The sequence below is a fragment of the Diuraphis noxia genome, unplaced genomic scaffold, assembly GCF_037042655.1.
Source record: "Diuraphis noxia isolate RWA-SAM2 unplaced genomic scaffold, SU_Dnox_SAM2 contig0001, whole genome shotgun sequence".
In the NCBI taxonomy this organism is placed as follows: domain Eukaryota; kingdom Metazoa; phylum Arthropoda; class Insecta; order Hemiptera; family Aphididae; genus Diuraphis; species Diuraphis noxia.
The window spans coordinates 15,231,563-15,303,651 of record NW_028301711.1 but is presented as its reverse complement, the minus strand read 5'-3'; the positions used below and the strand labels follow the sequence as shown (position 1 = coordinate 15,303,651).

Genomic DNA, 72,089 nt, shown 5'->3' with positions numbered 1-72,089 from the left:
TAATACTTTTCTAAATAATCGAGAAAAACAAACTAAAAATTAAGGGAAAAACGGGACATTTTACGCACACTCATTTTTCAACAAAATCGATTTTGGTTTTAGATGTAATTTTAAAACAAATCACCATAGATACATTAAATTTTCACCGAATCTTTATATAAGTATATTCTATCCACCGTGCAATTTTCAAAAATTGTCGACTTAAGTTGAACTATTCATAGGCATTTGAAATTTTCGATCATTATTAGTTTTTTTAAAATTAATATCGATAAAAATGTATTTGTTCGATAGAAAAGCTGGAAAATTTAATACAAGGCTTCTAACACATTTTAACAATTTCAGTTAAAATATATTAAAAATTCGTAGGCACGATTTTTTTTATAAGCATTTAAAGTTCAAATTTTGACTAAATACGTAAAAATTACGGCAATGTTCAAATTATCTTAGATAGAAATTCATAAAAGTTTTTCTTTTTAATTCTAAGATTTGAAAATTTAATACAAGGCTCCTTACAAGTTTTTCAATCTTTACCACAAATCAATTTAAAAACCTATATTATATAATTAGTCATTGACTATCAACAAATTAAATTCGTTTTTATGTTCAATTAATGATTATGAAAATTCTAATTTTGTCCACCTAAATCAAATTTCTGGAACACTGTGCGCCACTCTGGTTAAACAATTTGTCACACCCGTTACACCCGTATGGTTTTTCATCACTGTGAGTGCGATGATGTATTATCAAATTGCTAGGTATTTTGGTTGAACGATTGTAATTTTTGCAGGCTACTTCTATTTGTACACAATTTAATTATTTATATTTATTAATATTAAATCTATTTGATAAGTATATACTTTTTTGCTTACGATCGATTAGACTTTATTTACCACAACAGATTTTCAAGCCAGTATTTGATGTAGTATTTTTTATGTAGTATGTTCAAGATTTAGAGCAATTTCATTTTTTGAACGAACTGTCACCAATATTAAAGTAATTAAAAAAAATTTTCTCTACCACCAGGAGTATGTGAGAAGTAAATCCCTCCATTGCCAATTGCCATTAATTAATTAATTAATTAGAATCCTTGAATTTCTGGTTCTTCGGACTAAATTTGTCCGCCGCCTTATAGGAGGCATATTTAGTAAGTCACAAACACAACACTTTTTTAATTGTATAGAAATTTGTGGCTTTAGATGCTCATAGATGCACAGTAAAGAGACGTTAACATTTCACCACAGACAATTGACTTATTAACATACACCAAATGTCAAATGAGTGGTTATGTGCTTGCGTTATTAGCAACTTATTTATTTATTTTATATACAATAATCTATACATTTAAGTATATATAATTATATTGGTAATTGGTAGGTATGTCATCATAGAATGCTTAATCCAGTTTTATATTCTGAGTGGTAATGTTAATACATTGATTGATGATTTATAGGCTATAATAGTCCTATACATTATATTATATTACAATATACAATTTTATACCACTGGATAAGATATTGATTTAACCCTAATATTTTTTGGAGATTTTGAAGGCTAACAATTCTTTAAATTTCAAATTATAATCTTATTTATTGGATTTTTTTAAATTCTTGAAATGTAGATGATACCTTGTTAGATTTTTAATGGAAGATCTACTTATTTTACATTTAATATTACCTACTTATTAATTTTACTGGAGATGATTCATATTCTTCCATTGTTAGTCATTGTACATATTGTTCCTATCTAAGATTTCAAATTTGAAATTAGCTTTTTTATCTCAATTCAATGTGTATTCTTTGTTTATTTAATCTTTATTTAGCCCATTGATTTAAATTAAAACTGTTATTGGATATGATCAATTTTCTCCAAACAGTTTATGAAAAAAGTTTGTAGTTGTGTAGGTATGGTAAATTATTATGCAAAAGCAATTTTTAATTTCTCTTAAAGTATTGTTCCTAAGGTTTCAAAAGTGACATAATTTTTTATTAAATCATATTCTCTTTATTGATATTGTAATAATAAGTGCCACATATTTTATCATCTAAATATCTAGATTTACTAATGTATTTAACATTATTTTACTTTAATTCCTGATTCATGACTCATGATTAATAATTTCATAGAATTCAAAAATTTACTTATTAAATATGTGTATTTGCATGTATGGTTTTTAGTTGGTTTGTGTTTAATAAAATTATTGAAATTATAACTTTTTGACTTTCAAATTTTAATGCATATTAATGTATTAGTTCTATATTATGTCACACAGGTTAATTTTGATGTAAACACAACTAATAACGATTCCGAAATATTACCACTTTCCTATAAACGGAAAAGTTAAAGGTGTGCTGGAGGGTTACTCGTATATCTTCTCTATAAACGAGAATTAGTATATGTTAAAGAGTAAACGTTATTAAGTAGATATATTACAACTGTTGACATGAATTGAATCTAAATTACAAACGATATACCTCATGTTTTGGAAGAAAATATAATATTTTTCAAAGAAAACAATACAAATTTGTAAAGACTTGCAGTTATATTTTATAAGGTTATTTACACCAAATCAACTATTTTTAACCAATTTGAGCATATGAATACTTTAACATAATTTTTAAGTAATTTTTAAAAAAACATTAGTCTCATTTAATAATGTAATAAATATAGCGAAATAGTAAATATACAAATAATTTATTATTCATTTGAACTCGCTTTGAGCCTCTAGTACAAACAATGTTCTCTAAGTTGAAATTTTGAAGCATATTTTTATCAAGCATATACCTATTAAACTGATGACTTTCACAAACTACATTTCTTTAGATATACCTATTTTAGATTCAAACTATAAAATATGTATCTTACTATCTTAATATTGTATACATACATATACATTGTATATTATAAAAGTAGATAGTTTTATAAAAAAAATGAATAATCTTTTGAAAATAATGAATTTGCTTTTAAGTTTAGTTTACCATGCAAACCTTGATTGCTCGCTAATTTTAATATATTAAAATTTACTAAATATTACAACAATTATTTGTCTTTATATCAGTGAATATTGATCCTTACATTATAAATATTTTTACATTCATTAACCTTAACTGACAGATACGGAAAATGCTTCTAAATACGTTATAAAATTAAGAACAAAAATGGAAATAAAAAAGTTTCTATCTCTGTCTAAAACCTAACCCTATTCACCACTCAGAATATACTACAATAATTTTTTTCTGATGCAATTGACATATTTAAATACTTTATAATTATTTTTGATGTCATAATTGGGATTTTGGTGTTGTTATAATTAGGTATATTAAAAACTCATATTATAATATTTATCATAATATAAAATTTTATTTTGCATATTATACAATTTGAGTCAAAATTCAATATTTGTGGAAATATTCTATAAATAGTAAATATTTTGCCACTTAAGATTTTTTTTTCTGGCTCATATATATGAGATTTTTTGAATGATACTTAATGTCATATAATAACTGTTAAGTCTCCCCAAAAATTTTTCAATGGGGGAGGGGGGGTGTTATAAATAATAATACATTTTACAATAACTTATTTGGATTTTTATTATTCAGACACTCCGAAATACTAACCAAAGTTCTTTCATTTTTATTCATATCATTATCACCGTTATACATACATCTAGAATAAAAATCAAACGTATTTTTAACTAACTTAATTTAGATCTTTCTATTAAATCTGTATGACACAGACCTTGCGTTACAATAGGAATACAACATTTTACAACTATTTTGTATGATCACATTTTTTGCAAATGTTAAGGACGTTTCTAATTCAATTCTATTGTAAAATCAATTTTAGTAAAAAATAAATTATACCAACAAACATTTGTTGTTTATATATTGTTTCAATGGTATTAAATTCTTATCAGCTGATTAATATTAAACGTAAGTAAATAATTTTAATTTTAAATATCATGTGGAATATACTATTTATAAACAGAATAAGTACCTAATTTATAAGTCAAATTTTCAACACCATACCACTATAGATCTAGGTACTCTAAATAATAATATATAACTTTTAACTATAAATATTATAATAAAGATACGATACTATTAAATTATTTATTATATTAACTTGTAATTAGTATTATGCTTCTCAATTTAAAAATAATTAAATCCTGTTATTTTGCCACGGAACACTTCCAACTTCACTTTTGTTCGAGTCTCAGCATCTATTGTAAAATGAAATAAATGAATAAAAAAACTGAATTAATTAATTTTTTTTTTTATTGGTCTTGAAATTTATACAATTTCTGCTTCGACTACTAGGTCATTAGCAAATCACTATAAACATACATTAATTATACTTATAATAAAGAACAGAGCAAAGAAATAAGAGAAAAAACAAAAAAATGAAAAAAATACAAGAGAAATAGTTAGAATTAATTTGTTTGGTATTTTATACATTGAAAGGTTGGCTAAAGTAGTTTGAGTAACTTGGTTGTTTTGAAGAATTCAATGGTGTTGGTTTCATTGTCAAGATTTGGGCCTAGGCTTGTTCCAATTTGATGGCTTATGTTGAGATCTGCTCTTAGTTTGAGATTATTGTGCCACACTGAATTTATTGTATAGTTATTACTTATTAGTGTTGGGACTTTTCTAGATAAAAATCTATTGGTCTAAAACTTGATCTTAAAGACGACTATTATTAAGCATACAAAAATTATAATTTACCAATAATTATGGTTTCATCGATTTTTAAATTCTTTTTTTGCATTCCACGAATAGCAGTTATATCAGATATTGTATCCCACGTCTCATGTTCACTGTCATTTGGATCGCACTCTATTCCTTTTTTGGCTGAAGATAAATATTTTATTTATTTTTATTTGCAATAAAATAAGCATTATCAATATTAGATTACTTAATTTTCTACAATTGTACGGTAAAAATAGAGAAGAATCTAACAACTATTTCGGAAATGTATAGGTAATACTAGGAAATGTATTTTTATTTGCAATAAAATAAGCAAATATTTTAAAACACCGAAACTTGATCCGTATATATTTTTAATGTTTTGATTGAAGACAAATTGATTTTGTATACTACCTTTTTCATAGAAATTATTTATTTTACTACATTTTTGTTTTTGTGTTTTGCCATCTTTATACATACGCCTAAATCAAACATAATTTTAACTAATTAACTGAAGATATTTGTACTAAATTTTTATGACAAGCCTTCTTTTAGATTTTATTATTATTATTATTTTTATTTTTTATTAATTATCCCGCGGCAACTTAGGCCATTGGGAAGGGGGTGGTACTGTTGGTTTATGGAACGGTAGGTTGGGTACACGTGAGTGAGTTTTGGCAGAATTTCTATTGGGGAACCCGTATTTTTTGGAGTAAAATATAACTATTAATCGATTATTCCAATCATTCGGTAGTGCCCATCACTATCCACCACCAATGTTACTATCTTATTTATGTATATTATTTTATGCTAGAAATTCATAAAAAATTTTATTTTGATATCTAAGATTTGAAAATTTAATACAAGGCTCTTAAAATATTTTTACAATAGCAGTTGAAAAATAAAAGAAATATATATAGCCACAATTTTTTTTTACAAGCATTTAAATTTAAATGTTGACAACATATGTAAAAATCACGAAAATTCGCAAATTATTTTAAGCTAGAAATTCATAAAAAATTTTCCTTTTATACCTAAGATTTGAAAATTTAATACAAGGCTCCTTACAAGTTTTTCGATCTTTACCACAAATCAATTTAAAAATCTATATTATATAATCAGTCATTGACTATCAACAAATTAAATTCATTTTTATGTTCAATTAATGATTATGAAAATTCTAATTTTGTCCACCTAAATCAAATTTCTGGAACATTGTGCGCCACTCTGGTTAAACAATTTGTCACACCCGTTACACCCGTATGGTTTTTCATCACTGTGACTGCGACGATGTATTATCAAATTGCTAGGTATTTTGGTTGAACGATGGTAATTTTTCTTATTCATTTTTTGGTCGGAGTGATGGCTTTTTGGAGTAAAATATAACTATTAATCGATTATTCCAATCATTCGATAGTGCCCATCACTATCCACCACCAATGTTACTATCGTTGTCACTATTCCTTGTATTACTTCTGAATACTTCATTATTGTACCGATGGTTTTGAAACAATTGATTTTTTTCATTCTAAAAAAAAATTTTATTATATCAGACAAGTTATTTAAAAATTTCGACGATTTAAAGTTTTAAATGATTTGTATTATTCCTTTAACCCAAAAAATGAGGTGAGTACCTTGAAGTGTATGTTTTCCTAATCCTATTTTTATATTATGAGTTTTTCAGCGGTGTATATCAAATTTGTTGTGGTATCAACGGTTCAACAGATATGAACATTATTATGAATGAAACTTGCGTTATAATCGAAAAAACAAAAATTTTTAAATATCTCCCTAATTATTGAAAACTCTATAATATTATATGTATGCACTTATGCGCTTAAAAATCCTGATATATACGCTTAAAAATGCTTAAATATTTTAAATTTATTAAATGTTGATGATGCGTTAGCCATTTGCCCATTTGAAAAGTTAAAAATTACCGAGCGGGTGGCACCGCATCCCGCATGCTCCGGGCCCACTTTGCCAGCACACGAGCCCTCAGTGACCGAGAGTCGTCAGCCAGCGCTACCTCCGCTGAGTCATCCAGCTGGGGGACCCCCGTCACGAGGTCCCACCGACTGCTTTGCCCTTTTGGCCTCGAAGCGAATCGCTCTTCAGCCATCAGGACGATGGAGATGGTGCGTGCAATGACACATTTATCGTGTAACAACCTATATACCATTTATTTATATTTTTGACTCACACTTGTGTAATAAATTATATTATTAACAATATTCATATTTTCGTAATTTATTATTTGAGTTTGTATATTACTATTCTGAATTTGAATACATGGTTTACTGTTAATTTGTCTTCAATATCGTATTGTCCTTAAATCTTTAACCATACGCCTATCAAAAATCAAACATATTTTTAACTAATTAACTGAAGATATTTGTAGATTTTTAAATTTGTTGTTCAATTGCTTTCATTCTTTTAAGAAATATTATTATAAAATAGCAAATTAAATTTAATTAAGTTTTAAACTTACATTATTTGAATTTTTCTGATCATTTTTTTCGCAGTCAACAATCGGTTTATCATTATTGTCACTCAAATATCTAGAAAACAATTATACATAATATAATATTTAAGTATTTTACTTAAGTAATTTCAAATTTGTATAATACCTTTTATGAAATGTCGGATTTATAAGTTTGGAATGTAAATTAAATTAAATTTCTGAAATGAATACAAGTTTTTGATAAAAAATAACGACATATTTAATAATATGTTTTCTATCGACAACTGAAGAATTAAATTGTTAAATATCAATTATTAAACTAGTCTAACACTCTAGTGGGCATATACATAACACTACGGAGGAACGAAATTTGAAAAAATTATTTATTCAAAAAATACTGACTTACATTTTCGATTTTTATTTTCGTGGTCTCTCATCATCATTCTTCAGTTTTCGGGCTTCTTTTAGTTCTAAAAATACATTTAATTAGTTACATTAGACAACAATTTATGCATGTATTAAAATTTTGTGTCCAAATTTTGGTCCCAGTACTTGAAATTAAAAAGATAGGATAGTTTTTATTTCGGCCTGATATTTAATCAATATATATAATAATAATAATATTATAATAATATATGGGTTATCTTTTAAAAACAACTTTCCTTTAATAATTGTTTTTTTCATTGGTGGAATATCGAAGCGATCCAATAAAGTTATTATAAGAATGACAGTTCCAAAAGTGAGGTTTACGTTATTTATTATAAAAAAGTTATACTTTTCCCACCGGATTCCATTCTGAAATGAAATATTATTATATCAGACAAAATCTCATATTATTACATCTTCAAAAGATGACAAAGATTTATTTTAAAAACACTTTAATATGTAATATAAAATTGCGAAATAGAAAAATAGCAAATTAAATTAAATTAAGGTTTAATTAAGTTTTAAACTTACATTATTTGAATTTTTCTGATCATTTTTTTCGCAGTCAACAATCGGTTTATCATTATTGTCACACAAATATCTAGAAAACAATTATACATAATATAATATTTAAGTATTTTACTTAAGTAATTTCAAATTTGTATAATACCTTTTATGAAATGTCGGATTTATAAGTTTGGAATGTAAATTAAATTAAATTTCTGAAATGAATACAAGTTTTTGATAAAAAGTAACGACATATTTAATAATATGAATTCTATCGACAACTGAAGAATTAAATTGTTAAATATCCATTATTAAACTAGTCTAACACCCTATAGTGGGCATATACATAACACTACGGAGGAACGAAATTTGAAAAAAATATTTATTCAAAAAATACTGACTTACATTTTCGATTTTTATTTTCGTGGTCTCTCATCATCATTCTTCAGTTTTCGGGCTTCTTTTAGTTCTAAAAATACATTTATTTAGTTACATTAGACAACAATTTATGCATGTATTAAAATTTTGTGTCCAAATTTTGGTCCCAGTACTTGAAATTAAAAAGATAGGATAGTTTTTATTTCGGCCTGATATTTAATCAATATATATAATAATAATAATATAATAAGAATATATGGGTTATCTTTTAAAAACAACTTGCCTTTAATAATTGTTTTTTTCATTGGTGGAATATCGAAGCGATCCAATAAAGTTATCATAAGAATGACAGTTCCAAAAGTGAGGTTTACGTTATTTATTATAAATAAGTTATACTTTTCCCACCGGCTTCCATTCTGAAATGAAATATTATTATATCAGACAAAATCTCATATTATTACATCTTCAAAAGATGACAAAGATTTATTTTAAAAACACTTTAATATGTAATATAAAATTGCGAAATAGAAAAATAACAAATTAAATTAAATTAAGGTTTAATTAAGTTTTAAACTTACATTATTTGAATTTTTCTGATCATTTTTTTCGCAGTCAACAATCGGTTTATCATTATTGTCACACAAATATCTAGAAAACAATTATACATAATATAATATTTAAGTATTTTACTTAAGTAATTTCAAATTTGTATAATAACTTTTATGAAATGTTGGATTCTCCAGTTTTCGGGCTTCTTTTAGTTCTAAAAATATATTTAATTAGTTACATTAGACAACAATTTATGCACGTATTAAAATTTTGTGTCCAAATTTTGGTCACAGTACTTGAAATTAAAAAGATAGGATAGTTTTTATTTCGGCCTGATATTTAATCAATATATATATAATACTTTTAAAAATTGGAAGGAATTTGTGAGCTGTTATTATAATATTAAATTCATACAATTTATCTTTTAATTGAATAGCTTCAGATGTTGTTTTTGGGTCGAAAGTTTTAGATGTTTCAACAAAATGTAATGTCTTTTCACGGGACCATCTATTTTCTGGAGCCTTCGCATTTTTTTTTGAGCAGTTCCAAGTTTTTTATATAAGAATCCGAAAAATAAGTGGCTAGTTTGTTCAACAATTTAAATAAACTTAAAGCGGCCACATTTCCACAAATATCACTAACACATAAATTTAAGATACCTATGCGCATAACACCAAATGTACACTCTATTTTTATTTTCCGTCTTTATGTGAGCTCGCAATCCATTGTATTGCCCTTGCATATTAGCTGCACCGTCAAAAGAGTATCCAATTATATTTTTGAAAAGAGTTCCATGCTTCGAAAAGACTTTGGCGATGAGCTCATACAATCCCTTTCCTAGAGAGTTTGTTACCTCTACCACACTAAACAAGCGTTCTTTGACTGGGGCACCATAAATGCCCGGAACATAATAACACGGACTGTAAAAATATGGAATAAATCAGGAATCCCATGGACCGTAATATTCCGGAAAAATATTCTCACGGTAAGTAAATGTACGGACCGTAAATGTACGGAATTCAAAAATTCATTCAAAATTAATTCTGGGGAGTTGAATTAAAAATAATAAAAATTTTCTCATTAAATGAATCATGTTTTAGATTTAAAATGTATTCAATTAATACAATAATTCAATTAATTTTATATATTACTTTAATTATGTTCAGGAACGGATTTATGGACCTAGCCCCATGGCATTTTTTTTTAAAATTTTATAGATCCTGATATTACTTATTATTATATTACTATTTTACAGATATGTATAATAATGCAATTGAATATTGTATTATATAAAAAATTTTAAACTAAGAATAAAGTGTATATTGTAAATTGTTGCACTCCCCCTCCCCCCACTGGTTTTTTTTCTGGATTTGTGCCTGCTTATGTTTGAGTTATAAAATAGATAATTGTTATAGGTATAATTATTACTAAATATATAATGTGTTACTTTACAAAATGAATTACCTTTCATAATAACTGAACAATATTTCCAGATGTACTCTATGATTTAGTGCAAAAGCTCGGATTAATCTAAATCCTTCATCCATGTTTTGGGCAGGCATAACAGAAATCTTAACGTCTTCAATGCATTTTCGTTGCTATTAATATGATGTAAGTATCCCAATTTCTGCATTTTTTTTCAAACAGCCTAAAAAACATAAGTGGAATGGTTATACAATTTATACAAAGATTCATATTTGTTTGTAATCCTTAATTAGGTACACTTACTTGATTATGATGAAACCAACATCCAACAGAACGAGCTCCTGGAAAAACGGATATCAGCACACCCCTCAAAGCTATTTCATAGTCAGTGATTATAATTTCAGGAGTTATTATATGCCAAATAATTGGGATAGACTGAAAATATTTAAGTAAGTATTTAAAATTAATTACTAATTTTAAAATCTAATTTTATAAATTTTATTTTTATAGGCGTATGTAATAATGTCTTAAATAGTTCTGAATCATACAACGAAAAGTAAACAATTGATAGCCCATATTTCTGGGTACCACCTTGAATGTAGCATCCGCATGTATTTCAGAAATGCCATCTCTTACTACATTCGGGATTAAATGAGTACAGGCTAAAACAACGTTTCTCCTACCATCAACATCTTGTACACATGCCTTAAAAAACGGAGTACAACAAGAAAAACGATGAAGTTCTCCATTTTCAAACTGTGCCACCAAGTCTTCTAAAGAATTTGGCATTGTAGGCATGGAACTGCGTCTACTATATCGCATGATAGATTCAGCAGTAGACCACGGGTACAATGCTGCTGCATCATCCATATGCCTGTTTCAGATGAAATTAATAATAATATTAATAAATTGTTATACATTTTAACTAAAGTGATTTATCTTCTTGCCTCTTCGTCGTATATATTTTTTAACAGCCAATTCTCTGTAGAAGCTCTTTGTTTCAACACTTCACGAACATTTACAGTTAAATTGTCATTTTCACTTGGATCGTGATTGTGTGGTTTAAGAACAATCTTTTGATCATTTGGTAATCTTTTTAAAGACCCGGTACAAAAATGTGTGCGAGCTTTGCTGCATTTAAAATAACTGAGATATTAATATAGTAGTGATTTATTAAGAAATAGGTATATTCATCAATATATAAAACATATACCCTAGTATATTTGAAAAAAGATAGTAAATCTAGTAAACTAACAACATATGATTGTATAAAGGACTAAATATTTGAAAAATCTATTTAGGTTAAAAATATAATGTATAGTTGTATTATAATTCAAATGTTTATTTTTACTTGTAAAAAAGTGATTATTCCAATTTTTGTTTATAGTAAATAATAAGCATAATAATATTCTATTAAGTTGTTATATTTATTTACGGTACTAAACAATATTAAACTATGATATAAGTCTTTAAATATTTTTTCTTTTATATTATACAACAATCTTCCAGTAATTTAATAATTATTAAATTAGGGCCCGGAAGTTGATGCATTTTGCATTTTTATTTTTTTTATTGGAACTTTTTAAACGATGATTTCTGGCTACTAATGTGTTTCTCTAGCATGTGAATCTGAATAACTAATTTTTATCTTTTTGGTGTTTGTTACTTTTAAGTTATTTTCCCAAATTATTAGTAATTTTTTATTGATTTTACACTAGTTCACTTCTTATCATTTCTTGTCAATTATTATGCCGATAACTTAAAACTTGGAAAATTTATAAAACAAATATTTGTAATTTTTTTTTTATTTCATTTTTTATGGACTTTTTTATTTTTATATCATATTTTGAGTAGTTTGTAAGCGTTGATAAATTTATACAGAATGTTTTTAAGGTCATCAACTTCCTATCCTAGTTATTATTATTAAACCAAATATATACATGAAAATTGTTAATTGATGATAGGAACTAAAAAGAACTATAAAGAACTAAAAATCACCTGCATTTGAAAAAAAATAGGTAGGTAGGCAACTAATAAAATATTATACATAATATACCGAAATTCTGTATAATGTAACTACCTAAGTACCTATATAATGTTAAAATTTATTAAAAAATTTTTTAAAACTTTTGATGGGCAGAAATTTCTATTATAGAAGTTTTTAAATTTAAATTTCCAAACAACATAATATATTCAAAATACTTACCTTGTTCCATTCTTGATGCCATTATTCTCATATTTATACCCAAGGTGTTGCATTTTTAATTTTCTTCAAATTTTTTTTTGCAATTGAATAATTAAAAAAATTATGAGAAAAATGGAAAATTATCGATTTAATTGAGGTCTGACTCGTAAGGATGTCGAAAATCGAAAGAACGATAAACTTACCAGCAATAGAAATTGTATTGTAATATATTGTTTAGTTTGGTTATATAAATAACTTATTATGATTTTTTATTATAATAATAGTTTTTGGTTTATTTATAATCTATAAAATATCACATAAATAATACGATAATAATTTTACTACTATAAATAGAAATTATAATTCCTCTTGTTTAATTGTTACGTTTTTGTAAGACCACATATTTTATATTTTTCTATACTATTTGAAAAAAAAATGTTGATAAAAACTGAAAAACAATAATTAAATGGCAATATTTTTGGGATATTGGATTTTAAAAATTCATATAATTTTAATAATTAAGGCCCTAGAGGTTTTATTGTATTTTATTAATCCTTACTTCACCATTGGATAAATCAAAATCAAACATCCTTAATTTTTATATTTTGTAAAACTTTTAGAATCAAAAATATACACTGCAGATAAAAAAATTACACTTCATAAATTATTAATTCCGTGAGCCAATAAATAATCATTAGGTACCATATATTTCTGAAACGTGTCATCCATCTATCTACTGTCATTATTTATATTTTTAATATTCAACTGAGAAAACGTAAGTGCTGTATTTAGATATTAGATTAGATAATAGTTTTTGAGACACTTTACACTTTAAAAAAAAAATTCCCGGTCAGTTGAAGGAGCCAGTCCGCCCTTACTGTCGTCCAAGTTCAGTTAGCAATGTTGGGAATACACAATTTTAAACTTTATAGGTAGTAGTTGTAAATTGTAAATTGTAATAAGCTGAAAATTCGTGTTCCAAGTATTTCATGAGAGAATTTTATTACAATAAATTATATCAAATATAAATTATAAAATTATAATATTCAAAAGTAACTAATTTGAATTTGGATAAACAAGTTAAATTTGAATTTCATGCATTAGCACATCTACTTTTTATAGCGGAAAATCGTAAATTACGTATAAAAAGACAATATTACCAAGTATGAAATCCATATATGTACATTTATAGAATCAATATATCTCAATTATTAAATATTCATAATAATTTAAGTCTAGTAGTAATTAAGTAGGTGTTAGTTATTTATTTATACTAATTATTAAATGAAGTGTATATTTTATTTCATTATGTAGGCACTTTCTGAAAATACATAAATAAAATAATTCACAAGCGATGTAATTGTATATTAGTTATTAAGTTCTACATAATATAAATTCCTACAATATATTTAGCAGATAAAAAAAATACAAATGCTAGTTCCTAGATTGTTCTTTGTATAGTTTTTTTTTTAGTTACACCAAAAACCAAAATTTGATTTTGTCAAAAACTGATTTTCGTAGAAATTCAGGATTTTTAAAAATTTTTTGAATACTACTTGGCATTTTATATTCTGACCTCTGGAATGCACCAATTGTAGATTCACTTCGCTATCAGCAAAATTACTGAAGTATATAATCTGAAGCATATTATTACAACTACATAATATTGTACCTATATATAGGTACACCACTACACCAGTGGTCTCATACACGCGGCCCTTTCGATTAATGATATACATAATTCTATGAATATTTATTTATTTAAAAAATTTTGATTTTAATTTTGTTTATTTTAGATTTTGAATTAAAAAATAAAGTTTTTTGCCCGTTAACCTTTAACGTAAATATATATAGCCCGTTGGTAATTTGAGTTTGAGTCTTGAGACCACTGAGGTACACTAAATTGGTATGTGCCGCGAACTTGATTTGAGGGTGCAATGAAATTATTTTAAGTATATTTTTAATACGTGATTTATTACTACCTATATAAAAGTATTACTAATTATAAATATATTACTAGTTTAACTGTATAGGGTGGCTTCGAAATTTTAGACCAATTTTAAAACCTTATTATACGCTTTACGCAAACACAAAAAATAAAAGAGCACAAATCATTATTGTCAAATCAATATACCTATTACCTATACCTACAGGCTACAATGATCCGTTTAGAATATAAATATCAAATAGGTTAATAGGTAATAAATCAGATACACAATATATTAATAAATAATAATACGTTAGTTTAATTTTCATTTCACAAATAAACATAAATTAAATATAACAATATGATATTATAAAATGATGATGTCTCCAAAATGCTGCAAGCTTGCAGTGTAGGATTTTGAGCGTTCTATAACTAGTTAAACTCGTAAAAGATTAGAATGCCTATCTAATCTATATTATACAATATACGAATAAAACTAAACATAAAACTATTTATATAAATATTATATACAATCCAAAAACAAAAATGTCTAATAATAACAACTGCAGGTTATAAGATAATACCACGACATGGGTAATATTTCAATAAAAATTTCATTTTTACACTAATATGCGGTTAATTGTAACTACATAAATATTATTAAAGTTATTGGTGTTAATGCCAAATTGATTGTCTAGTATTTACACATATATGTACCAATAGGTACTAATATTAAAAGAATTACTTTTCCAAAATTCTGTATTCTACTTACCTACTTATAATTTAAAAACATTATTAAGTGTGTTTTGACGGTTATGATAATTAATGATTATTATGATTAAATAAAAGTTTGAATTTAGCAAAATGTCCTTAGCATAAAGTTATTTTAGACTGTTGTGGTGTTTTTATATTATAATTTTTATAAAATATATCGGTGAATTGTATTTTATAAGGATTTTGAAATGCAATCTTTAATAGTTAAGGAATTTATCGTTAGATCTTATCTAACACTTAAGTGTGGGTACCTAGTTCAGAGTTAATGAACCTATGGCGTGGAAATTCTTTTAGCGACTCATTCGTCTTAAAAAGTCCATTCGTCGTAAAGGCCGTAATACAAAAAAAAAAAAAAAACACTTATTAGCACGTAATGGTGTAGACCAAAATATAAAGATTATTGAGTATTATCGTTACAAAAATAAAATATCAAATATAATTTAATGTTTAACTTGTTTTTTTTTATCATTCAAACCATTGATAAGGTAGAAATGTCTTTAGTTTAAAAAAAGGTCGTCGAATTAATTGACACACAGGAAATATAAAATCCAACAAAAGTTTGTATTTGACACATGGGTACTTCTCTTAAGGTTCGGCATCCAAGTTCATGCCAATAGGCATCACTCCGCACGTGGGTATTTCATAAGAATATACTGATAGTGCTGCATGGGGTACTGGGGTAGGAACAAAAAAAATCTACTGCGCTGTTTTTGGTAATAAAATATTACTTATTAGTTATTACCTAAAAATTACCTAGTATATAATATAATCATTTGAAATGTAAACATTTATTTAAGTATTTAGATCAATAGTATTCCGAACAAGTCCGGATTAAGACATTTTAAGGCCCAAGGACCAACATTTTAAATGAGGCCCCTGTGTAAAAAAATGTATATTATAAGTATATTATTATTTTTGTGTAGGTACCTACATATTGTAACATATACGTATAGCAATAAATAATGAATAATGTATCACTTTATTGTCTATATTTATAAATTATAATTTACAAGTTTTTATCCTCACCTTTGTTTAACAAAATTCTTTAATCACTGATTCGTAATTAATTGTTTGAATAATGTCGTTTTCAGATGCCAATATCATAAGCGCAATTAAATTGTCTTGAATTAATGTTGGTCTGTATTTTTTCTTGACTCTATTTAATTTTGAAAAAGCTCTTTCGGCTGAACTATTTGAACTGATTTTCTACAAGCGTGCATTGAGAACATTTAAAAAATATAATTAGGTAGGTACCAAGGTGCTATAAACAGATAATCTGGTCACTATTCTGTAATCTCGGTAAAGATTTTTTTTTTTCATCGCCGAGGCCTACTGTGCCGTATAGCACAGTAGCACAGTGGGCCAGTCCGGCCCTGATCTTAAGAGGACGCCACACCCGCATGTGTTGTTGTCTTCGTCGTACAAGTGCGTAGCATAGCAAATTTTACGCTCAGCAGATCACGTTTATCTCCTTCAATTTAAAATTTAGAGTGAATTGACCTATTATAAAAATTAAAGGCGAGATTATTACCAAGGGCATCTCATAAGCTTTTTATTATATTTTAATTTTAAACACTTATAATATATATAATTTAATAAATTTTAAATACTCATATAGTATTTTTAGATATAAAAATAATTTACAATTTTAAAATACTCATTACTCGGTTTAAGATTAAAATATAATAAAAAGCCTATGAGATGCCCTCGGTAATAATCTCGTCTTTAATTTTTAAAAACAACACATGCGGGTGTGGCGTCCTCTTAACAATTAAATAATACCATGTCACTTCTCTCTAATATTTAATAACGTCTTAATGTGATTATTACCAGTGGCGTAAACTGGGGGTCGCATGGGGTCACCCTTGCGAACTCTGAAAATATCATAGTCACAACAGTGTCTTTTTGCAAACTCGAAAATCTCAATAATAATTATTTAATTAATTAACTAATTTATATTTTGAGAGACAATTTTTTATTTTGTTAATGAAACACTGGAGTTATTATTAAAATATATTCTTTCCAAATTTTCTTATAGTTTTTATTTTTTTACCATTTTCCAAATATATCTACCAATATGTATTTATTGTGTTTGGCAGACTCGAGTTTCAATGGTAGCTGCAGAATATTGATAGTGAAAACGTGTTTCATTGTTGTATATATTTTATACTTTTATAGATTAAAATTATTATTTGTTTTTTTACATATTAATTTATTTTTTGACACTGGTATTTATTTTTTATCCGCAAACGATGCAAAGTTAAAAGTGTTTTGACAGCTTGTTAAAAAAGACATATTTCTTGTAAAAATATTGATGTCGAAAGTAAGCATCTACTTTTACTTTGAACTCATATAACATTTGAATAAACCTACATATTTAGTCTGCATTAGGCTTAAAGTAGCCGCTAAAATATATTACTTATTTATATTATATTAAAATTACAATTTTAACAAATAAAACAATTTATATTTGATGTGTAAATTAATTTATCAGGTAATATTATATTATTGAACAAGTTTGATACAATTTATTATTTATTACAGTCAGCTATAGATTAAAAGAACTATTGTATTTTATGTATTCATATTAAATTTTTTAAGAAAATTATGCATATTCTATTGACGGTAATTAATTATATATATTTTTTCTTTTAGTCGTGCACATTGCATACCATATATAAGTTATAAATTCGTTTTGTGCGGCATAGAATAATATGTATTCAATTTTATTTTTGAGATTTTTATGAATAAATGTATATTTGGCCAAAAAAATAATAAATAAATGCATATTTTGCCAAAAAATAACTTAAATACAAATAAATCTCAATTAAAACCCATAGGTAGGCACAGTCGGTTTCACATTTAACTAAAATGAGAAAATATAAAACCCGTAGAAGATAATTAACTTATCTTTATTAATTATTTATCTTAACTTTGATTCTACGTTTATTAATCAAGTTTACGATCGATGATTGCGATACTGTATCGAATTTACTGTAAGTACCTATGTTTTTAATTTCAAAATATCATATTTTTATATATTTGTATTTAAGTTTAAAGTTATAAAAAAAGTTGTAAATTAATTTAAAATACATTTTGGATTAGAAATGAAATTTTAAAATTACATGTTTAATTTTTTTTTTTTAAGGGCATACTTTGATATTTATTGTGCATATTTGAATGCATTTTTTAGTGTTTTTAAGGTCATAAACATCCTAACCCTATTCATAATACATACCAGTTCCAATGGGCGCATGTAAACTCCACCGATTGTGACCTTTTTTGACTTTTTTTCATGTAAATTTCACCGGTACATTTTTTATATACCTGTAAAAAATATGTAAACTTTCCAATAGATACTCCATGTGTTTAAGATTAAAATAATTTATTGGAGATTTCGATACTTTTTACATATTATAATATTAAATTTAGAACAATATAAAACTTTTTAGGGGAGTATGAGGGGCTTAGTCCCCCAAAAGTCTGTCTAACCTGGAAACTGATTGCAATCCTAACAATTTAGCCCGATTACGCCACTGATTATTACATTTACTGCCTATATAAAGAATGAGTAGATCGTTTATTTAATAAAAATCATGCGAATGTAGATTTTTTACGTTGATTTAGTTTTTGAACAAGCCATGAGGATTTTTAAATTGTTACATCTTACATGTTTAACCTATGATTTAAGTATTTACTCTCTTAAAAATTTGAATTTCTTACTAAATAATCTGACTTAATAACAATAGTTATTTTTGATTTTTATGATGATTTAAAAGTTAACATCACATCATGTTGATATATATATATATATATATATATATATATATTGAAATTTTCGAATTATATGCTATTGTAATATATTATGTATCTAAGAAAAAATATTATATTTTTATAGTTTCGATTAATATCAAAATAAATTAGGTAATAGGTGTACTTTTCGGTATAAGCTGTTTTCCCAAAGATCTTAGATAAAGATTAAGGTAAAGAAAAAGAATAAAGATTCAGATGAAGACCTTAGATCATAAATCGGTGAAATAAAATAGATTCGTATTACCTGCAAGATAAGAAAATATCGAATATGAATACGTTCACCATTAACATTATATTTCAGAAAAATAAAATGAAGATAAGTATTTATATAGTAGGGTTCCATAATTTTAAATATATTGTTTAAATTAAATGTTCAAAAAACTATGTATTTTTGCTAATTTTATATTTTTCATGTATATTTCAACGTTTTAGTGGTGCATATATTTGTGCCTATTTTAGAATTTTTAACGCATATTTGGTTGGTTTTTAATGCACATAAATCCACGCTATAATGATGATGAAAATATTAACAATAATGATCAATTGTAATGTAATTACAGAATTTATGGTCACGATTGGGAACAAATGTACTTTACCAAGCCCCTCACAAAATTCAATTAAAAAAAAAGCTGGTAAGTCGTGGATGTCGCTCTGCTGTACAGTAGGTTACTGTAATGGATAGGATTAAATTTGAATGCAATGATAGGTATCATTGTATACGCAAAACGATTCTGAACGGAGATGATTTGTCAGTCTAGGATATATTATATTTAAAATTTAAATATTGTCATATATACTATTTTGAAACAAATATTTTATTTTTCAATTAAAACGCATTTTGCATATTATGGCGTGGTGAATCAATTAGTGTAGTTATTATATAGTTGTCATAATTCATAATATCATAGATATACATATACCTACCTAGTTTGAGGATAAATCGTTATCATTACGCGATTTCATAAAAATTTAAAATTCAAACGCTCAAAACATTTTTCCTATAATGACGCTTCAAATTTTCTCTATAGCTATTTGAAGCAAAACTTATGAAAAACTTAGTGTTGAATTTTATAACCTTAGATAAAAATACAAACAATATTATGAATTTTGAACTACAAAATAATTCGCAAATAGTCATGGTTTTGACGAATTTTTGTCAATATTTGAAATTCAAATGCAAATAAAAATTTAATTTGCATTTCTGGACATTTTGTTTTGTGATTAAGATTGACAAATTTGTAATGAATCTTGTATTAAATTTTCAAATCTTAGATTTAAAAAGCGCATTTTTTATGAATTTTTAGCTTAAAACAATTTGCGAATTTTTGTGATTATTACGTATTTTGTCAAAATTCAAAATTTGAATGCTTATAAAAAAATTGTGACTATGAATTTCTCTTATTTTTCAACTGCTATTGTAAAAATATTTTAGGAGCCTTGTATTAAATTTTCAAATCTTAGATTTAAAAAGAACATGTTTTATGAATTTCTAGAATAAAATAATTTACGAATTTTCGTGATTTTTACGTATGTTGTCAAAAATAAAATTTGAATGCATGTAAAAAAAAAAAAGGGGGTAAGTCATGGATGTCGCTCTGCTGTATAGTAGCTAGGTTACAAGTGGGTTACTGTAATGGATGGAATTAAATTTGAATCCAATGATATTATTATATCATTGTATACGAAAAACGATTCTGAACGAAGACAGTTTATCTGTCTAGGATATATTATAGATTATTAAAAATTTTCAAATCTTAGATTTAAAAAGAAAAATTTTTATGAATTTCTAGTTTAAAATAATTTGTGAATTTTCGTGATTTTTACTTATGTTGTCAAAATTCAAACTTTGAACGCTTGTAAAAAAAAATTGTGCCAATATATTTCTTTTATTTTTCACCTGCTATTGTAAAAATATGTTAGGAGCCTTATATTCAATTTTCAAATCTTAGATATAAAAGGAAATTTTTTTATGAATTTCTAGCATAAAAAATGTGGCTATATATTTCTTTTATTTTTCAACTACTATTGCAAAACTATATTATGAGCCTTGTATTAAATTCTCAAATCTTAGAATTAAAAAGAAAAACTTTTATGAATTTCGATCTAAGATAATTTTAACATTGCCGTAATTTTTACGTATTAAGTCAATATTTGAACTTCAAATACTAATAAAAAAAAATTGTGCCTATGTATTCTTATAATTTTTTAATTACTATAAGAATAATTTATGACAAACTCTGCATTAAGTTTTCAAGTATTTTGATAGGGCCAAAAAATTTTTATCGACACTTCAAAAAAAAAATTTCTGAAAAATTGAAAATTTCAGTTGTCTATAAATATCTCAAAAAAAGTCAAAATATTTTGAAAATTAAATCATTATAAGAAAATGTCAATCTAAATAACTGGTAAAATTTTCATGTGTCTACGACTCTTACTTTTTGAATAATAACAAATATTTATATTCGTTTGAGGATAAATCGTTCTCGTTACGCTATTTCGTAAAAATTTAAAATTCAAACTCACTTAAAATTGTTCCTATAATGAAGCTTCGAGTTTTATCTATAGATATTTGAAGGAAAACTTAGTGTTGTATTTTTAATTCTTAGTTATAAACACAAAAATTTTTTTTATTTTTCAACTCAAAAATTACTTGCAAATATTCGCGTTTTTGACAGATTTTGTAAAAATTTGAACTATAAACGCTAATAAAAAAAAAATTGTGACCAACGATTTTTAATTTTTTTTAGCTACAATTAGAACAACTGATAAGGAACCTTGTATTAAATTTTCATGTTTTTTTGGTTGTTCAGAATTTTTTTACCGACACTTAAAAACAAAATTCTCAAAAAAATCGAAAATTTCAGTGGTCTATAAATAACTAAAAAAAAGTCGAAATTTTTTGAAAATTAAACTGTATATAGATATCACTAACATTAACATTTGGTGAAAATTTCAAGTATTTACAGTGATTAGTTTTTGAATTACAACCATATAAAAATATCGATTTGGTCGAAAACTGGTTTTGCGTAAAACAGATAATCTGTCCTGTTTTTCTGTCATTTTTTTTTTTGTTTTTCTCGATTTTTCTGAAAACTGTTGGAAAATGTTTACTTTTGACCTCTATAATGCACCAAGGATATTCACTTTTAAATCGGAAACCACCCCCAAAGTTTGAAATTGAAGCATTATTTCGCGTAGTTATGCTGTACACAGACACACACACAAAAAAAAACACACTCATCAATACATTCATCACTTCGTTCAGAATATAAAAAAGGCGTAATTTTCAACGCTGATTTTGAAACTGTTTGATTTTGTTTTTAGTAAACCATTGTTTTGAATGTTATAGCCGTTATAATAAGTAGTCTTTCAAAGTTTAAGATTTTACGTTTATACGACGCATGCGCGCAACAATACTTCCACGCACAGCGCCTACGAATTAAATTTATTTTACGTAATTTAACAAGTTAAAAACATGCTTTTAATTGAAAATGGTAACTCGATCGAAAGCCTTGGTCAAAAAAAATTTAAAAATCAAATTAATGTTTTTTTATTATTCCTATACACACAGAGTCCATAGAGTCAATACAATCATAGACGTGCACAAGCCTCTTTTTCAGGATATGCAGAAGGCTGACAATAGCTAGCGCGCCCTGAAAGTTATTTTAAGCTCGTAAAATTCTGATAATATGTATTCACAATTCACAAATTTAATATTGGAAAACCTACTGTTTAATTAAAAAAATATTGTAATAAATACTATTACATAATACAACAAGTATGTATTTCGCAAATACTTGCAGGTAGTTGATAACTGATAACTGGATGTTTCAATTTTCCAGAGTCGATGTTCGCCCTTCACAGAACTTCAGGGTATGCAGCTGCATACCCTGCATACCCCCTGTGCACACCTATGAATACAATTAACATTATAATATATAAATATTAATAAACTTTATTATCAGTTTCCTACTCATAATAATTTGTACCGCTAAGTTAAAGTAACATATAAGTATATTACAGTGGCTCTCTTCGCCTAACGGCTCCGATCGCATTTTTCAATGTTTTAGTGGTGCTCATAATTTATTATATGCATATTTTAGATTTTTCAGCCCACATTTAGTTGGTTTTTAATGCACGTAAATAAATCCACGCTCTAATGATGACGATGATGATGACATTAACTATAATATTAATTATAATATAATTACAGAATTTATGGTCTGCACGAACGATAACTACCTATACATATTGCATGCATATATTATAGTCATATAGATCAGTGGCGTAATTACGGGGGGGGGGGGATTTGGGTGTCTTATCCCACCCCATGACCTTTTTTTTTAAGATTGATTAACTACATACCTATGTACTTCATTATCTAATAATATTATTATTATTATTTTTTTTATAAATGTATATATTGAAATCAAATACCTCGGCGAATTAATATTATTATAAATAGCCTATATTTTATACTTTATAGAAATAATACAAAAAAAAAACAAATCCTTTATGCTATAGTTGTACATAAATACTTCATACCTAGTTCGTTTTAAATGCAGCCACGCAAGTTTATAAATATCACTATTGCAATATGAATATGTTTTGTGTAAGTTTTGAGTTTGTTTATGCATTGTGTAGTGGTACAAAAATAAACCACCGAGCAGTAAAGTATTATTTTATCGTGGATCGACGACGATCGAAAGAATATTGTCATATTATCTGTCCTATCTTATCCTATCCTAATATTTTTCTGTAGTCCTATTGAACTAAAAATAACTTATCGATTTGTACACTTAATCGGAATTTATTCCATGTCTCATGTGTACATAAATATATTATTCTGAATTCTGAAAGGTGCTTATAATAAATTCTTTTTATTTTTTCTTATGGGAGGGGGGTATAGCCGTATAGGTAAAATGTTAAAATATTTTATCCCCCCCCCCACCACAAACATGGCCAAATTACGCCACTGATATAGATCACTTTCGCGAAGTTCGTTTACGGGTGGAGCATCTGAAAGAAACGGATCCGTACACCTATAATATCGATATATTTATCTATAATAATCGATCGTTTTGATAGTTCTCGATTGAATGGGAGTTGCAAATCTGGTTCGTTCGCCAGAAAACGTCATTGAACCTATTATGCGATTGTCTTGACTACTTGTTAGCAATAAATTAACATATTATTATAAGTTGTTTGCAACAATCATGGCGGCATCCACCACCATTTCCACGGTTTTCTACGTTAATATTATAACATTCGTTTATTTTCAAATCGTCAATAATATAATATTATTACTATTATTTCAATCAAAGTGTACCGTTCCTGCTTTGTCCATCAATCGGGCGATGGACGACTTATATATAGTTATGCAATTGTATATTCCTGAAAACTGATTTTAATTTGTTGTTACGTCATGATCGATCGGACCACTACTTATTCAAATTATGTTCTTCAATTCCTATAAATTTGGTTTGAATATCTAAAACATAACGAAATTTTAGATGTAATTATTTGCGGAATTAAAATTAAAAATCTTAAGACGTGGCCGTCAGCCGGGTCGATATCAAGCTGCAGATATATATTTAAACAGTTTTTAGAAGTTTTATCATACATATATATTGATTTAATTGACTGCAAAAAGCGTATACGCATACAAATTCGATTTAGAGAAAACAATTAAACACTTCAATTACAATCGAATGCAAATGACATGCAATTCGAATTAAAATTAAATAGGTTCACCTTAAAACATTTATTTCTAATAAAAACCACTCGCTCTGCAACTCATTAAAAATAAAATTGTTTTGTTTCAAATACAATTTTTGAGCTATATTATAAAAACGTTACCTACCGTTAGAAAATCGTATTTATATGATTATTTTTATTTTTTTATTTAAGAAAAATAGAATACATTATACATTATAAAAATTGCGAGTTAAAATTAGAAATGTTACAATGCATTATTATTTTTAATCTATCTCATTAAGCAGAAATTGTGGTGATGTATAAACTATATATAGATGAGTTGATAGTATACAATAATATTTAAAAATAAATATGAGAAAGATTAACTTTAAAATACTTAAGCAATATTATTTAAAATACTTAAACTCCTATTTAATACACAAATATGTTTATATAACAATAATAAGTAAAAACATTTTATTACTACTAAAACAAAATCTAAAATTATGTTACTAAATTATACAATTATAGTTCAAGTAACAAATAGTGAACAATAATAGCCTTTTTGTTAATTACATAATTATTTTTATTTACATTACTATAGAACTATATTTTTCTAAGGTACTGTGGCAATGAGTTAAAATTAGTTGGACCTAAATAGTCCACAAACTTTTTCCCAATACTTTTATTTTAGTGTAATTTACTTGCATGTCATATGACCTATTTTCTCTTCTGTTATTTTTTTTTGGATACTAAATTTATCAATTTGAAACATAATAGAGAATCGCATGTACTTATAGATATCTGAAATACCGAATAAAATCTGAACACGTTTATATTATACGATTTAAATATCATTTAATGACAAATTACTATATTATTAATTTATTATGTTCAGTATATAACGTGCGGTGAAAGTTATAATAATGACCACGCCTATAATAATTATGATCGTATAATTAATATTTAACACACCACCACAATGGTGGAATCGTCATAATAGTAATAATATGGCATGGCGCAACCTATTCAGACCTTCGTGCGGTGTTGCTGATTTATAGGGAGGGATCAAGGGGCGGACTGTTGGTCACAATAGGTCGGTGCGTCTTAATTAAGTCCCACTAAACAATATCCATCCACCGGGTATATAATATAATATTATTGTTGTTTATTTTTATTTTTTTAGGATTTCTGCCATAGGTAGGTAATATAGTATCATATAACTGCAAATTGCAATAGACCAACATGATATATACGCTCCGTTCTACTAAACTTTGAACATATACGAGTTATGACTCATAAACTAGATATTCATCTAAAATTTGATTTTAAATTTTTATATTTTAAAGCACTATTCTGCTATTACTACACATCAGTAACTCAAATTAATTCGAACCGTGAAATTCGGTGCAATCGAATTGTACACGCCTAAGGTTGTATCAAAAATAAATAAATAAATAATTATTTAATAAAAATACGTACAAATAGCTTATATACAATTTTATTATCAAAGTAAACTTCATTTTGAATAAATATTAATTCATGAAGAAGTGTGTCACGTAAAACACATTATTAATATTATGAAACAAAAAATACGAACAAATAATTTATTAAATGTGAAGTCGGCCGAGGTGTTCCCTAATTGAACGTATTTAAAAATCGGTTTTCGTGAAAAAAATATTTGTATTATAATATCGCTTTATTAATTACTCTTAAAATATTATCTTATTCGAGTCATTTAAAATTTTTTTACACCATTTTGTTACCTACTTTTATGTAATATAGGCAATGTAGCCAAAAACTTCAATGAAGTTTGAGTCCGGTACTTATATAGGTATATTTACGTAAAATGATATTTCTTTTCAGCTTCCACTATAAGTGTGGATATTATAATAATCAGTTCTTGAGGAAGGAACTCATGATTTCGTTAAATTTTCGAAAACACAGGTATATAGTTCCTTTTTAGTGTGAATAAGGACTATTTATTGGAATTTCGTTCATTTATTCTTAAGTATAACAAGGAATTTAAATGATTTTTAATAATGTTTTTATATATATATATTTTTTTTTATATAAATTAAATCAATATAATTGAAATTATAATACAGTAGTAGTAGTAGTCATTCGATAATTCGAAAAGCTCCATAAATTGAACTAAACGCCAAGTCCCCCGAGAAAACCTCTATAATTAAAAAAAAAAAAAGTCTCCTTGATAATTCGAAATGGCAAAGCACACTCTACAATTCGATTTTTTTCACGAACTTCTTTAATTAGAATTTCTTTAAACGCGATTATATGTATGTAAGTTCATGTGTATATAAAGATTGTGTACAATCTATTTAACGTGCTCGTAATGAAATTAATAACAACGGTGGTTAAATATTATCTTTATCTTAATTTATAAAAGTTATCGTATATTATCTACCTAATCTAAACTTAAATCATATCATTTTACAAAAATAAACTTCTGCAATGGGTAAACCTTTATTGAAATAAATTGGATAAAACGTAGTCAGTCGCGATACGGATCCCGTAAAGACCGTAATAAAGTACAACTATTCATCGGTTTGTTTGTCGACTTGTTTTGGCCGACAAAAAAAAGTGATCACGGCAGTTGAAGCAGGCGAAAAAAAAGATGTTGCTTTACGTTTTGGTATCCCAACTTCTACGCTTTCAACAATACTTGAACAAAAAGGACTATCTTACAGCATAAACAGCACCTTATTCATCGCGGATCAGACAAAAAAAAATGTGAGTATTCCGGATCTGGAAAAATGTCTCATGGCTTGGTTTACTGAAATATAATAATATGTACCTATATGATAAATAAATATCAATTAATGATTTTAAAATTTAATAATATTATGTATAATAAATAAATGTCAAAATAAACGTAATAATATACAATATGTATACTGTATATGTTTACCTTTATAAAAAAAAAGTTGGATTAGGTAAACTATTACATTTAATAGCTAGGTAGTTATAATATATTATTATTAGGGCTCAGATGTTTATGAAATTGCATTTTTTTTCTATTTATCCAATTTAATGCAAACTTGGGTACAAATTTAATTCATGTTCTACCGAATAATACAATTTTTATTTTGTATATTTAATGGCTTTGTATTTTGAAATAATAATAGAATTTTGTATACTTACGGTGACAACCGGACAACATATTAGTATGACTTAAATTGCTGTGTCGGCCAACCCGTATATTTAAAATTGTATTAAAAAAAAATAATGAGTAAAAATAACTACCTACTTTAATAAAAATAAAATATTTATGTTTAATGAATTATAATACGTTTTTGTGAATATTTTAGTGTTTTTATTGGCCAAAAGTGCATATTTTATAATTTTTAGCGCATATTTTGATTTCGTAATTTTTAGTGCATAAATGAATGCATATTACAGTAGTTGTAGCAGTATACTCATCCGAGCTCTATATATTATATAAATCCATAAAATGATATGATTTATGTTATATAAATTATAGGGTTCGGATGTTTGTACACTTTAAACGAAGCCTGGGCAAGTTAATGATAATTTTTAACTGAATTAAGTTAAGTTAATGGAAAACATTTTAAAAAGTTTAAAGTTAATAGTTAATCTAATTCTTTTTTTAACTCAGTTAAGTTAAAAGTTATATGAACATTTTCAATTAACTTATTAACTTGTGTTAAGTTATTTTTTTTTTTTATATAATATCTATAATTCTATATAAATAATAAAAATCATAAATATTGTTGACCACAGGAAATAGCCAATAGCTTTTCTATACATAGGTATTGAATTAATAGAATTATGTAGTAGGTATGAAAAAAATACAAAATTGAAAATGCCGAAACAAATACAATCTTTTGATTTATTAACACACTAATACAGACAATAACTGACAAGTATTATACATTTTTTTAAAATTATTAAATAAAAATAACATGGTATTTAAGAATGTACTCTGAATACTTTTTCAGGAAACTAAAAGTCTAAAACTGTTTGAGAATATAAAAAATTACAAATATTAGTTTTATATTAATAAAAATACATTTTTTTTTAAATATTTTACTCTATTTTACTATAAAATTCAAAACATGACATAAAAATGACAAAAGTTTAATTAAAATAGGAAGATAAAAAAATAAAAAATATTTTTTTTACAAATAAATCAAAGCTTACAAATTATTTAAAAATTAAAATCATTGCATTGTACAATTAGAGCGTATTTTATGTTATCCAAAGTAAATGAACGACGATTATCTGTTAATAAATATTTATGATAGGAAAAAAACTTCTCTCTACGTTCACTTAAGTGATTGGGGCAAATCTGAAATGTACCAAATCATCAGAACTAAAATCATCCGGAAAATACTCACTTGAAGCTTCTTCAACATTTAAAATTTTTGAAATTTTTGGCAACGACAAATGTAATCGTCGAGATGAAATTGAATAGGTAATAATCTTAGCCTGTGGTAATTTCCAAGTTTTAAGTTATCGGCATAATGGTCGACAAGAAACGATAATAAATGAACTAGTGTGAAAAAATGACTAAACATTTAGGAAAATGACCTAAAAATGTCAAAAAATGACTAAAAAGTAATAAACATAAAAAAATGCAAAAAAATTTAAATTAGTTATTCAGATTCACATGCTTATGAAACAGATTTGTCTGGCTACAAATGCAGAGCATCGTCTAAAAAGTTAAAAAAAAAAAATGCGAAATGCATCAACTTCCGAGCCCTAGTTATTATGCAATATAAGCTGTTAATACTTTATGAATTAAGGATAAACGCCGTAAGCAAATTTTACGGCATTATTGCTTAATAATAAAAAATCGTCTAAAAATGTATTTACTAGAGTAAAATGCCATATATAAATTTATATAAATACATTATTTAAATATGGCAACAAATTATATCAAGTACAATAATTATAAACATGAGTTTTATTACAAATTAATAAATTTGATCATTAAATTAAAAAAAAAAAAAGCGGGTAAGTCGTGGATGTCGCTCTGCTGTACAGTAGGTTACTGTAATGGATGGGATTAAATTTGAATGCAATGATAGGTATTATTGTATACGAAAAACGATTCTGAACGGAGATGATTTGTCAGTCTAGGATATATTATATTTTAATATTGTCATATATTCTATTTTGAAATAAATATTTTATTTTTCAATTAAGTCGCATTTTGTATAAGGCATGGTTAATCAATTAGTGTAGTTATCATGTAGTTATCATAATTCATAATACCTTATATTATCATAGATATTAATATACGAATACCGTTTGAGGATAAATCGTTATCATTACGCGATTTCATAAAAATGTAAAACTCAAATGCTCAAAACATTTTTCCTATAATGACACTTCAAATTTTCTCTATAGCTATTTGAAGCAAAACTTATGATAAACTTAGTGTTGAATTTTATAACCTTAGATAAAAATACAAACAATATTATGAATTTTGAACTACAAAATAATTTGCAAATATTCTTGGTTTTGACGAATTTTTGTCAATATTTGAAATTCAAATGCTAATAAAAATTTAATTTAAATTTCCGATGGACATTTTCTTTGTGATAAAGTTTGACAAATTTGTAAGGAATCTTGTAATAAATTTTCAAATCTTAGATTTAAAAAGAACATTTTTTATGAATTTCTAGCTTATAATAATTTGCGAATTTTCGTGATTTTTACGTATGTTGTCAAAAATAAAATTTGAATGCATGTAAAAAAAAAAAGCGGGTAAGTCATGGATGTCGCTCTGCTGTATAGTAGCTAGGTTACAAGTGGGTTACTGTAATGGATGGAATTAAATTTGAATCCAATGATATTATTATATCATTGCATACGAAAAACGATTCTGAACGAAGACAGTTTATCTGTCTAGGATATATTATAGATTATTAAAAATTTTCAAATCTTAGATTTAAAAAGAAAATTTTTTATGAATTTCTAGTTTAAAATAATTTGTGAATTTTCGTGATTTTTACTTATGTTGTCAAAATTCAAACTTTGAACGCTTGTAAAAAAAAATTGTGCCAATATATTTCTTTTATTTTTCACCTGCTATTGTAAAAATATGTTAGGAGCCTTATATTAAATTTTAAAATCTTAGATATAAAAGGAATTTTTTTTTATGAATTTCTAGCATAAAATAATTTACGAATTTTCATGATTTTTACGTATGTTGTCAAAATTCAAAATTTGAAAGCTCGTAAATAAAAATTGTGACTATATTTTTATTTTATTTTCACCTGCTATTGTAAAAATGTGTTAGAAGCCTTAAAACGAGTTTTATATAAAAAAAATTTTTTGTAAATACATATTATTATTTTGATACGTACTATGTATAATTTAGATTTGACTGATTTGGAACTATGGGTGTAGTACGAAAATTTGAATACTTTAGGGACTGGTGGCATATACGCATATATAGTCCTATAAGTTAATACTTATTTTTATTTATTACTGCCAATCTTAATAACTGGTAAAATTTTCAAGTATCTAGGACTCATACTTTTTGAATAATAACAAATATTTAAAATCGTTTCAGGATAAATCGTTATCGTTACGCTATTTCGTAAAAATTTAAAATTCAAACGCAATTAAAATTTTTCCTATAATGACGCTTCGAGTTTTCTCTATAGCTACTTGAAGGAAAACTTATGGAAAACTTAGTGATGTATTCTTAATCTTTAGTTATAAACACAAAAAATTTTATGATTTTTCAACTTCAAAATTACTTGCAAATTTTCACATTTTCGACAGATTTCGTAAAAATTTAAACTATAAACGCTTATAAAAAAAAATTGTGCCTATGTATTCTTATAATTTTTTAATCACTTTAAGAATAACTTATGAGGAACTTTGTATTAAATTTTCAAGTATTTTGATAGGGCCAAAAAAATTTTATCGACACTTCAAAAAAAAATGTTCAGACAAATTGAAAATTTCAGTCGTCTATAAATATCTCAAAAAAAGTCAAAATATTTTGAAAATTTAATCATGTAAAGAAAATACCAATCCTAATAACTGGTAAAATTTTCAAGTATCTAGGACTTATACTTTTTGAATAATAACAAATATTTAAAATCGTTTCAGGATAAATCGTTATCGTTACGCTATTTCGTAAAAATTTAAAATTCAAACGCACTTAAAATTTTTTCTATAATGATACTTCGAGTTTTCTCTATAGCTACTTGAAGGAAAACTTATGGAGAACTTAGTGTTGTATTTTTAATCCTTAGTTATAAACGCAAAAAATTTTATGATTTTTCTACTTCAAAATTACTTGCAAATTTTCGCGTTTTCGACAGATTTCGTAAAATTTTGAACTATAAAAGCTTATTAAAAAAAATTGTGACTTACGATTTTTAATTTTTTTTAGCTACAATAAGAAAAACTCATAAGGAACCTTGTATTAAATTTTCAAGTTTTTTTGGTCGTCCAACATTTTTTTACCGACACTTCAAAAAAAAATTCTCAAAAAAAGTGTAAATTTCAGTGGTCTATAAATAACTCAAAAAAAGTCAAAAATTTTTGAAAATTAAACTGTATATAGAGAACACTAACATAAATATTTGGTGAAAATTTCAAGTATTTAAAGTGATTATTTTTTGAATTACAACCATATAAAAAAATCGATTTTTTTGAAAACTGTTGGAAAATGTTTACTTTTGACCTCTATAATGCACCAAAGATCTTCAATTTTACATCGGAAACCACCCCCAAAGTTTGAAATCGAAGCATTATTTCGACTAGTTATGCTGTACACAGACACAAAAAAAAAAACACACATAATTGTAAAATCAATACATTCATCACTTCGTTCAGAATCTAAAATGTGGCTATATATTTCTTTTATTTTTTAACTGCTATTGCAAAACTATATTATGAGCCTTGTATTAAATTCTCAAATCTTAGAATTAAAAAGAAAAACTTTTATGAATTTCGATCGAAGATAATTTGAACATTGCCGTAATTTTTACGTATTAAGTCAATATTTGAACTTCAAATACTAATAAAAAAAAAATTGTGCCTATGTATTCTTATAATTTTTTAATTACTATAAGAATAATTTATGAGGAACTTTGTATTAAAATTTCAAGTATTTTGATAGGGGCAAAAAATTTTTATCGACAATTCAAAAAAAAATTTGTCAGACAAATTGAAAATTTCAGTCATCTATAAATATCTCAAAAAAAGTCAAAATATTTTGAAAATTAAATCATGTAAAAAAACGCCAATCTAAATAACTGATAAAATTTTCAAAAATATTTAAAATCGTTATCGTTACGCTATTTCGTAAAAATTTAAAATTCAAACGCACTTAAAATTTTTCCTATAATGATGCTTCGAGTTTTCTCTATAGCTACTTGAAGGAAAACTTAGTGTTGTATTTTTAATCCTTAGTTGTAAACGCAAAAAATTTTATGATTTTTCAACTTCAAAATTACTTGCAAATTTTCGCGTTTTCGACAGATTTCGTAAAATTTTGAACTATAAAAGCTTATTAAAAAAAATTGTGACTTACGATTTTTAATTTTTTTTAGCTACAATAAGAAAAACTCATAAGGAACCTTGTATTAAATTTTCAAGTTTTTTTGGTCGTCCAACATTTTTTTACCGACACTTCAAAAAAAAATTCTCAAAAAAAGTGTAAATTTCAGTGGTCTATAAATAACTCAAAAAAAGTCAAAAATTTTTGAAAATTAAACTGTATATAGAGAACACTAACATAAATATTTGGTGAAAATTTCAAGTATTTAAAGTGATTATTTTTTGAATTACAACCATATAAAAAAATCGATTTTTTTGAAAACTGTTGGAAAATGTTTACTTTTGACCTCTATAATGCACCAAAGATCTTCAATTTTACATCGGAAACCACCCCCAAAGTTTGAAATCGAAGCATTATTTCGACTAGTTATGCTGTACACAGACACAAAAAAAAAAACACACATAATTGTAAAATCAATACATTCATCACTTCGTTCAGAATCTAAAATGTGGCTATATATTTCTTTTATTTTTTAACTGCTATTGCAAAACTATATTATGAGCCTTGTATTAAATTCTCAAATCTTAGAATTAAAAAGAAAAACTTTTATGAATTTCGATCGAAGATAATTTGAACATTGCCGTAATTTTTACGTATTAAGTCAATATTTGAACTTCAAATACTAATAAAAAAAAAATTGTGCCTATGTATTCTTATAATTTTTTAATTACTATAAGAATAATTTATGAGGAACTTTGTATTAAAATTTCAAGTATTTTGATAGGGGCAAAAAATTTTTATCGACAATTCAAAAAAAAATTTGTCAGACAAATTGAAAATTTCAGTCATCTATAAATATCTCAAAAAAAGTCAAAATATTTTGAAAATTAAATCATGTAAAAAAACGCCAATCTAAATAACTGATAAAATTTTCAAAAATATTTAAAATCGTTATCGTTACGCTATTTCGTAAAAATTTAAAATTCAAACGCACTTAAAATTTTTCCTATAATGATGCTTCGAGTTTTCTCTATAGCTACTTGAAGGAAAACTTAGTGTTGTATTTTTAATCCTTAGTTGTAAACGCAAAAAATTTTATGATTTTTCAACTTCAAAATTACTTGCAAATTTTCGCGTTTTCGACAGATTTCGTAAAATTTTGAACTATAAAAGCTTATTAAAAAAAATTGTGACTTACGATTTTTAATTTTTTTTAGCTACAATAAGAAAAACTCATAAGGAACCTTGTATTAAATTTTCAAGTTTTTTTGGTCGTCCAACATTTTTTTACCGACACTTCAAAAAAAAATTCTCAAAAAAAGTGTAAATTTCAGTGGTCTATAAATAACTCAAAAAAAGTCAAAAATTTTTGAAAATTAAACTGTATATAGAGAACACTAACATAAATATTTGGTGAAAATTTCAAGTATTTAAAGTGATTATTTTTTGAATTACAACCATATAAAAAAATCGATTTTTTTGAAAACTGTTGGAAAATGTTTATTTTTGACCACTGTAATGCACCAAGGATCTTCAATTTTACATCGGAAACCACCCCCAAAGTTTGAAATCGAAGAATTATTTCGACTAGTTATGCTGTACACAGACACAAAAAAAAAGTATTTGAAGGTACTTGAAAGTATCTGTAAATACTTTTTAAAAGTATTTGTATTTGTACTTAAATACTTTTTTTTCAAGTATTCAAATGCGTATTTTAAATACTTTTGAAAAAAAAGTATCTGTATCTGTACTTGAATACTTTTTAAAAGTATCTTTTACCAGACTGAATTAATAACGCCGTAACTCAGGTAATAGAAGTATAGAACATGGAAATTTATGCGAAAACTCCATATCTATAACCATCATATTTACGGCGTTTATGCTTAGTAAAATGCGGCGTTCTTACTTAATACTTCTGATTTTTTTTGTTACCTACAGCGTTTTAAAATCTAGATAATTGATTTTATTGCCTGTCTATTCTTTACAATTTATTATTGTAGGTAGGGATATTTTATTTACATAAAACTGATAAACCTATCAGATGCCGTAACTAACTCATTTTTTAAATTTTTTTCGAGTTACGGCACTTTTGCTTAGCAGTGTACATGTAGGTATCGTCGGATATAATCTTAATGGGAGATGTTAAAAAAAAAAGAAAGAAATATTATGTGTCCGTCGGCCGTTTTCTGGTGAGTGGTGACCCACGAAAACCGGTCTTGCGGGCTCGACGACATCGAAAGAATGTTGTGTTTTTGTTAATGTTATGAGTACGATTATGTTAAAGAGACGACCAAATTTTTGTAGTACTGCAACTGGCATTAAAACACAGCCGAATAATGCAAAACAAAGACAAAATTATGTGTTTTGGTTGTATGTGCAGAGTGCATCACGAAGTTCTGACATAAATACCATATGTAGTGATAACAATATAATGTCAGAACTTCGTGATTCAAAGAAAAAGATTCCATTGCCACCTAAATAATCATCCTAATAATCATATAATTTCTAATATAAAAAATTTACTTGGCCACTCCCACAATACCAGGGAATCCTCCGAGACGTTTGAAGCGTATGTGGTGTCGTGAGCTCTTAAATTAAATTAATTATCAAGCTAATAGAAAGTTTCATCGATGGGTGGCTCTTTTCATCAAAATCTCATGATCTGTCAACTTTTATCGAATATTCTTATTTTGTCAAGTATAAGTCAAGTGATAAGTATTAAGTCAAATGATAATGATACAGATTGTTGATTTCTTGTAAACAAAGAAAAGAAAAAAAGAACTTCGTGATACACTCTGTACAAGCAATCGGAGAATAAATGTATAATATTTTTGTATTAAGTAGTCGGCACATGTGCATATTATTACAAACCATAATTCAATAATAAATATAATATCATACATAATTTAGTATACAATTTAATCCGATTTACAAAACATTATTCTGATGTCTGATAACAGTTTTCCATCGATTTACATATTATATTTATAATATATATAAGTATTATATATTTCCCGCTATAATAAATACTTAACACTACGCCTATTTCGCTATTTCGCAACTATCGGTCGCGTATAACTTTGGCGAGGTACTGAGGTCACGTCATCTTTGTCGTGTTGATTTTTAACTTTCAAGTCCAAAAACTTTGAGAAGGTAACACAAACTCTCGATAATAGTGGCTTTTCGGCGGAGACTTTGAAATTGTGTCTTCTTTTAAAAAGCTAATCGGTTACATGTAAATACGATCTAGGACGAATAGACGTAGCCATTTGGACGTCGAAAAAAAAATGTTAAGTCAGTAAATAAAAATAATAAATTATTTATATTTATTATAATACGTCAAAAACTAATGCAAAATATTTAAATATACAAATAATTTATTATAAAATTAAAAATATATCTAAAACAAATAATATTATTTATTTATACCAATTATTATAGCACGTAAAAAATATATAAAATGTTGTTGAATGTCAAATATAGTTATTTATATTAATTATGTTATCTTGTATAATAATATCTAAAAAATGATCAATATTTTATATTAATGCAGAGAAATATTTTGTTCGATTCCGTGTAAAAATTATATTTTAGTTCTTGTTTCTTACATTTACTATTATTTTTCAATTTTTAAAATATAGGTATTTTGATGATGATCTGTTATAATAATAATATTATTTATGTAATTTATGTTTTTTTTATTACATCCATTTGTCACTATTTGCTATAAATAATAGTTTATTAAAGAACACTCTTTCCTTGTGTCATTATTATATATATTAAATTAAATGTGTAACTTCTTCACCGCTCAAAATTTTTCCATGAAAATCTCATAGCTAGATCGTAGTAAAATTACTAATTAGATATTTTTCACTTAATATTACATCATCTGACGCTGTATACATATAAATAGAGTAGCAGTGACGTAACTTGGTGTCAATCCTGGGGGGGGGGGGGGGGGGCAAGCAGTAGTAAAACTAAAAATGCGTTATTAGTAATAACTTATTACTATTAATGAATAAAAAAATACTTAAACTCATTTTTTATGTTATTTTACAATATATAAAAGTATAAAACTGATAAAACGATATTTAATCTCAACAAAATTATTAAAAATTATACAATATACTTAATATTACTAATATATGCAAATTTATTTTAACAAAAGTCGACGACCACGAATGGATGCACCTTCATCAAATTCGTTAATTACTTGATCAATGTTAACTTGTGTATCTCTCTCAATATAAAGCGTACCATGTACCAATACTACTTAGTCTTGTTTGACCCATTGTAAGTCGTAGGTATGTTTTCAGTTTTTTTAATGAAGAAAAACTTCTTTCATTTGATGCTATATTGGTGGGAATCAACAAAAATATAGGTAATCAAACATTTATTATAATTTTCAAATCCACTTTTTAAATTATTAAAAAAAAAATCTATTCTATTTTCCAATGAATCTTTTTCAACACTATTTTTTAATATTCTATTTAAAATGATCAACTCTCCTTTTAATTCTGCTTCATATAAACTGTATGTTACACATGCTTTTTAATAACCTCATTTGATGGGTTCTCTTCACATATTATTACCTCATATAAATATATTGTAATGCTTGTAAGATATAAAGATTGTTTTCAGAAAAACTAATTGATATATCATTAGTTAGGTAGTAAATCTAAAAGAGGTAAATATAAATTAATCTTAAAGAAATGTTGAACATCTGTATAAACTGGTTGTTTGTTACCTCCACCATGCTTATTTGGAACTTTAGCCATTCGTGGAATTTTGGAGGATCTAATTTGTTTTCATCACAAACATTTTTTGTTAGGATCGATAAATCATTAAATTTTGAATCAAATCTATAACTTTTTATAGACTCAATTGTATTGTTAGCCATATTTTTAACAATAGCATAATTACTTTTAGGCTACTGTAAGTATACATTTAATGCATTAGTCAAGCCTAAAATTTCTCGTAAAATATGAAGACAAAAAATAAACTCAAAGTTTTTAATAGACAGTAAAAGTGATGCTGCATCAGAACCAGAATGTGAATCTGTACTCTCTATTTCAGAAAGAGTTTGAAATACAGTCTTAGATTTTCAAGAACAGATCTAATAGCTTCAATCCTACAGTTCCAATGAGTATCACTCAATGATTTTAATGACTCTTAGAGTAGGATTTAATAACGTCTGATAATCACTTTTAAACGTAAATGTAAAACATTAGACAAAAAATGTACGCCATTAAAATACAGTTGATAAGAATATAAATTAATTTCTTCATCGATTGCAGTGTTCAGCGAGTGTCTGTACAATTTTATAAAAGTTAAATATTTTAATATGGACACGAATAATTAATATGGTATTTTTAATATCAATGTATACCTACAAACTGTAACAAACAGTATACATTTATCATCAATTTATAATTAAAAAAAATCTTTATTACTATTATTATTTATTAGCAATTATAGTTTAAGTGGTTTTATATTTTGAAAAATATTAATATAAGAAAAGATAAAAAAGATCACATAAAATAATATTCACAATTCCTCTTATAGCTTTCAATTACATAATTTTAATATTTTAACTCCGTGATCGGTAATTACGTATCGATAATTACTAATTACCCTAGAAATGTTGGTAGTTTGTCGGATATTATTGTAATTTCATTATTAATACCTAGAATATTAGTACTAATAGTTATTGAGATGAAAATGAACAGTGACATTGACGATGACGATATTTCCAATACAATAATAATTGTTAAATTAAAAAAATTAAAAATAACTACAATATTAATATAACAATATATTAATTGCAACAATTTAAACAATGAAAATAAAATTTCTTTCATTTTTTTAGTCGATAAATATTATCAACATATTATTTAAAACTTTATCCGTCTAAAATCGTATCTCCGATCACTATAAATATGTGCCGTGGTGTATCTTTAAAAAAAAAAAAAAAAAAATGATAGTAGTATTTTTATCATAATATCATAATTGAAAAATAATGTATCGTTTTCTATTCCTTATTTCCTATTGAAATCCATAGAAAATCTAAAACCCATATAAATAGTTATTTCGTTGGAAACAACATAAATATTATTTTAGTGTTTTCAACGTTGCTCGTTGATTTGGTGAAACTTTTGAGTGCTGTCGAGTGCCGACCGCGGCCACGACAGTTTCGATCGATGTAGGTAATATTTTATCGTGGACTGTGCGGTGAGCGGGGGTTGGCGACAGAGGAGGCTGTGTAGCCGTGATGCAGCTGTAGGGTTTACGCCACGGGTTTTAAACCTGTGACCCTAATACGCGGTACACTGTGTTCTTCACAATATTTCTATATGTCTTAGTCATGAGAAATGTTTATTTCTTCATTGAAAATTTTTTGGATTTTAGGTTTCTATTAATATTTTTACACCAAACTAGATGAAACGAAAAATAATCGTACTTTATTGTATACAAATACATTACGACTTATTACTATTTTATATTTTTTTTATATAATATAATATATAAAATCCTAAACAATTTTTTAATTATATTTCGACAATTTATAATATAATATTACTATAATTATCTGTAACCTGCTAGACTGTTCGATACAAATTTAAATGAGCCGAAGATTATCTCATATAATATTATGTTATAGCTGCAAACGTATAATCGAGAAGTACTTATCTACTTGTTATATTCCTAAATTTTTTTTAAAATTTTTTTTATTTAAATTAATGGACATTAGCCCTTTAACAAGAAAAAAAACATTTCATACCAATATCATTGTATACGAAAAATGATTCTGAGCGGAGACAGTTTATCTGTCTGGTTATATTATAGATTATTATTACTTATTATTAATGCTTATTAAAATAATAATTTTGTTTTTTGATAAAGGTAGACAAACTTATAAAGAATCTTGAATTAAGTTTTCAAATCTTAGATTTAAAAAGAAAAATTGTATGAATTTCTAGCTTAAAATGATTTGCGAATCTTCTTGATTTTTACGTATTTTGTCAAAATTCAAACTTTGATGAATGCTTATAACAAAAAAATTGTGACTGAGTTTATTTTATTTTTCAACTGCTATTGTAACAATTTATTAAGATCCTTGTATTAAATTTTCAAGCATTTCGAACCAACAAATAAATTTTTATCGATGTTAATTTAAAAAAAAACTAATGATCAAAAATTGCATATGCCTATAAATAGTTCAACTTAAGTCTAAGTTTTTTGAAAATTGAATGTTGAATAGAATATATTTTTATAAATATTCGGTGAAAATTTCATGGTCATTTTTTTAAAGCCACATCAAAAACCAAAATCGATTTTGTCGAAAACTGATAGTGCGTAAAATTTCCCATTTTCCCCTTAATTTTTAGTTTGTTTATCCCGATTATTTAGAAAAATATTGAGAATATTTTACTTTTGACCCTCTAAAGTACCAACTAGATTAACTTTCTGATCGAACGAGGTACTGAAGTCGAAAATCGAAGCATTTTTACTGTCCCTGCAAAACGTGATGGCAGGTACAAAAAAAACATACATCATGGTAAAAATCAATACAAATCAAAAATTGATGAGATTTTTTTGTTGTTAAAAAAAACGTTTGAGAAAAATGTACAGTAAGTCAGGTATATGAGCAACATATTTGTATTTGTTGATAACATTTGTGTTGCACGTTCAAAACACGCTCAGACTGGCTCGGTTGACTTGACACCGAAATAGCTTAAAAATTATCTTACAGTAAAAAATAATATATTCTTTTACGATTTTCCTTTCCGAATTCCGGATAATTTATTTTTAAATGCTATCACGTTAACTACAGCAGTAGGTATAGAGCTATACGAATAACAATCTTATAATAGCAGGTATAGTGTACCTACCTATATAGTATAGTTATAGTATAGGTTGCAGGACGTGGTCGGGATTTTAAGCACCTTTCGTTGAATAATAATATATTGTGTTCACTTTTTTGTAACTGAATAACAGAATATAAATGAGTGGAAAGTCGTAAAATAAAACGTGCTCGCCTATTATTACCAAAACGGAAAACGATATACAAAAAACATATAGATTAATAATTTTAACCCCGACGAGGTCAAATGGTATACTGCAGCTATCATTTACAATATGATAATTTATAACATTCATTATAATATTATATTTGATTAGCATATAATATTGTACAGGTTTCAACTAAAACGCGTCTTGATAATGTTATGCGGCGGCGCATGTTCACATAATACGTAGGTATACGTATATTAAGTAGGTAGGTATTATACTGTCTGTTACGAAACAATAAGAAAAATGGGCCTATTACTGATAGTGAATATTATTATTTTAATAGGTATTGAATAATTTTGAACATTAATATTGTAAATGACCCGATAAAAATTCTAAAAACCATCCGTCGAACTGGCAATTGTGACCTCATCACCTCATATTATCTATGCGTTATGTATTAAATTTAAAATTACAATAATAATAATAATATTAATAATATATAGTTTATGTATATAACACTATCGCGCCGTCTGTAGGTACATTAGTGTATGATATTTTTTCTTCTTTTAACATATTATAATATTATTTTACCTTTTTCGTTCGAACTGCAGTAATCACTAATCAGCCCGTCCGAAATACAAACTAGAAAATTATCGTTTTCAATAGAAATCGAAGACAATAATATCGATACGATTAGGCGAATTCCACCACGATTGTACATTTTTTGTATGTACTATGTACTTACTTACTACATTTTCCACTGGTACGATTTTTTTTTGTCCACGAACTAAATTTTAAGCAAAACTTTAATTTAATTATGATCATTAGTGACGCACGTTCATCTATGTATCCTGCAGTTAAAATAATAACACAAAATATAACGTTCAATATCAGCTGTGACTCATAGACTTTAATTTGTATTGCTTAAATTATTGATATTTTTATATTATTATGGTATATTATGTTATAGTTATCATAATATTGTAATTATATCAAACACATTATTTAGTAAATTATTTGTAAAGTTGACGTTCTATTCTGACGAAATAACAGGTAACACATATAGAGCGTAATACTAATTTTTAAATTACACGTTTTAATATGCATAGTTGTAAAATTTAGTTTGGATTTTAGTTATTTTCTAATATAGGTGAAATTCACATTAATTTAGTCTCGGTGGAGGCAATATTTATTTTCGAAGTTCAAAAATTGTACTGGCGAAATTTAGGTGTTCCAATTTCCCAGTTATATTATAACCTACATTACAGTCATAAATTTCAATTTTGGAATTTTGATCCCCCTTAGTAAACTCAAACTTGGTATAAAAATGATGTCGAATTACTGATTATTTGTAATATTTTTTAAATGTTTTTAAATAGATTTGTGTACAACTAAAACCATTAAGTATAAAGGTTATATCGATTGTTGATAAAAAAATTGCAGACAATGACGCATTCAAATCATACTTAACTATTAAAATAAATATTATATGTAGTAGCTAAACATATTATTAGTTATCACAAAAACGTTTATAATATTATGTACTTTTAAAATTAATATACGAAATAAACAATCGATTTAAATTTTGTTCACGAAAAAACCGTTAGTAAGTTATATAGCCAGAAGCTCGATAAAATGATGAAAAAAAAACGATTTTAATTAAAAACAACGGTTTATCTTAATTTCTACATGTGATAGGCAGGTACTGCTGACGTAAGCTTTCGACTAGGTTTCTTATTATTTATAGAAAAATATTATTTACGTGGCTTATACTGCTTATACTATAAGCCTTATAGTATTATAATATCAATTTTTATACGATATGAGGTTACCAAAAACTAAAAACTGTGTCGGATAATAATGGAATTATAATAGGTAGGCATATAGTTATTAGTTAGGTACTATATCGGTGGTTGGTATACAGAATTAGCGAGTTTTGTGGAAAAAGGTGACGCCCATGAAATCCGAGGAATGTCTGGTGATAATTACCACTGACAAATCGACGACCACCTATTTAGGCTAAATAATTAGTGGTAAACGGTCAGGGCAAGCCAGGTAGCACGCACGCACGACCGATAAAGGGGGCTAGGTAAATTGAGTCCGAGATAAGTTTGGTACATTTTTAAAGCGATAAATTGAGTCCCGGGGAAAAATAGGTAGTAGGTAAGTTGAGTCCCGGAAAAAAAAAGGCAGTAGATAATTCGAGTCCCAGGGAAAATCGATTTATAATATGCATTTAAAATTTAAAAATGTGCACTATAAAATTTTTATTTGTGATTTGTGGACATTCATTGACTGCATGTATATGATTTTGAAAATAGCAAAATGCATTTTTATTGCATAAAAAATAATTATATAATTAATAAAAATTCAATTAAAATGCATGTTGCTATATTCAAAATCATATAGGTACATGCAGTCTACAAATCACAAATAAAAATTGTATAGTGCATATTTTTAAATTTTAAATGCATATAAATCGTTTTTCCGTGGGACTCAAATTACCTACTACCTTATTTTTTCTGGGACTCAACTTACCTACTACCTATTTTTCCCCGGGACTCAATTTACCAACCCCGAGATAAAGAAGGAAAAAAATTAAATTAAATTATAATAAGTCGAATGGTAATACATTTTCATGTTCTAAAAATGTGACATAGTTTTTTTTACTTTTATAATAAATGTACAATCTATACATTTAAGTACAATAAGTATATGTGAGATGAGAATAAAAAAAAAAAAAACATTATGAGGTTGTGTAAAAAGTATTCACGGGAGTTTCGGGAGTTCATAATATTATTATAACAAGGTGGACAAGGTAAGGAGAGGTAGGCGAGCTGAGAGGTGACCACGGTTTAACGCAGCAACTGGGAGAGCTCTGTACCTACATAATATATTGATCGATTCTGATTAAAAATAATTTTCAGAAATGGATTTTCTAATACCGAAAGTTTTTTATTATTATTTATTTTTTTTTGTGGAAATATACTGAAATAAGCAATACATTTTGTTACTTTTGTCGTACACGAACACAAAGCGAACGGTTCCGTTTGTTTGATATCTATATATAGGTATAATTATTATTTATGTTTCAATATTGTTAAGTTATTTTTTTCATTTGTCTCGCCGAATGGTTAACCCGAGTTTTCTTTTTAAATTATAATTTTTATATTCTGTAGTGGTTTATTTTATTTGATTTTTGATTATGCCTAACATAATAGCTTGTCAAATATCACTGCACCCGCCTGCACTAGTCCTAATATTATTCTATTGAAATCACGAATAATTATTGGTTCTTAATCAATGTGTCATCAAAAAAACTGTTCATACTATGACATAATTTATGGCGGCGATATGCCACGATGATAAAAACCACAGCTAAGAAAAACAATAATATTATTTCGCTATATCACTTTATCAGTCTCATTCGCAATGTGCATAATATTATTATTATCTTAAATTTATAACTGTTGATTTTTTAATGATCATTAATGAAATAATGAACATAATATTATTATACTTAAATCGTTTTAGGCGTGTATGGTAATTTCTGAAGACCAAAATGTTCGGGTGTGGCCGTAAAAAATAAAAAGGTTGAGAAGCCTTGACGTGAAACTGGGGTCCTAAAGTCGACTTCCTGGAAAGCTGATACGCCAGAGAATGTTATGTGCGCCTCAAAAATATTATCCTGCCGAAATCGAAAATAATAATAATAATATCACTATGGCGATCCTGCCAGGGTTCATCGGACTGCTCTTCTGTCGGCTCAGGATCCATGGAAAAGTCGCACACGCATGCGCATTCGTGGTATCATTACCAACTTTCGATCTGCGAGGGACGGGCATGCGCAGTGAAACCGTACGTGTACTCTGCAGGACTTGGCACCGTATGCAGACGCTGCGGACGCATTTCCCATTCTACTTTCAGCTATCCTGCTTCCTGCCGTCCAGTCATCTGTCTGTGAACTGTTGTGGTTTTCTCGCATTTTGCTCCGATCATTATCGTCCTCTTGTACCGACGCCGTTTCACCGCACCACATTACCGTAAGTTTGATGATATATGTCATTAATCCACATTTGTTGATTCGAAATTGGGCAATTAACTTAAGGGGGTTGCATCACAGGAATTTTTCGTACGTTTTAGACTAAATAAGTTGTGATTAATTACACACACTTCCGAATATTCGACTTTAATTTTTAATATCTTATGTAATGAATTCTTTGACATAATAACAAGGATTTTTAGTTAATTTTCTATTTTCTATTTTAAAGTACAATACAATTTAAATTTAAATATTTTTTTTTTAAATCTCATCAAATAATTGCATTAAATTTGTACTTATTATGGGCTTTTTATATACATTTTATCATTTTTTTTATATATCAAAAAAAGGGGTTCCTACAAAGCTTAGTCTAAGAGCATACGGATTCAACCCTTTTTTTGAAATTACAATCGGAAGGAAGTATGTTTAATTTTCTACCGTTTTCGCCTTTTCGGTAGTTTTTATAGGTGATGCATAGAAGAATATATTTCATTTTTTTTATTAATTGTCATGATCGTGCGCGTGTGAGAGTGGCCTTCACGGGCGGCTCGCGACTGCTGAACGTATCTACGCTCATCAATGATAATTTACTTCACACACAACCACACTCTGTAAAGAGTATAAGACATCAAATTGCCTATACATGACCCCTTATTTAATAATAATTACATTAAAAAAATAAAAGCGGGAAAGGTGATTTTTAAGAACCCTCGTTACGAATTTAAATAATATGATTTCAGAAGTCGTATCCGATGTTTAGGATAGTCTGTACAATATTGGCATAATATGCTTAAGTTTATTTTCTTAGAAAAAACAGTTAGGATCTAATCTCCTTAAATATATCATGGAGGTATTTAAGAGGACACCATACCTGAATGCGTTGTCTCCGTGTTACTAACGTTAGAAAATGGCAAAAACTGTACTTGTGTGGAACAATTTGTCTTCCTTAGTATTTGTAGTAGAATTATCTGCAGAATTCTTTAATAATTTAATGAAAAAATAAAAAATAAATGTATTTTCTTAATCTAATAATTTAAATTATATTATAATATCAAAAAAATGACTGTAACAGATAAAGTACTTACCTTTGTGTTATATAAATAATTTGGGTACTCGTCAGTATCATATCTATTATGCTATTATTCGTTGGTGTAGAATGTTAACTCCAGAAAATATGACATACTTGTCATACTCATACATAATATGTTATATTTTTATTTATTTTTACTATGTGATACTATACGTTACTAGAATCATTACGACAATACTATAGTAAACATTACGATAACCTAACCAGATTTCGATCCAAATAATGGCATTGACATGGCATACTTAGTTTATTATGTAAATATAAAAATTTAATTTAATATACAATATAATATATTTTCTCAGCCAATGGCCCTATAGACAGTTAGACGCTGAGGCTTTAAAAAAATTAATATATATATATATTTTCAATACTTGCACACGATAACTATAGTTTATTAATTCAAAATTGTCCATCCAAATTACAGGTTTTGGGCTAACCACAAGTGAACAGCGATTGTTAGTTTGGTTAATAGTGGTTTTTCCCCTCCATTTTTGTTATATTTAATAATAATATTGGTTATTTTGTTATTGGGGATCTGGTCGCAAATTACTTAAAAATTTAGTACGCAATAGTATTGTAATTGGTCTGTAAAACGACTGTGCACTTTTTCCTTTTTTTCCAATTGGACAGATTACAATATTAGTTACAATAATTATCGGTTACATAGTTATTGTATAATTAGTAAATGTCCATCAAACAACGATAACCTATTAGTGTTTGGGATGACGTAGAAGTAAGGTGATGAATACCTACATAACAATGTATTATAACATATTTAAGTACTTGGCAATGCTGATCATCAACAATACTTTAAGTTTAAAACTATGTGTTTATATTTCAGTTATCACGGATTGTGTTAATTTACCAAAAAAAAAAACAGTTTTGAGTGGCATAATTGACAATACAACTTACTGCGCAATGAATTCTGCACAAAGGCGTGTATCAAAGCGAACACGAAAACCTGTGCAACGAGAGTTTCCGGCTCCGGCTCCAAGAGCAAGCTCTTCTACGTCTTCACAAAAACCGGCATTAGATGAGCCACGAGAAGAAACTCCCAGTCAAGATATTGTTCCGGTTGGATTGGTTGTCACTTATGATCAAATGGTTGCACAAGAACAACCTACCAATTTTCGTCCAGCTCCGGTTCCATTTCATTGGACTACTGAGAGGACGCTCGAGATGCTATACAGCATGTGGAATAAAAGACCCGTCGGTAAGTATTCACAAATAATCTCAATTATGTAACATATCAACATACTTTAAACTTTATTAAAATATATTAATGAGCACAACATAGTCTAATATTTAATAACTAACTTAACTTGACCATGTTAGGCAATTGAATCTAGTGTTATGAACATATATTAATATGTTAGTAGTTTTTCGTAATTTTTAAATATCTGAGATTGTTCAATATAATATATTACACACACTGCGCACTAACCCACCTTAGATATTTCTGGGACAGTACAATTTTATTGATACCCATTTATCATAAACACATTTCAAATTAATATTTAAGAGTTCTATATGCGTCTATACTTGGTCACTATTAGATAAGTAAGTTCGTTACCTACTTGGGCACCAATTCTAAATTTAAATTTACAACGGTACGCCTATCTTACATATGTAAAAATGTCACAGTTTAGTTTTTGTTCTCATATAAATTTAGTTACCTAAGTTTTGTTTAAATATTATAATAGTGTGTCTATAACCGATTGACGAAGTTAATGAAATCTACTTATAAATGAATACGTTAATTGTTAAGTACTCCATACCAAAAACAAACTTCATTTTGTAAATAATTTTCGGTAATAACAAATTAATCTAACTAGTTAAATATACAAATATTAATATCGTTAGTCACTATTCATTTTTTTTTGGAAATTTTTCTTTTCATAACTTAAGAATGGTTAAATATTACTAGCACTGAAAATTTGATTGTTATAACTGTTAACAATATTGATCAAATAATTTCATTAATTTAAATGTATTTAAGGAGTGGACAAATACAAGAATATTTTGCAAGCTAGACATCAACTTAATCTTCGGCTTAAGTTGAATGTCCCAATAAAAGAAGTGTGGGATTTCATAAATAATCGTTGGGACTTGGAGATGGCGGTAAGTTTTCATAAAAAAAAAAAAAAAAAAAAAAATGAAATTGTATGCTTATAATATATAATATTCGCTATTTTATTTTGTCGTAGGATGCAATTGAATCAAATATAAATTATCGTCATTTTCCCTGCTCTCCTAAGTGGAGGAATGTGGATGAACAAGGTAAAGTTGCCAAAAAAGTATTTTAAATTAACTTATCTTAATTTTTAAATATAAAATAAATATAACTCTATAGTGTAAATTAACAGGAAAAAAGAATAGGTATATTGTTATTTTAAATGTAAAAAAATGTTCTCGATACTTTTGACATATCAATAATGTATTGATTATCAATGTTAATCAATTATCGAGTATTGGCTCGATTAAACATAATAATAAGTTTTAGAAAGCAGATATACCATTTTAATAATACTAAATTATAATAAATAATAAAAATAAAAATATTTAATCATTAATTATATTACACAATAGAACAAATTTATCAATGTTTAGTGATGCCCAATTCATGACACACTAACAAAACATAACAGTCACGTATCTCACCCAGTATATTATGTACAATATAACTTAAATCAGCCCCTTAAAAATAGTCTACTTTAAACATCCTGTATGTGAGATAAGTATACTTTTAATTTCAAATTGTATACTTTGAGTTTTAATAAATTCTAATATCCTAATGTCCCAGTATCTATCAATGTAAAACATATTTTATGAACCTGTTATCAATTTTGTTTATTATCTTATGTTTAGTAGTGACAGAGGCAGGGACAGAGACAGTGGAAGCGTTAGTTTCAGAAACAGTGGAAGTGGCAACGGCAGGTCCATCTGGAACAAGTTGTCGTAGAAATAAAAGAAAAATTGCGAGAGTTATGGTTGAAAGAATTGATCACAAACTGAATAAGAAACAAATGGATCAACTCTTAAAGTGTAAAGCAGAGACAGCATTGCCAAAAAAGCTCAATGATGTTCAAATCAAAAGTACTTCGTCAAAAGTTAAGACTGCTAGCAAGAGAAAACGTTCCAATACAAATGCTAAAAAATGAAAAAAGGAATATACAAGAAAATAACAAGTACATTTCTTCAGCGCCACCCATATCAAATTTTCCAAATATTTCTACGCCAATATTTATGACGTCATTCGCATACATTTGTACAACAGTTTCCGGAATTTGTACGGCACCGGTTTACCCAGAAAATTCAATTACCTATGAGTGCTGTTGGAGAAACGTTCATAGAAAATTGAATTTTCCGGGTAAAACAATGCCGAATAAATTCATGCGGATGATGTTATAAATATTAGCGTAGAAAAACTTGGAAAATTTGATATGAGTGGGGTTGGGGAAATGTACGTGAAAATAAACACAAGACTGAACGTTTACATGATGGACATCGCTCTATACACATTAAAATATCTGAACTCTCAAGTACCCAATAATAATTAGTTAAAAGAGTGCAGTTTAAAATCTTTTTATCAATTATTTAAATTTTAAGCACGTAAAAAATATTAAAATTTAAGATTCTGAAACTTCAATATTATTAAAGAACTGAAACAAAATAATTTTAAAATGTATAAGAACAGTTTAAAAAAAATACTATGAAATGAGACTATATTAATTACAATAAGCAGCTGATATCCCGTATATAATTTAGATTATGTGTGATTATGTGTTTTATGTTAAATTTAATTTACTTGATATTCACTATGGTAATTTTTTTTGATTTTTAAAATAATATAAATATTTTTTGATTTTCTAAATTTGTAATTAGATTACCTATGTTTATTTAATAGAATATTTAATTTTATGATTATAATATTCTAAGTTAAGATTGTACTTTTTTTTCGATATATTTGTGTATTTTTTTATTCATTATTTTTTTCGATGTGTATTTTAAACTATAAATATTGGATTCTATAATAAATTAAATTTTTCATACTAACATTTACTTAACAGTAAATTGAGCATCTAAAAATATGTATAAATATTTCTATTTTAAAATCTTGTTATGTAAATAGTTGAAATGGTTTTGTATATTTTTATTTTATTTTTATTTTTCATTTTAAAATTAAATGAAATTTAAAAAATGTTAAATTTTATAATACCATTTTATTATGTTTAAATACATACATTATTTGTGAAATAAATGATTTTTTTAATTTTATTACAAATTTTTACGATTTTTACTTCATTTTAAATGACATATATGTTGATACTATTTTGTGCATAAAAATCCACGCTTTAATTATAAGCAACAAACATACATGATACATTCAACTCTTATGTACCTCTTTATTTTATTTAAAGATATAATTTATTTATTCGAAGCTAAACGCGACGGTTTACATCATCTGCCCGGGTAACCAAAATGGCAATCATTTATGTACAAAAACAATACTAATTTCTGATGTCAATCATTTCTACTAAATAATAATTATAAACTGTAAGATGTAACCAATTACCGATGACGATCAATTATAATCAATAAAGCATTTCTATCGTAAATCTCAAATATGAAAAAAAAACCAATTTTTTTATAAATATTTTTATCCAATTCAAAATAATTGACGAAGAGGGTTTACAACGAAGCTGGCGAGAACTCTTTTTAAAGCCGACTACTACGATGACGAACCAATTTCCAAATACCCAATCGAAATTTAAACAGAATTAGATGTACTAGGGTCGTATTTAAATACTATCGCCACTCACTCTTCGGCCACGGTGCGGTGTCGGCCACAGCGATGCAGGTACAAACCGTAAGCGGCAGCAGTGGCACTAGGTAATTACTCATTCACTACATGCCTCCTGTTACTTATTGCCTGATATTTCGTGTCATACACCTTTTAAACGCATTTTATAAATATTTGCTGAGCTTACCTTATACTCTATGCCTACACAACTTACTACAGAGCCTAGAATCAAGGTTCTATACCTGCACAAACAAACACGGGACAGGTAATGATAAGATACACGACCACTGCAATCATATTTGTTGTTGCCTACACATATTCGCCACTTCGCCAGACGCTTACTACTTTATAATAGGTAGGTATTCCACCTTTGCGTATCGGTTACGTTTCGAAACTGGTCAGTTTTTGTTTTGATAACATTTTATTGAATTAAATGAACTTTTCAGTGGCACTTGCTATTATTCATCTACATATATGATGAGATAAAATATACAAATAGCTATAAAAAAAAAAATAAAAAAAACATATTGAAAATATCAAAATAATCACATAAACATCTTTACGCAGTAGTGGTGTGCATAGGTATTATTTTCACGATATTTAAACCACTTGTCAAGCTTAACCCAACATAGATACAACCATAACATGACATTTTTGTATGGAGTTGGATGTAATAATTATAATAACCACTATACAAAGACTACTAATGAGAGATTGCGCAATTTTATTGTTTTATAAATACTAAGTTAATTTTTTTTTTTTAATATTGATATTTCTTGTATACCTGTTCAATATATTATAATATTACGATGAATTGTCATCTAAGCAAATCTTCACAATATTATGTGCTTGTAGATTTTTTAAAAAAACGTTTTAAATCAACACCTGTAAAAAGGGCAGGCCCGTGGCCCCAGTTTTTGCGAAGCCCTGAACAAAATCATTTTCTATGTTTAAAAAAAATAGGTCCCTACACGTCATATTTGATTTTATTTTCCTATATTTCCATTATTATATATAGCTAGTATTATATATTATAGTATTATTATACTCCTCCTTTCCCAGATATATTTAATTTGTATTACAGTCTAATAAGTAATTTTCATATAGTTTTAACTCCATTACGTGAGACCTAGTGATCGCTATATATCAAAATGAATAAAAATAAATAAGTATTTTACATATTAGGTATATTTTGTTCTATTGGAACATGATAAATAATTATAAAAATAAGATATACTGTACACTGTTTTATCATATCAATATTATTATATTTCAAGTTGCATTATCCCAACTGACAATTCCATTGACCACCAACACTCATTGTGCGCCGTCCACTCCTACTTTTTGAACGCGGTTAGCGGCCACGACTTGCGTAGTGATATGGACGGGAAGGAAGGCAACCCACGGTGAACCAGTTAATTGATATTATATAAAGTATAATAATGTATAATATAATGAGATAAATATATATATATATAATATGACAGAATATTTCGCGTGTCTAACGGACATTGCACACACAAAACAAATATAATATTATATATAATAATAAGAAACAGTAATAATCATGCGGAAACGGCTGCGTAATAGCGATAATAATTTACAAAAGAATCAAAAAGATGATTCTGTTTTTGTATAATAAGTTAATAAATATAATATATATTAATAATAATATTATAGACCTGTGCCGCTCTGTAGGATGAATCCGTGCTCGTAAGGCGACAGCTCTTGAGTAGTGAATTGAGCGTAATCATTTATGGAATAAACCGGAGTGTAGTTAACACGTCAGGCCCCAATTATCTTAGAACTTACGAAGTATTACTACAATTCACGGTATATAAATAAACAAAAAAACTATCGACCACGGGATGGTTCGGTTAGGTTAGGTCACCAGAACAACCGTAAGACGTAAAACCGTGCGAAAACGCAAACACACGCCAGGTTCCACGGTTGGTGAAAGACAAAAATATGATGGCGATGACCAGGCGATCGCGAATCTGGACAATGGCCGGCAAATAGATATGTTGTAGAGGAGGAATGACTTATCGCGGAAATTACGCGCCGATCGCGTGACTTGGAAAGCCTTTGGTGACGTAGGTGATTTGGCGGGAAGTAACCGCCTTCGAACACTCGTGTTTAAGGCTTATGATATTATGCCAAAAATTAAATTAAAAAAAATTATATTGATATCTATTAAAAATCACTTATCTACAAAAACACAAACATCAGATCTGTCGTAAGTAATATTTTAATAATAAGCGAGTTATAAGTATTTTATGATGTGCAATATAATTACTAATTTCTAATTACTGCTATTATTTTTGTTTATTAATTAACGTTTGGCAATCTGTCATGGATTTAAATTTATAGGTTTGTGTCTATAGAGCAACATATTAAAAAGGGTGCTGCTCGAAGTTGCAGATGATGACAATTCAGAATTTAATTTTTCTATTGGCTAAAATAATCATTGCGTTCGAGAAAGCGCAAATGTTATTTACATCGCATATTATTACTGTCATAAAATCATAATAATATATATTAATATATCGTGATTTTTAAATTTTAATGTTTAGGAATTAGATATAATACAATACAACAGCAGTGCGTATAAATTTCACTTTAAATTAGTTGTTAGTCAAAGTCTGGTTCAATTATCAATACAATGATAAACTGCCTTTGCTTTGTTATATATTTGTATACGTATTATTTTAAAGTTTAAAACCGTGTGATACACTTTGGCCAGTTTGCTTAATACAACAAATTTATGGTTGCAGGTACATCGTGTAGATTCATAGTTAGGTACGATGAATATCAATATATTAAAATAACACTAAATACATAATATAGTGTTTATTACGATTTATAATAGTGCGACAGATCACTGATGTCTCAATATGATGGTAATAATAATTATCGATTTGTACACGTTTTTTCGATATATTTTCACTACAGCTTAAATTTGTTTTATGTTTAATCGACACAAATGTGAGCACAGTATCATACGTGTGTTTTCAGTAACAGTTATATACGGATATTATTAAATTGGGACGGATGTGTGTCGTGCCATATTATAAACACAACGCAACCCTCGTTTACAGTATATGATGTCATGATGAAGAATGGTCGAGGAGGGGTGTGAGGGAGCTTTCGTACGTGGTTCTCATCTCCGGAGATGTTGTCGCACAAAAAGTAAGGTCACGTGCACAACGTGTCAACGTTGCCGAAATCATCCCCAACCATTATGGTTAAGCGAGAGGTTTTTATGGGATCGACCCACACCGATAACGGCAAACACCATTCGCTATACTTCAGACTTATACCCTTCTACTCTTGACGCCCTTACCGCCGTCAGAGGATTCGACAATAAACATAACATTGTAATGTATTTTATTTTTATTGGTTCAGCTGCAACCCTAGGCATAGGAGGCTCGGGGTTGCAGTCTATTAGAACAATTTTGTGATCAATGTCGGTTAATATATAATATACCTTCCATATCGTTTGAGAAAGTCCAAACTCTACCTCTTGATGCTGCTGTAAGGGATTGGATTTTTTCATTGCATTTAGACCTATAACCATGGTAAAATTAAACATACCTACTAACTCTAGGAGCCTAATTTTAATTTTGAATTGAATATGAAATGCGCTAGCCTCGATTCTATGTTTTCTAGGGAAAATATTGAAATTTTTTTGTTTCAACGGACCTTTAAAATACATATTCATTTCAATAAATTAAACAAATTCGTTTGAAATATATAAACCTTTCAAAACATCGAAAATCAACTTTCAACGAAACATAGAATAGCAAAGCCAACAAATTCAAAAATTATTTTCAAAATTAAAACTGTACTTATAAAAGTATGTACATTTTTCGTCTGCTTATTGATATCATGTCATCGCGTAACTAGGCACGAAAACATTTTCGAGTAAGCCTACGTTGGCATACACATTATTGCGATTGCACATGTGCATACTTGTGGACTTGTGCAGTGGCGCAACTAGGCTAACTAGGGCCCTAGTGTCACTTTTAACTAAGGGGCCCTAATTAAAATTATTTATGCTTATTATTGTACGGTCGATAAAATGATAAATTGCCAAAAGGAAAAAATTAAGTAATGTATTTAATGATATAACTTATACACTTGTAAGTTGTAACAACTGTTTCTAATCAGTTTACTGAAATGGAAGTGGTAATTACTATTCATTATCAATACCACATATTAAAATTAAGTTAATAGATTTATTAAAAGTATTACCAACCAAATAACAACATAAATCATAATATTCTTATAAAAACAAATAAAAATTATAACTTTTAAGACTACACTAGTCATTCATATACTATACATTTTAATATTTTATATATTTAGAGTAATATAATGAAAACTATATTCTTAGAAGTATTTTAAATTTGTTTTCACTTAAGAAAAAGAAAAATGTATTTGAATTAACATTGAAACCAAACATATTTTAATTTCACTTAACAATGGCTAGGTATATAAGCAGTGGTGAAGTGTAGGGTACACGCAGGTACACCGCGGCGTGTACTCACTTCATCCCAATTTTAGATTAATGCGTCATGCGTGTACCTTTAACGAAAATCGTGGTTCGCGGGTACACTGACCATGAAGGCATGAACCATACGTATTAACGTTACCCAATTATACCTAGGCAATACAATTTATTTAGGAAATATTATTGGGTAGTATAATATATTAAATTTTGATATTCAATAACAAAAAAAAAATAAGCGTCGTAAATTGTTTACTATTGTCATAGAACAATATAGAAGCGAATCTCGATCAGTTGATTGGGTTTACGTTTACCCATGATTTGAAGATACCTATCTTAGATCCTTGTTTACCCGTATTCAAAAAATGAGGTCACTTGTGGTACATAATGTAGTCAACTCCTCACCTCCTCAGACTAACCATAAGGAATCTATAATCACACTTATAGTTATTTATGACTAACACAACGACCATGGTTAACGATGGCGAGATTATAAATTGCCTAAATGTTGTCCTTGAGCAATAGTCACTAAGAGCTGCCTTAAATAATAGTTGCTCGTTATATTATGCCAAACAACGTATGTAACTTTAAAAAATAAAAAGTTAGTTAAAAAATAATACATACTTATTATCCATCAAACAATGTCAGAATTGGGAATTATAAAGTATAGGTACAGGAGATTAATCCGACAATTGAAAACCCCGTTCCGGAGTGCACAATATTATTAAACACTGATCCGTATATAAGTGGATTTTCCCTCACACCCTCTCCTATTCATACATTTGTCGATACTATATTACAGCTTAGTTGTAGCATTTAAGATATTTTTATTCTGATTACAATATATTTGACGAATTATAACAAGAATTCGAGTATAAATTAAAGTTTTAAAATCTTTTCAAGATTTTTCCCAAGTACCTATGTATCATGTAATCAGTTACTTAAAAAGGTATTTTCATGTTACCCGAGACAACCTAGTTTTGTGACAACATCAGAAACCAGTTATCTGAAATAATGAAAGTGGTACTTCCCTGTTATACAAGACTGGGACTACCCCCATTGTATCTACCACAACAGCTGAACGATTATAGTGCTCTAATGGTATTTACGATTATTTTATTTGTAAATCGTTTTTCTTTGTGTTCGACGACAACAACGAGCATATTAATGGTTGTATAATTATTTTACTGTTTTCAGTGACCGTAAACCAAGTGTTGCGTATTTTGGTATACGACTTATACAATAAAATATAACATATGATTAATGTGTATTTAAATCTTTAATTTATTTAATTTTTTTAAATATAATTTGAATGTGACCAATGACCATTTCCACAATACCAAAGTATTAAAAAAAAAATCTCAAAGAATTAAATATGATTTGTTAATAAAAACAAAAATAAGGTAGTCTCTGATAATAAGAAAGTGGACAAATTTTGGTAGTCTCATTAGATAACAGGATTGTGATTATGTTTCACCATGATAGTCGCGATTTTAAGAGTTCTTATAAAATTATTATTCCTGCCTTGATAGCAATAATACCTACCTACATGTTTCAGTAGGAAATAAAATAATATTATAATTATCAGTGGTAATATCTTAATTTGTGGTTCAGACGCATACCTATGTTAATAATTGTCAACACTAAAGTCTACAGATGTTTGATAATATACGATCGTTTATTGTACCTATATATACGACATATCTGTTCACTAGGCAAACAACAAGTGTGATATAATACAAACAAACTGTACCTAAGTATTAAAAAAATAATGAAGTGTTAGGTAGGTAGTAGTATAACCAATAGAATAGATGGAAAATTATTTTTGATATACTTATATAATAATTGTCCGGATATATCTATAGTCATACCAATAATTGTAATGTGTAAAAATTATCATAAAATAAATAATAGGTATAACAATAACATTTGTACCTTGGACCCTAGGTATGTGATTTTTATGTTACATGATATTTTGAACGGTTAATTTGAACAATTTGATACAATTTGTAGATATTCTAAGTCACGTATAAATCCATGATAACTATAGTGTTATATACTACTAAATATACTGATAATAACTAGTGTTATTCAAAATTATGATTTTATTATTGAGCTTTTTTGGATGAGGTGTTATAATTACTGACCTACTTTTAATGTAGGATTTGAATGTTTATTTAACTATTCAGATGATTCAAAACAAACTCCTGAAGAATCTGATGCTATTATTGAGCTTGTCGAGTTTTAAACACCAGAAATTGACAAGCAAGTGGCAACAACAGAGTTAAAAATATGTCATAAAATAATTAATAAACTTTAAGACATCTATAGATGCGTTTTTAGTCTGAAATAAGGAATTGTATCTAAACATAGGCGCCCGCAGGGGGGGGGCATTTGCCCCCCTGGCTTTTTCAAAATATTTTTTTTTAATTGAATGTTTTAAGATAAATTATTACATAGGTACTATACAACAAATTTAAAGTATAAAATAAGTTGTAATATAATAAAATATAATATATTGTATACGAGTATAATAAAAAAAGTTATTATTTTAAAACACCTAGTAAAATTATAATATTTATCCTCAAATCCTAACATTACCCCCTCCTAGAAAAATTTCTGCAGGTGCCTATGTAATCTAAATATTAATTTTCTTTTTAAAAGTCCAATATCGACAAAACCCCCTTTGGGTGTCAAAATTCCTGATGTCAATAAATAACATTATTATTACTATACTACCGTAAATAATTACACATTATAGTCGGAATCAATGAACATAGTCTTTCGTTATTACTTTTATTGTTATTGTCTACATAGTTGGTCGTAAAAGAACTTGTATATGTCAATTGCGCCAAAAATTACAGGTAAGGAAAAACATTACACTAATAACATCAAATGCGCCAGACGACGATGTTAAAGTCCGAAAAAGGTTTATAATGTTATTAATTGCGACAGTGATATTGCAATGGATTACGAATAATTGTTATGCCATCAATATTACTGATATTTTATTATTTTTAACAAATTATTCAAATTATTGTATAACAATATGTATTTTAATGTTTTAATATTTTATAATTATTTTTTTTATGTATATATGTTTGATTACCATTTTTACAGTTTTTGATAGTGATTTATAATGTTAACGTGTCACGTCTTATTATTTATTAAAATAACATGTCAACAAATGTTTATATTTTCCTGGTGCCATCGATATATATATATATATAATTTGTGATAAATATTGGCCGGGTTTAAAAGCATTAAAACCATACAGATATGATAAAAAAAAAAAGCGGGTAAGTCGTGGATGTCGCTCTGCTGTACAGTAGGTTACTGTAATGGATGGGATTAAATTTGAATGCAATGATAGGTATCATTGTATACGAAAAACGATTCTGAACGGAGATGATTTGTCAGTCTAGGATATATAATATTTAAATATTGTCATGTATTCTATTTTGAAACACATATTTTATTTTTCAATTAAGACGCATTTTGCATATGGCATGGTTAATCAATTAGTGTAGTTATCATAATTCATAAAACTTTATATTATCATAGATATACATGTACCTGGTTTGAGGATAAATCGTTATCATTACGTGATTTCATAAAAAATTAAAACTCAAACACTCAAAGCATTTTTCCTATAATGACGCTTCAAATTTTCTCTATAACTATTTGAAGCAAAACTTATGGAAAACTTGGTGTTAAATTTTATAACCTTAGATATAAATACAAACAATATTATGAATTTTGAACTACAAAATAATTTGCAAATATTCATGGTTTTAACGAATTTTTGTCAATATTTGAAATTCAAATGCTTATAAAAATTTAATTTGAATTTCCGGTGGACATATTTTTTGTGATAAAGATTGACAAATTTGTTAGGAGTCTTGTATTAAATTTTTAAATCTTAGGTATAAAAGGAAATTTTTTTATGAATTTCTAGAATAAAATAATTTACGAATTTTCGTGATTTTTACGTATGTTGTCAAAATAAAAATTTGAATGCATGTAAAATAAAAATTATTATGGGCCTTGTATTAAATTCTCAAATCTTAGAATTAAAAAGAAAAACTTTTATGAATTTCTATATAACATAATTTGAACATTGCCGTATTTTTTATGTATTTAATCAAATTTTGAACTGTAAATTCTTATAAAAAAATTTGTGACTATATATTTCTTTTATTTTTCAACTGCTATTGTAAAAATATGTTAAGAGCCTTGTATTAAATTTTCAAATCTTAGATCTAAAAAGAAAAATTTTTATGAATTTCTATCTAAGATAATTTGAACATTGCCGTAATTTGTACGTATTAAGTCAATATTTGAACTTCAAATGCTAATAAAAAAAAATTGTGCCTATGTATTTTTATAATTTTTTAATAACTATAAGAATAACTTATGAGGAACTTTGTATTTAATTTTCAAGTGTTTTGATAGGGCCAAAAAGTTTTTATCGACACTTCAAAAAAAAATTTCAGAAAAATTGAAAATTTCAGTCGTCTATAAATATCTCAAAAAAAATCAAAATATTTTGAAAATTAAATCATGTAAAGAAAATGCGAATCCTAATAACTGGTAAAATTTTCAAGTATCTAGGACTTATAATTTTTGAATTTTGAATAATAACAAATATTTATAATCGTTTCAGGATAAATCGTTATCGTTACACTATTTCGTAAAAATTTAAAATTTAAACGCACTTAAAATTTGTCCTATAATGATGCTTCGAGTTTTCTCTATAGCCTCTTGAAGGAAAACTTATGGAAAACTTAGCGTTGTATTTTTAATCCTTAGTTATAAACGCGAAAAATTTTATGATTTTTCAACTTCAAAATTACTTGCAAATTTTCACGTTTTCGACAGATTTCGTAAAAATTTGAACTATAAACGCTTATTAAAAAAAACCGTGACTTACGATTTTTAATTTTTTTTAGCTACAATAAGAAAAACTTATAAGGAACCTTGTATTAAATTTTCAAGTTTTTTTGGTCGTCCAACATTTTTTTACTGGCACTTTAAAAAAAAATTCTAAAAAAAATCGATTTAGTCGAAAACTGATTTTGCGTAAAAATTCCCGTTTTTCTGTCATTTTTTTTTTTGTTTTTCTCGATTTTTTTGAAAAATGTTTACTTTTGACCTCTATAATGCACCAAGGATCTTCACTTTTACATCGGAAACCACCCCCAAAGTTTGAAATCGAAGCATTATATTTTCGACTAGTTATGCTGTACACAGACACAAAAACAAAAAAAAAAAACACACATCATTGTAAAATCAATACATTCATCACTTCGTTCAGAATCTAAAAAATAGCCAAAAATGTCCCTAAAAATGCATTTTACCTCAAAAATGCGATTTATAAATATTTTTATACAATTTGATATTTTAATTTGGAATTTATTGTTAAAATATATTTATTATTTTACTAAAAAATAAAATACAAATTGACTTGATACTGCTATGATGTTGACACGCATATGTTTTGGACCAATATTATTCATTCTAAACATAGATGTTAGAGTATATATATTAATAAATACGTTAAATTTGTATAGTATATTGAACAAATATGCATTAAAAACCATAAAAATGATCCGACAATGTTGAAAATGCAAAATAAAATTTTTTGGCTTTACAAAACTCGTCACACGAAACGAATTGTGTTCTTGGAAGCATTGTCTATGATCAAACAAATAAAGATGCACTTTGCATTGAAATCCGAGTACTAGTGATAAATTTGTTGGCGCAAATGATGAAGGTTACAACTACGCCTAATCATTATAATATATTTTATATGTAGGTACGTTCAAACAGTAAAAATGTTATTATTGTACGCGCGTAGTCAATCGTACCGTCTATTAGCGTTAAATACTGTTTTACATTCAGCTCAAATAGCGACGAGTCCGTAATAATATATATACATGGATAATATATGCATATTTTGTACAGTCTATAAAATATATATTGTTGTGCACTATCAAGTCGAACGGGCTTAGAAACGAAAGTATTGTTTTCCTTCTTATTATTGTACATTATCATTGCTAATGTTATTTGTCATTGATATTTGTTATATTATATATTTATTATTACTAGCAGCATTGATTATACTCAACATACAAAACATAATTATTGTATACCGAATATAGTGTTATCATATCTGTTAGAGGAGTAATTTAAGTAAACACATTTAAACATAAACTAAGTCAATGTCCGGAAGTGCATAATAATAATTTATACATTCGGCCCCAAAAACATTCGTATACACGACTATAATATTATCTACAACCAATTATTTCTATGAGCCTAAGGCAAAGTTAAAAATGGAAGCATTTTTCTGCTATTTATATTGTCGTGTGGATGAAACTCTCACACACAACTCTCGTGCATTGTATCATGGTCCTATTGCTCTTATTTCATATTTTTTTTTTTTCTAGATTCTTTGCTGAGCGAGGAATTTATTGATTTTACAATGATGTGTGTTTTTTTTCCTTTTTTTTTTGAGAGTCTGTCATCACGTTTTGGGGCAGTAAAAGTTCTTCGATTTTCGACTTCACTACCTCGATCGATCATAAAGTGAATCTAGTTGGTACTTTAGGAAGTCAAAAATAAAAAATTCTCAATATTTTTCTAAATAATCGAGATCAGGACAAACAAATTAAAAATTAAGGCGAAAACCGAACATTTTACGTACAATCAGTTTTTGACAAAATCGATTTTGGTTTTTAATGAAGCTTTAAAAAAAATGACCATAGATATATGAAATTTTCACCAAATGTTCACCAAAAATTTCGACGTAAATTGAACTACAGGGTCCGTCAGAACAAACGCATGTTTTTCAAAATGATGCTATGCTCAGAGTAATTTCAGTAAAAAATGTTTTATTATATCAAAAAATGCAGACGCATATGCAGTTTTATTCATATGTAACAAAATTTAGGTTTTGAAAATAATGTCAGACATATGCCCTTGAACCACTAATAAGTAGGGGTGTTGGCACTCGCAAAACGATCCTATCGTGTCAATCAGCATCTGTCTCGAAATTTGTCTCACCACTTGAGTGATCTCGTCTTTCAATTCATCAAGGGTTCGTGGTTTGTATTGGTAGATTTTTGATTGTATGTGACCCCACCAACAAAAAATTGCATATTCTCAAGTCGAGGGACCTGTATTTATAAGCATATGCAATTTTAATTATTAGTTTTTTTAAAATTAATATCGATAAAAATTTATTTATTGGGTAGAAAAGCTTGAAAATTTAATACAAGGATCCTAACATATTGTTACAATAGCAGTTGAAAAATAAAATAAACTCATACTCACAATTTGTTATTTTATAAACATTCAAAGTCTAAATTTTGACAAAATACGTAAAAATCACGAAAATTCGCAAATCATTTTAAACTAGAAATTCATAAAAAATGTTCTTTTCAAATCTAAGATTTAAAATTTAATACAAGAATCCTTATAAGTTTGCCTACCTTTATCAAAAAAAAAAAATAAAAATAAAAAATTGTCCACCAGAAAATCAAATATTTTAATAAGTAATAATAATCTATAATATATCCTAGATAGATATAAAGATCTGTCTGACTCCGCTCGGAATCGTTTTTCGTATACAATGATATAATATCATTGGATTCAAATTTAATTCCATTCATTACAGTAACCCACTTGTAACCTACTGTACAGCAGAGCAGCAGCCACTTTCCTGCATTTTTTATTTTCATTTTTTCATAAAATGTATTTATTGATATTCTTTTTCGACTAATTTATTGGTAATTTTATCGCATGTATAGATAGAAAACGTATAAGCACAAATAACGTCAAACGATATCAATATCGATATCGTAACGATATTACGTACTCTATATAGTGCAGTATGGTCGCAGTTGGTGTATAACCCTTTTTGAATCCCATAATTATATTTCCTCACCTGTGATTTATGGCACAATTCATGACGTATGTTCAATAAATATATTGAATAGTATATATTATTTTGCATTTACATTATACGTCAGAGTTTATCACAGTATGACATCAAAAGTTTTTTTTTAATACGTTCAAACTGATTTATTATTCATTATTGATTGAAACTAGAGTGCCGATTTGTATGCATTTGCATATTCACTCTGGATGATCATATGATATCCAAAGTGAGAAGAAAATTTGTTACATGACATAAAAATTTAAATGATGGAACTTTTTTAGTGCATATTTTTAGTTTTTTTTAGACTTTTAAAAAAAATATAGTATTATAATATAAGAAAAAAAATATTATATTTTTAAAGTTTCCATTAATATCAAAATAAATGTATAGGTATTCTTGTAGGCATAAACGGTTTTCCTAAATATGAATTTAGATTAAAACATATCAGATAGACTTGACGTACCTAATGTATATAATTATATTAAATACATTTGTTCGGACAATATTATTATATTTTTGATTCTGAGAGGAGTGAAGCGATGAATGTATCAATTGTTCAATAATTGTGTGTTTTTTTTTGTGTCCGTAGTATATCGATTTGCTTTTAGTGCAATTAAAAATAAATTCATATTCTCTCAAGAAATTCCGTAACAAAAATAAACGCTCTTAAATAACTGAATGAAATGTATTCAGTTATTTAAGAGGGTTTATTTTTATTTTTATTTTATTTAAAAAAAAAAGTATTAAATACTAAACGCAATTTAATTTTATTTGAAATCTTTCACAAATAATAAACTTAAACATATTTTCTAATAAATATGAGGGACAAGTCACAAGTTATTGTTAATTTTAAGTATATCACAAACATGAAATTGTGTATTGATTATAAAATATATATACATAATTGTTTGACACAAAATACAAGATATGACGTTTTCTGATGATGTTCGAGAGGCAATCGTAAATAAAACGACAATAGGTTACAACAAAAAGCCTGTAGTCACAGTCGTAATTTAATACCTCAGGACACAGTCATAAGATTTAAATATAATATTGCCATAGAAAAATATTCATATCTAACACATAATTTAATTATCATTATTTATAATACCTAGTATTTTACTAAGTTAATAACATTATTAACATTTTTTTGATAATTAAAAAGAAATATACACATTTATCATAAAAAAAAATGAATCAGTTCTAATAAAAACCAATATATCAGTTTTCGAAGTACTCATTTACATAATGATGAAATTTACGATTTCGTATGAAATTCCGTTGGAAAATAATCGCCTTTAGGTTACCAAAAAAATACTAAAAGCGAATTATTGCACCTCATGAAATATCACAAATTATAATCTCTATGACATAGAAAAACAATATATTTTCCAATAAATATTAGGTACCTATACGAGTAGTGAAGTAAAATGTCACAAACATGAAATTGCGTATTGATTAATATACTAATATACATAATATAATAATATATATATGTATATACTTACATAATTTATCGACGTTTTCTAATGAAGTTCGCGAGGCAAATACAACGACCATAGGTTATACAACAACAAAAATACTACAGTCGTAGATTTGTACCCCAAGAAACATTCATAAGATTTATTGTACAGCCATAGAAAAACATTCATTTATAACACATAAATTAATTATAATTATTTATAGTCCTAAAGTTACTAACATTATTTATTTATTTTTTTTTTAATAATCAAAAATAAATATACACATTTATCATTAAACAAAATGAATACAATTTTAATAAAAACCAATAGGTACATCATCATTCATCAGTTTACTTTTGTTCAGTGCGATTAAAAAAAAATTCACGTTTTCTTGCGAAATTTTTACCAAAATAATGCTTCAATTTTCAATTTTAGTTGGTTTTCTGGTTGAAAAGTGAATATATAGTTGGTTCATATCGAGAAAGTCAAAATGTTTCAACTTCCATTCCCCATACCTACTTGATAAAATATTTCAAAAACTTTTAAGTTATTTATATAGACATTATAATATACAATACAAATTTTAAATTTTTTTTCGATTTTTTTCTATAAATTTGAATACCTACAATTTTATTTGTTTGGTAAAAAAAGCTGCAAAATGTAATACAAGGTTTTAATATTATATTGTTACTCTTATATAGTATTTATTAACACATTATATAAATACCTAAATAGACATATTTTTTTCTAATAAGCATTTAACTTTGAATTTTGACAAAATACTTAAAAACCACGAACATTTGCAAATTATTTTGAGTTAGAAATTCATAAAAATTTATAACTGATTTATAAACCTAATCATTTAAAGTTAAAATGTTGACAATATTTATTTAGTTGAAAATTTTCAAATTATTTGTTGTTAAAAATGTATCAAACATTTAAATTTTATAGCGAAGAATTGAAAATTTAAAAATAGTTTCCACGTAAGTAATTAATTTTCGACAAGAAAAAAATCTAAAAACTATTCAAACACAGTTTTTTTAAATTCGAATTTGGATGAAATACATATAAAATATAGGTAACCAAGAATAACAATTTTAGTTGTATTGTTGTAATTTAACAATATTATTCGTGGATACTTAAAATTTCTAGAATATAGTTTATATTCCAATTGTAATAGTTAATGTTCTTAATGACTCATATTAATACTTTATTATAAATTGTATATAGGTACCTAAACTAACATAACCTAATCTACTTCATATGAATGATTGAGTGAGTCAGTTACACAATGAATCTGATTTGATTAATAATTTGGAATTATTTTATAGATCCCTATTAGTTCTACTAATTACCTACTATTGAATATTATCATTATTGTAAAACATTTTTTCGACCTTCGACTTTGCCACACACACGCCGAGAAGTGTCTGCGAGTAAAAAATACATTCTGATATTATTATTCTTATTATTATTGTCCCTCGTCCCCATGAACGTGTGTGCGCGTGTGTGTTCTCTATCTGTGACTAAAATGAGCTTATATACCTGTTACAATAATTTATTGGTGCACAGACAGCGGACTTGTATCAAAATAAATACAAAACAATAAAAGGTCCATCGCCATTTTGACAATTCCAATAAATACTGCAGGGTAGAAGTAGAACACGATTGAGAACGGTCCTTATCAGCTGTACCTTTTTTAATAACACGATTGAGAAAATTTTTACCTGCTAATTTTTATGCGACGTGGCCACATTAATTAAGAATATAAAATATACAATATATATAGATATCAATTACTATATTTCTTTGAGTTTTTAGTTACAGAATAAACTTGCATGGAATTAAATTTGATAAATAAAAATAAACACACACATCATTGTAAAATCAATACATTTATCACTTATTTGTCAGCTTAAGGCATTTTTTTAAGATCAAAATTTAAAAAAGTGGGTAAGTGGATGTCGCTCTGCTGTACATTAGGTGGTGGGGTGGACCTCTGACTAGGGTAGGTTAGATTTGAATGCAATGACAGATATCATTGTATACGAAAAACGATTCTGAACGGAGATGATTTGTCAGTCTAGGATATATTATAGATTAAATGTTTACAACATTGGATTTTCACTTTTAGCGATTTCCTTATTTTGGTGTAACTCTAAAACAAATGACCGTAGATACTTGAAATTTTCACTCAATATTTATATAGACATTTTCTGTATTGGATAAAATTTTCAAAATATTTAGATTTGTTTTGAGCTGTTTACTGACATTTTAATTTTTCAACTTTTTTAGTTTTTTTTTCTATAAATATCGATAAAAATTTATTTGTTCGGTAGAAAAGCTTGAAAATTTAATACAAGGCTTCTAACACATTTTAACAATAGCAGTTGAAAAATAAAATTAATTCATAGTCACAATTTTTTTTTACAAGGATTCAAAGTTTGAATTTTGACAACATACGTAAAAATCACGAAAATTCATAAATTATTTTATGCTACAATTTCATAAAAAATTTTCCTTTTATATCTAAGATTTGAAAATTCAATACATCGCTCCTATCATATTTTTAAAATAGCAATTGAAAAATAAAAGAAATGCGTAGTCACAATTTATTTTTACAAGCATTCAAAGTTTGAATTTTGACAACATATGAAAAAATCACGAAAATCCCGAAAATTTGCAAATTATTTCAAACTAGAAATTCATAAAAATTTTTCTTTTTAAATCTAAGATTTTAAAATTTTTAATAATCTATAATATCTCCTAGACAGATAAACCGTCTTCGCTCAGAATCGTTTTTCGTATACAATATCAATGATATGATATAATATAATAATGATATAATATCATTGGATTCAAATTTAATTCCATCCATTACAGTAACCCACTTGTACAGTAGTACAGCAGAGCGACATCCACGACTTACCCGCCTTTTTATATATATAACTTTGATTTTTTACATTTTTTGAATGACAGAAGATGTTGTATTACCAGGTTAGTACCTAACAACTACCAATAAAATTCCATTTACAACACTAATGTATATAATATCACAAAGTCTTCTTTTTAGCTTTGAAACACTCGTTACATGAAAGGTATTATGTACCTGGAAAGCATTGTCTATGAAGCACTTTGCATTGAAATCCAAGCCCTACTGATTAGTGTATATATATTTTTTTTATTGATATCAAATGTTTAGGCGACTGGGGTCATTAGCTACAAGAAATTACATAAGTAATACAAATAAATAAAGAAGGCTACAATTAAAAGTGATACATTACAGGAGAGTACATTATACATTTATAATAAATATTATTTGGATGCATTTTTTTATATGCAGTTCTGTATCTTAGAGGAATTTTTGAAAAATTAACACAATGTGTTTTGCATAATACATTTAAATATGAAGTATGCAGTTATGCATCCTTACAATACAATCTAAAAAAATAATTATAATAAGTTTTAATATATTATATTAAATTCAACGATGATAGGTATATGTTTTGTATAGCGATTGTTATACTGAAAATAATTTAAATTATTAACTTAAAAAAAATCGAGAGAATGGTATTTCGGAATTTCTAACAATAATATTTGGTTTACATTGCTACACTATTTTTAAAGTCTGACGAAAGCTGATATTCATATAAATCTCGAACAATATTGTTGTGTGGTTTCGAGACGATTTTATTTAAAACCTGTCCCGTGAGGATATATAACCATAATCCGTAGAGAGAGACTTGTCGCCCGGACAAAAACCGGAAAATGGAACCTATAACTCGAATTTAAATACATTACATAATTCAGTGGTTCTTAACCTTTTGTAGAATGCGGACTCCCGATGAAAGATTTTTAGAACTCCTACCAATTTTTTGTCGAATACCTTTTTTTTTACAAAACATCTCATGTTATCATAAAATAATAATAGTTATTTTATATTCCAAATTTAAAGAATTAGACATCATAGATTTATCTCTTACAATACAAGATATATTTAATATGAAAAAAAATAATAATAATCCAAAAATATTGTAATAATGCACTCGCCGTATCACTTGTTGACTTATGTTAGGTGTTAAGAACCGCTGACATAATGCATTATACAATAAATCTGTACCTACATAAATCATGTTATTTTATTGGCTATTATCTGCATAATACCGGTGGTGCAAATATACAATTTACAGTTTTTTTTTCAGGTAGTAAAAAAGCACCTGTTGGTCTTGTCACAAAACCAAGTCTAACCCAAGTCGCGGCCAAAGTGCCATAATATTTACGAATTTAAAAAAATACTTCAAAATTTTAATAAAATCTAAGCATCATTTTTAGCCTGTTTGTAGTGGCTACTGATTCTGCAGACAGTCTTAAGTCTGCGTAGAAATGGATATTAAATGGATATGGATACTATTAAAATATATGACTTTGACCGACGTTTTTTCCGTTTTTCGTTTTTTCACTGAACTTAGAATGTCTACAAAAATTGTGTAACATAGGTAATCTATAAGTTCATAGTTTAAAATATTATTCTAACATTCCGTTTAACATATCATACATAGCTATATATATTTCATAATCATTACTGCTACTTATAATGATTTATAATTTTTGACGTATTAAACATAATTATATTTTGTACGATTTTTTTGGACAATATTATAATATTTTAAAGTTTTGTAAATTATTTTTTTAGCATATACCTAACTAATATGTTTATGAAAATGATTATTATTGTAAAAACATGGTTTTATATCATAACCATTTCATTCTGTTGAATTAGTAATTTAGTATTTTTAACTAACTTTTAGACTCTGAGCAGAGCTATGATAAATGTATTAATTTTTCAGTGATGTGCGGGCGCGTGTCTGTTATTTTGTCTGTGTACATGATGAATTGTCGAAATAATAAACGGTCTTAAATTACTAAATAAATACTAAAAGCAATTCAATTTAACTTAGAGATCTTAAACATATTTTCTAATAAATATTAAGGACAAGTTATTTATAATAACCTTTACATTTTTTTGATAAATATTGAAAATAATATATAGGTACCTACATTTATCATAAAAATAATTAAAACAATTTAATAATAACCAATACACATCAGTCGTCAGTGTACTTAGAGGTATATGTCATAAAGATGTAATTTACGATTTCGTATGAAATTCCATAGGAAAATAATCGCTTTTAGGTTAGCAGAAAAATACTAAAAGCAAATTATTGTACCTGATGAAATCACACAAATTATAATCTTTATGACATGGAAAAACGATATTTTTCTGAATAAATAATTAGATACAAGTAAGTAGATCACAAACACGAAATCGTACCTAAAATTAAAAATTAATTCATGTTTTCTTATAAAATTTCATAACAAAAATAAACGCTCTTAAGTCATTGAATAAGTACAAAAAGCAATTCAATGTTCAATGTTAAACAATCTTAAACATATTTTCTAATAAATTTTAAGAACAAGTTATTGTTAATTTTAAATAGATGACAAACATGAAATTATGTATTGATTATAAAATATATGTATATAAAAATTTGACACAAAATACAAAATATGACGTTTTTTGATGGTAAAGTTCGAGAGGCAAATCGCAAAAAAAACGACAATAGGTTACAACAAAAAGACTATAGTCGTAGATTTGTACCTCAGGAAACAAAGGATTTTAATGTATAGCCATAGAAAAACATACATATCTATCAAACAAATTTATTATTATTATTTAAAGCACTAAAGTTAATAACATTATTTACATTTTTTTTTTATAATTTATTTTATTATTATTATATTTTTTATTTATTTTATATTTTACCTAACCTACACATTTATCACTAAACAAATAAATACAAATTTAATAAAAACCAGTTCATCATCATTCATCAGTTTACTTTTAGTGTATTTAAAAATGAATTCACGTTTTCTTATGAAATTCCACTGCAAATAATGCTTTGATTTTAGACTTTGGTAGCTTTTCCGGTTGTAAAGTGAATCTAGTTGGTGCATATTGAGAAGGTCAAATTTTTAAATTCCTAGTGATTTTCAAAAGTACCAAGAAGAATAAAAATTTAAAGATAAACCGGAGTTTCTACGCAAAATCGATTATTGAGAAATTTGGATATTGATTTAACACAAAAAACTGTAGGTACACATGGAATTTTTCACTGAAAATTTGAACTTGCATTTTCCATACTTGATTTTTTTTTAAACTAAATATGATAATTTAAAACAAGATTCCTAATATATTGTTTTACAATGGTAGTTAAAAAATATAAAAAATATTTATGTAGGTACATAGTCACAGTTTTTTTTTATAAGCATTTAAAGTTCGAATTTTGATAAAACACGTAAAAGTCATGAAAGATACATAACTATTATATGATGTGTACTATATTATCTATATATTGTTTAATATTTATAATAGTATAAAGCAGATATAAACTAATAACGGTTAAAGTAAATACATTTTGAAACTTTTTTTTTTTTTAATATGTTGCTAACGTTGATATTCCAATACCATGATTTTCGAAGAATATAATATCAGCGTGAATATTATCTATAAATATTATATTTATTTTTTTCCAAAAATATTAAATTAACATTATATACTTTAAGAAGTTGGTAAAATAAATACTAATCAAATATTGATTTTTTTTAGATTATTATTAGCGACCAAGAATCACCAAGCATTCATACATGAATCACCATTTATTTACTGTTACTTGTTTAGATCTGTTTTGAAAATATTGATAAATCTTAATAAAATTTTTAATCAAGAGTTACCTATTTAACTTTGTGTACTGAGGTTGAAATAAGTTCAAACAGTAGAAGCTATGATCATTTTAACTTGTAAGTGATTAAATCTATTAAACAT

The 72,089-nt window shown here is 26.7% G+C and overlaps 1 protein-coding gene across 1 annotated transcript; it reads left to right on the top strand.

The window, feature by feature from the left end:
* The first annotated feature begins 27,355 nt into the window (after window positions 1-27,355).
* LOC149059915 (uncharacterized) lies at window positions 27,356-50,234 on the top strand. Its single transcript, XM_089216356.1, has 6 exons — window positions 27,356-27,578; window positions 44,887-45,395; window positions 47,326-47,697; window positions 48,484-48,605; window positions 48,692-48,764; window positions 49,353-50,234. The coding sequence occupies exons 3-6, from the start codon at window positions 47,403-47,405 to the stop codon at window positions 49,643-49,645; spliced, it is 783 nt and encodes a 260-aa protein (XP_089072482.1). The 5' UTR covers window positions 27,356-27,578; window positions 44,887-45,395; window positions 47,326-47,402; the 3' UTR covers window positions 49,646-50,234.
* The last annotated feature ends 21,855 nt before the right edge of the window (window positions 50,235-72,089 follow it).

Excerpts from the sequence above, each read along its gene's own strand:
- LOC149059915 (XM_089216356.1), top strand. The coding sequence starts at position 47,403 with ATGAATTCTGCACAAAGGCGTGTATCAAAGCGAACACGAAAACCTGTG. Across the intron at positions 47,698-48,483 it reads GTGGAATAAAAGACCCGTCG|GAGTGGACAAATACAAGAAT; the intron begins GTAAGTATTCAC and ends AATGTATTTAAG. Across the intron at positions 48,606-48,691 it reads GTTGGGACTTGGAGATGGCG|GATGCAATTGAATCAAATAT; the intron begins GTAAGTTTTCAT and ends ATTTTGTCGTAG.